Here is a 72,089-nt window from a genome sequence, read left to right as displayed (position 1 = left end):
CACCAGTTTGTTGTTGAATTTATTCAGCCTTGACAAATAGGTCAGTTTGTAGATCATGCTTCAGCAAAACATCGTTCAGGACAAAGAAACAAAAATAAACAAGAAAACCTTAACACATCCCTATGGGGAGCACACTTAGTCCGGGGGGAGAGAAAGTTTAATATAAGTGGAGATACTGCAGGGTCAAGGAAGAGTAGGGGATGAAACAGCAGAGGAAACTCTTCTGGAACTAGTGATTCACAGTGGACCTGCGTGGAGAGCGTGGGAGCCCAAGTTCGGGACACCAGCGGCAGACTCAACGCACCAGCGCTGGAACGCGAGGTGAGCCGAACCTCCATAGCCCGAGATACCAGCAGGCAAGCGGAAAGAGGAGGCTAGAGGGAACGAGGCTTGAAACTCCGTGGGGAAAAGTTCACCAGGCTAACTAGAAGAGAGAGAAAAAAAATAAAAAAAGTGACTGATACGGACACAAGTTTCTCTCTCTCCGCTCACCTCTCAAAGGCGAGCAAGACAAAGAGCAGGCGCCATTTTGGACATACGTCATAAGCAGGGTGACCTCAGGCCCTGAGCCTAGCAGAAAAACCTGACTCTGTGGGGAGGGGTGAAATAACAGGAAATTAGGATCTAACTTGGCAACCCAGTGGGAGACTGCAGGAGAATTGGAGCCCACACTGAGGGCAGCAGAGATTCCCTGTGTGGTCCTTGGGAAAGAGCTTCTGATCTCTGGCTCCTGTGGGTATATCATTTGCCTGCTAACTACCTCCAATTACGTTCAGCTGTGCGGAATTACTTCCCTTTTAAATCAACAAAAGAAAGAGACATTTACCACACCTAACCTGGGAGTGTCATCTTTGACACACCCTCAACCCTGAGGAACCAAACACAGCTCTCAGTCCACACTCATCTCAAGCCTCTAAGGCTCCACTGAAAGCAGACAGTCCACTTAATATAGAGCCATAGTGTAACAAGAAAAAACACCACAGTGAAGAAACCAAATATCTCCAACATGCCATACAACAAACGCAAAAACCAAGCTAACAAGAACAAGGAAGAAACTATGACGCCCCCAAATGAAAAACACACCCCAATTCAAGATTATGAAGATGATGAGATCGAAGAAATGCAAGAAGCAGATCTCAAAAAATTGATAAGAACATTAAGAAGTTCTCAAAAACAAATTCTTGAACTACAGAAATCCTTCATGGACAAGATAGAAAATCTCTCTCGTGAAAGTGAAATATTAAGGAGGAATCAAAATGAAATGAAACAACTAGTGGAACAAGAAACTCTGATAGTGACTAGAAATCATAATGAAATGAAGAGTTCAATAGATCAAATGACAAACACATTAGAGAGCCTTAAAAACAGAATGGGCAAAGCAGAAGAGAGAATATCGGACTTAGAAGACAGAGAACAGGAAAGGAAACAGGCAAACCAAAGAAAAGAAGAAGAAATTAGAAATCTAAAAAATATTGTCGGGAATCTACAGGATACTATTAAAAAACCCAACATTCGGTTCTAGGAGTTCCTGAAGGCATGGAGAGGGAGAAAGGATTAGAAGGCATTTTCAGTGAGATACTAGCAGGTGCAAGAGAGAAACGTCAGATCACTCTTAGAGGATCTCCAATTAGACTCACAGCAGACTTCTCATCAGAAACCCTACAAGCTAGAAGGGAATGGCGAGACATAGCCCAGGTACTAAGAGAGAAAAACTGCCAGCCCAGAATACTATATCCTGCAAAGCTCTCATTTGTGAATGAAGGTGAAATTAAGACTTTTCATAGCAAACAGAAACTGAAAGAATTTGTTGCCACTCATCCTGCCCTGCAAAAGATGCTTAAAGATGTGTTACACACAGAAACACAGAAACATGGTCACCAATATGAAAGAAGGTAAAGGAAGGAAACCTCACAGCAAAAGATCACAGGAAGCTCAATTTCTCTTTGATTTAGAATTAAACTCTGATGCTCTGTTAAAGCAATGTGTTAAAGTAATCTATTATGTTCTCTTGATGTCTGTTAAATTCTAATTGTTCAAAAACAGCTGAATTTTTATTAAGAGCTATGGGTTATTTAAATATATGCTTTTTTCAAAAATTTGAATAATCACCTTGTAACAATGATCAAATTTGGTCTATGTTATGTCATGATTTTAAGAAATCTTATTTCAACCAGATATTTTGGATTTTGAGCCTTCTTAGCATTCTTGACAGGCATTCAAAAAATCAAAGTTTCAAACAATCTGGTCTCTAAAATTTCCAGTAAATCCTGGACTTTGGTTTTTCCAGTTTGGGCCCAACTGAACAAATCGAAGGACCTATGTCTCTCATCTTATAGAGACACCAACTAATCAGTCTATTTGGAGTATATTAGAAGTACTGTCAAGATGTGATGTGGTACCAGACTTTAAGTTTCTATAATGGAAATGCTATTAATACAAATGTTTGAGAATTAAAAAGTCTAATAATCTTGTGTTACTAGACATGATAGTTATCTTAATGAGAAAGCCCCAGAGGCTTAAATGGTTAAATACTTGTAAAATCCTACAGGTGCTTTCAAAAATACTGTGAAGTAAGCAAGTGCCTCTTGTTGGTTGATGAGTTTATAATTTTAAACATGGCGACTTAAAGTCTTTTGTCATCCACAGTTATATATGATGTGCTGCTCATAAAACTAAAGCGTTGTTGGTTCTGTGTTTAGCTGTCCTCCTATAGGTTCCTATGGACTTTTTCCAGCCACTTTTATTGTATTCAGTACTTTGGGATGGCTCTGTAAACAGATGAAGCCAATAATGTATTAACAGTACCAACTGAGAGAAAGTATGGTTCACTGAGGTTACTAAAAAGAAAAAGCAATTCAAATCAATTGGCAATCTACAAAAAGAGTTAAAGATTTTAAAAGCTATTATTAAAATTGCTATATTGGTCTATTATGCTATATTATATGTGTGTACATATTGTATGTCCACATGGGGAAATTTTATTAAGAGTTTTATTTTAATTGGCTTATAGATAAGATTGTCCATAAATTTAAGCTGCTAAAATCAATGAAAGATACATTTTAATTTGTGTGACCTGAATCTGTGTATCATATGTTTTAAACGTGTTGGTAGAAAGAAACTAAAAACATTTTAGATGGTTGTGCTTAAGTTTACTGGCTAAACAAACTACACCATGTTAGACATTTAAGAGGTGTTTTCAAATACATGATTCTTAAAATTTATAGAAGGCATTGGACCTTCTGGTAAATGTTTTCTTAAGTTGTTATCTAATGGTTGAAATGGTTTGCTAAGTATTCATGTGATATTGCTATTGTCAGCAAGCGATCTAGGACTTGCTCCCTCATTTCTCTATTCTAAGCCCAACTTGTTCTTTCATTTCTCTATTCTCTTCAAGGTAGGAAACTAATTCTATTATGAAGGAATCTGTAGGATGCACGATTTAATCTTTAGACCTTATAAAAGAGATGGCTAACATTTTTCTGCAATAGCATAGCCAAAAGAAGAACTTAAATAATAATCTCATAGCTAGATTCACTTCGCCATCAGCGAAGTATACAGTAAGTAGAAAAAACCTCCCTTTCAGACCAAAGGGAAAGAAAGTTTTAAAGAGAGAATATAATTTTCCTCATGGGCATTGTCTACCTTAGAAAAACTACTACAGAACATGCCTGTGACTATAGACTTGTAGTTCAGGCCACCGAAGATTAGAGATGGGAAACGGGCACTCCCTTGACTTGCATCCTCTGGTCTGCTTTAACACAAACCAGGAGGAAAAGAAAGCTAGGCATCAGAAGCAATGGGTGGCAGGCCTATTAATGGCTGATCTGTACAGTGATCTGCCCTCAAGGAGACCCAACAGGCCAGTCCACTGCAGTGGCTTTCAATGTGGTAAGCCTGGGCTTCAGCAGAAGTCAGCTTGTGAAGAGCCCTGGCAGCTCTGCCAAGAGTTGGATCACTGGAAATGGACCTGCCCTGGAGTCGAAGGATGCCCAGGTCAGAGCCACAGATCTTATTGGCTCTAAGCTGAAAAGCCCTTCACTCAGCCCAACTTCCAAAGTGACACTGCAGCTGAGGGGATGGTCAAGTAGGGTCAGCAACGTTGCAGGCAGAACTGTAAATTTCTTGTTAGAGATGCCCCCTGCCTTTACCTGGCCAGCTCTCCTCCCAGGCCAGCCAAGTAATGAAAGTCAACAGAGTGCCTTCCCCTAGGAGGTTCACACCTCCCTTAGGATATAGCCCATGTGAAGAGATAGATAGGTCTGGGCCTCTGAATTTACAAGGCCTAAAGCCCACCAGATTATTATCAAGCCCCTTCTATCAGGTTCTATTTGCCTCTCAATCAGAAAACTTAATTGTAGCTTAGACAGCACCTTTCTTAGCTCCTCTAATAATGACTCTGTCCTTTGTTCTAGGCCCTGTCTAGTGCACTTGGGCCTCATTCCTTTGTAATCATAACCTCTACTCTACCACCAATGGCTCTACTCCCAACCTGTGTGTACTGATGGTCCTCTTCCCCACTTAATGCTGTATAATTGTTCAAACCTGGTAAATGCCACTCTTAGGATCATTGGTTACTATCCTCACTCTGTCTTTTATGACCTTGTCTAAATATGATCAGAGTCGGCAAACTTGGAAGGCTTCCATAGCCTTGGCAACTCATGACGACACCCTAGGATGGTTACTGGCGCCATAAACTAGAGTGTCAATTTGTTGGGTCCACAACAGGAGCCACTGTGCACTTGCTCCTCATGTGGGATCTCTGTCCTTAATGTGCTGTACATTGTGATTTAATGCTATAACTAGTACTCCAACAGTATGTTTCACTTTGTGTTTCTATGTGGGTGCAAACTGTTGAAATCTTTATACTAAATTGATCTTCTGTATATAAAGAGAATTGAAAATGAATCTTGATGCAAATGGAAGGGGAGAGGGAGCGGGAGAGGGGAGGGTTGCGGGTGGGAGGGAAGTTATGGGGGGGGGGGAAGCCATTGTAATCCATAAGCTGTACACTGGAAATTTATATTCATTAAATAAAAGTTAAAAAAAAAAAAGACCTCCCTATGATGCTGGGCATCTGTATAGACCTACATGGGTGCTGAAGAGAAGATACCTCTGTCGATTTTAGAAAGTAGTAGAAGAACCAAAGAGGGCAATAAAAGTGAAGCCAGATGGACTCTGTACAGTTGCCCGGCTCCCAGAACTGTATTGTCATGAGTTGCAGGGTAGGCAGCGTTCAGGAGCTAGGTGGCCTGGGTTTGAATCATGGCTTTACTACAAATGCAAATGGAAGTGAAAACAGATAATGATGCCTCTGTTCTTCCATCTATAAAATGGAAGTAATAAAAGCCACTACCTCCAAAGAGCTATTCTATCTAAGGTGCTTGGAACAGGGACTGCCAAATAGAAAGCACTGTGTGTGTGTGGCTTGGTTCTCAAACATGCTATTGAACTATCTTCTCAACTAAACAGAAAAATCACTAGAGGACACAAGTGCTTGCTTTGATCCTAAGTGTTAAAATAATCAGAATCCTTTACCAAAATACGTTTTAAAATCCCATAGCAATTATTCTGTATCATTCACTATTTTGAGGAATTTTTCAATGGTTAAATAGAATAAAAGTTGTAAAAATATATTTGTTTTCAATATATCATACATGGTATCATACATGGCAAACATGTATGATGTATCATTAGCATGCATTTTACCATCATACATGGCAAACAGTAATGTATAGTGAAGGCATGTTATTGCTTTCAAAAATATTGTTAAATTGTTTGTTCACTCCTAGTCTCTGGCAGCTCTTTAAATATTGTTGTTTTAAACTGCAGTCATTGAATCCAAAGGCAATTCAGAGTTCGTCTGTCTCTGTCTCTTCTCTTCACTTTCCTAACCATACATCATTATCTATTCACTTGATAAAACAACATGTGAATTCCCTGGTGTTCAGTAGCCTGCCGATTTCACTAAAAGGTTGTCTCATCCAGCTCTGAGTCTGTTTTGTAAATGGCCAGTGAGATTTTATTTTCCCTAGTGGTTGGAGCTTATGTATTTTACCAAGGCAAACCCCTATGCAACAAAGGAATAAATACACAGGGGGGTGGATTATTTGCATAAAGTAAGTGAACCTCATCAAATAACCCCATTTATTATCAGAGAGCTAACCCTGTGCCATGATCCATTAGCAGAGAGCCTCTGGCCTTTCCCACTTTGGGTCACACTGGAATGTACTACCCTACTGGTAGCCAGTCTTCTCTGAAATCAGTATCTTGCTTTCATCCCCAGAGTCTTCAACCTGAGATAAAGCTAGCTAGCTCCAGAATCCTGAACCTCAACATAACATTTTCCCATAGGCCTCTTTTCCTTTCCACAGAAAGCTTCCCAGCAAAGATGAAATTATTAACCCATTTTATTAAGCCTCATCTTTCTCCAAAATTTAGTGATCAGTTTACCTTGTCCTTGAGGATGCTTGTGTCATCTCTTGAGCAAAATTCTTAGCACACAAAGAAATTTGGCCTTTTCAATAGGTGCTCAAAAAATTCTTGATAAATCAGAGCTATTATGGCCAAGCTCCAAGAGCTTATGGGGCATGAGACACAAATTCTGGATACTAGATGTTTTGGCAAACATATTCATCAGATACACCTAGCCACAGGGCCATGTTTCTTTCTCTTTTTAAAAAATATTTATTTATTTGAAATTTAGAGTTACACATAGAGAGAAGGAGAGGCAGAGAAAGAGAGAGAGAGAGAGAGAGAGAGGTCTTCCATCCACTGGTTTACTCCCCAGTTGGCTGCAACGGCCGGAACTGCACTGATCCGAAGCCAGGAGCCAGGAGTTTCTTCCAGGTCTCCCACAGGGGTTCAGGGGCCCAAGAACTGCTTTCTCAGGCCATAGCAGAGAGCTGGATCGGAAGTGGAGCAGCTGGGTCTCGAACTGGTGCCCATATGGGATGTCGGCACTGCAGGTGGCGGCTTTACCTGCTATGCCACAGCGTCGAGGGCCATGTTTCAAAGACGATTTCTGATATGGGGGGGGGGGGGGGAGTGCTTCACTGACACCTTTTAGTCCACTTTCTGTTTTCCTTGATTTCCTAAAGAGTCAGGGAACCTGGGCTTTTGACTGTTTTCTCAATGATTTGGCCATCAGTCTTGCATAGATTTTCTTGTTTTACAGAAATAAGGATCTTGTTTCCTCATCCATTTTCTCAGATTCTTGGCTGACCCAGATTTGTCCCTGAGTGCTCTACAAGCCTCCTGGGATGCCAGGCCTTCTGTGGATGAAAATGTGGTTAAGTGTGTACCTTCTAATCATAGTCCTTTATGGCAGTTAGGATACCTACATCTATCTACTCACTGGGAAGTTGAGGCCCACTCAAGATCAGTGCCAGAAAAGTCATGAATCAGGTGTCTGGTTTGTTTCTCTGTAGCACCAAGACCTTCCCATTACTATACAGAGCCCTTCATTTTGTTTTAATAGTTATGACCCTTGCCCTTCCTATAACTTCCAGAACCTACCAGATCTTTCTATAAGGTTATCTTGCATTTTAGAACACGCTTTCTTGCTTGGTGGCTATAACCCAAAATATGTGTTGATGAGGCTTCAGACTGACCATCTGTAGTCAAAGAAATCTCTGGCCTATTGATGTCTGTAACTCAGAGAGTAGAGAAAGAAGGGAAGTATAAGCTGATAAGCTCTGGCAGGAAGTTAAAACAGGATTGCTTTGCTATTTTGTGGGCATCATGAGCTACTCAAGGCTGCTTCTAATGTATGGCAGGATTACCAGGATACTTATCAAAGCTGGGCAAGTGATGGACCGAAACTTCTGCCCCATGGTCAAAGAATGTCTTCATTTCCTTGTTCTGTGATAGCTAAGCCACAGGTCATGTAAAAAAAATGGATTTCCTCTTGTTACAGCATGCTTAATGCTATGCATGGGAGTGGTTCCTAAGGTTAAGTCAAGGAGCTAAGACACCAGAATGAGAATCACATCTGGAGGTATCAAAGCAGCCTGGAGCCAGGAAGATATTTAGAAATCAGTAGGCAAGTCAGGATGGGAACCACTTGGGCAGTTGAAAGTGGGAACATGGGTAGCAGAAGGAAGTGAACAATGGGTACGTTATTTTATTGACTTTCTGGGAAGTCATTAATCATTTCTTGCCTCCATTTTTATCCTTTCTTTTTTATTTTTATTTATTTAAAAAAATTTTTTAAAGATTTATTTATTTTACTTGAAAGTCACAATTACACACACACAGAAAGAGAGAGAGAGAGAGAGGTGGGGAGGGGGTCTTCCATCCGCTGGTTCACTCCCCAGATGGCCGCAAAAGCCAGAGCTGTGCCAGGAGCCAGAAGCTTCTTCCCGGTCTCCCACGTGGGTGCAGGGTCCCAAGGAGTTGGGCCATCTCTACTGCTTTTGCAAGCCATAGCAGAGAGCTGGATTGGAAGTGGGGCAGCTGGGTCTTGAACTGGCGCCCACATGGGATGCTGGTACTGTAGGCGGTGGCTTTACCCGCTATGCCATAGAGCTGGCCCCACTGTTATCCTTTCTAAAATAACAATAATTTGGAAAACCAAATCTCTAAATTCCATTCTGTTTCTATAATGCTAGTTAGCTAGTCTGTTTTATTTGTTAAGTATCAGAGTCACAGTATATTGACAGATAAATTTTGCCAGCAACATAATATACTTGAAATGTGACGCTAACTTCTATTACAGAGGGAAATTTCTTTTTTTGTATGGCTTTTGCTAAGGCCAACATCTGGCTGTAAGGACAGGTCTTGAAGGTAACTTTTAGGAGCAGAAGGTGATATATACCTTCTCATTGTTAGCTGTTGGCCCCCTTTAGTGGATCAGCAGTGCCTTTGAGGTTTGGGACTGACTTGAGCCTTGTCAAACCATAAACCACAGAGCTAGGATAATTTAAAAATGGATGACAGCTATAAATGGAACTTTCTTCCCATAGAATGACATACTGAACGCTGATCATTTGAAAAACAAAAATCTGAGTTGTTTAGTTGAAGTAAAAGGACACAAGAGATAGTGAGCCATGCCCTGGCTCAGGACAGAGGAGTTACAAAGCAGTAAGTTATTCCTGCCTCCTAAATTTGCTGGAGAGTTCTCTCTCCTAAATAACCTTCCTTGGTGACTCCGAAATCCAAGGCAAAATGTTCCACAAGACAGGAGAGAAAGTATTTGTCACCCGCACCCTCAAGATAGTCTTTCCAGTGCTTTTCAAGTCCAACCATGTGCTGAATCAGAGGGATATATAGTACCTCTGTCAGGACCAGCAACATATAATATGCCAGGCCTAATGCAAAATGAAAACGTACAGCCCCTTGTTCAGAAGTTAAGAATTTCAAGATGACACCAGCACAGCATCAGTCTCCACAGAGATCCCTTCTGAGCACAGGGCTACATGCGACCGTGCAGGTTGCGCACATGTGGTGCTCCCCGTTCCTTTCTCCCATTCTTCTGTTTCTGTGCTTTTCTGTAAAGCTGCCTGTTTAATAAGGGTGCTGGTTTTAGATTCTGAACAGTTGAATAAATCCACACAAACAACTTGGGCCTATCATTCTTTTGTCTTGTACGATCATGTCGTGAACTACAGATGATTTTATTGGAGTGAGGAAAAGGCATCAGAAAAAATTTGACAATGTTCATTGGCTCACATTTTCCATAAAGAGGAAAGCTCAGGGTGCCAAGATCCTACTGGATATATTGACTTTAAATCAGAGGTTCATAATGAGAGGAAGAATCATTATTTCCTGGGATACCCAGGGATTCTAAATCTGTAAATGTGATTGACATGTTATTGGAAAGGCTTTTTATTTATTTTTTATTTTTTAAATTAAAAATATATTAAATATTTCCTTATTAAATATTGATTGTTAACCAATGCATTCCTCAAATTTTTTTTAAACTTTTATTTAATGAATATAAATTTCCAAAGTACAGCTTATGGATTACAATGGCTTCCCCCACCCCCGCCATAACTTCCCTCCCACCCGCAGCCCTCCCATTTCCCGCTCCCTCTCCCCTTCCATTCACATCAAGATTCATTTTCAATTCTCTTTATATACAGAAGATCAGTTTAGTATGTATTAAGTGAAGATTTCAACAGTTTGCCCCCACATAGCAACACCAAGTGAAAAATACTGTTGGAGTACTAGTTATAGCATTAAATCACAATGTACAGCACATTAAGGACAGAGATCCTACGTAATATTTTTTTAAAAATTGATTAATTTTCTATGCAATTTCCAATTTAACACCAAGTTTTTTTTTTTTCATTTTCAATTATCTTTATATACAGAAGATCAATTCAGTATATACTAAGTAAAGATTTCATCAGTTTGCACCCACACAGAAACACAAAGTGATTGACATATGTTATTGGAAAGGCTTTTTAACAAAACAGTATCAAAGGAACATTTGCAAACTATTGTATTTGTCATGTTATCAATCAGACAACTTATTGTACCATCATTTTATTATTTTATTTTTGAGCACATATGCACATATGTACAAGTATCTGCCCTCCACCCATTGATGTTAGAATCTGTTTAGGCTAGGCCATCGCTATGGCTCACTAGGTTAATCCTCTGCCTGCGGAGCCAGCACTCTGAGTTCTAGTCCTGGTTGGGGCGCCGGATTCTGTCCTGGTTGCTCCTCTTCCAGTCCAGCTCTCTGCTGTGGCCTGGGAAGGCAGTGGAGGATGGCCCAAGTGTTTGGGCCCTGCACCCGCATGGGAGACCAGGAGGAAGCGCCTGGCTCCTGGCTTTGGATTGGCGCAGCGCATGGCCGTAGTGGCCATTTTGGGGGTGAACCAACAGAAAAAGGAAGACCTTTCTCTCTGTCTCTCTCTGTCTAACTCTGCCTGTCAAAAAAAAAAAAAAAAAAAATCTGTTTAGGCTGACTTTTTTTTTTTTAGAGCATTTTAAACTTTGATTTGGCTTGCAAGTGCTGTGTGGTGATGATTATCCACTTTGACTGAGGGTGAATTTATTTGTGGCTAGATCTAGCAGAGGCCACAAACTAATTATTGCAACCAACCAAGAAAAATAAAGGGAATGAGGAAATGCCACAAGTATTGACAGTATTTATTGTAGCATATGGCTAATGTATAAAGAAGGAATGGAACGAGGTATCTCAGGGGATCATTCAAAAGGAAAATTACTTGAATTAACTTTTCAGGCAAACCGAATTATGCAGTGTACCCCTCCTGTAATGCTATACAGAGTCAATGTTTGTGAAAAGTAGAACTGGGGGCTATAAATCAAGCCTTTCAGAAGAACTGTTGTGTCTGCAGGGATATATTTTTCCTTTGCTTTTCTGGTTTTTAGATGAATGAAGAATGTTCTCAGCAAATTATTAATTACTCCTGCTTGCCTATAGAATTGAGTTCACTGTAGTTATGTAGGAGTCAATGGTATTCAAACTGCAGCTTTTGATGAAGTAATCGGCTGCTTCTGGGGCCCCTTTCAGCTGCCCTGGGCGTGCTGCACATGCAAACGACTGCCAAATGGATTCTTTCGACATTCCAGCCAATTAAAATACATTTAAAGTGCAGCTGGTGGAGAGGCAAACTGTGCGATTGTGCAGAGAATTTCAGGGCAGTGAGACAAAAAACAAACTTTGCGGAACTCAGCTCAGGCAGCCTGGTAAAGGTTTTGGACAGAGGGCATTGGAGAAAGTCATAGAAAGAGGCTATCTTTAGCCCCCATCAGAATCAAAGATGACACTTTGAGCACCTCCTTAAAGGACACAAAAGAAGACAGCGTGTTTGTTAGGGTGTCAGTTTTCTCTCCTTGCCTCTTGAATCTCTGGGTGTTGGCTGGTTGCCCACTGTGGTGCTGCATACAAATATTGACAGAACACAGCACTGTTTGTTAAACCTGGTCTGGGGAAGCCAGTGATTAAAACTCTTGAAGGAAGATTCGAAAACCCCAGGAACTCTTCTCAATAGCCTTAGAACCTTGACTGAATGAAAGAGAAAGCAAAGAGAGGGCTAAAGGGAAACATTCTACATCCCTGTCTGCTATGCCTTTTCGGTAAGGACATAATCTTCTTTTCTTTTTTCCCCTTGAATGTTGATGTCAGTGTCCATGAGAGTGTTCAGCCTGCTCAGCGCTCTGGTCTAAGCTCTGATTTGCAGAGGGCACAGTTTGCCTGTGATTTTTCACGGGACGTGAAGAGATCATACTCACTGTGCAAATAGACACAAGACATTATGCAGCACGTGGAGTTGGCGAGCACTTTTCCAGAGTTCAGGATGGTGCCTTTTAAAATGTTGGCCCTGGCTGATTGGTCCCTGGCTGATTGGTACTGTGTGTCCAGGTGTCTGGTGACTGACAGCAAATAGAGTCCTTCTTGGAACCAAAAGTTAGGATCTACATGCTTATTTAACTTTTAATTTCATTTTAAATGTTGTCTGATTCATTCTACTGCCATTTGTTTGCCCCCATGCAATGTGAATAGTGTTGTTTTGATCTTTTTTCCCTTCCTGGGTTAATATTCAATAAAATCCAAGCATTCTAGTTTATAAAAGCAAAGTAGAAACCTTTAGAAATGCTTTGATTTACCCTTTCATTGGAGAAGCTGTTGACTTGAGAATTCAGAACCATTCTTCTCTTAGCCTCTAATGAGGCAGGTGCAATTGTACTAACTCTGTGGTACTGCAAAGTTAATAAACACCCAACTCTGTGGTCAGATTGCAATGCCCATCTTTAATTCCTGACAATGCTAAGAGTATGTCTAAGCAGGGGAAATTGATTCCTGCCTGCCCATTGATCAATGATAGAAGTACAAATTCCTAATTGTTTCCTCTCTTAGCTTCTCATGGTAGGTCCTTTCTGAGCTTCAATTTTGTTCATTGCAAACAAAGAATCTCACACATTTCATGGTGAAGGATCATATTGCAGTGTCCTTAGCTCAGTTAAATGCACTTTATTAATCTTTAATGTGCCAGTAGCTCTGAGGTTGTGCCAAACTGAGACTTTCCAAATTCTCCAAGCTGTCTCCTGCCAACATAAATGGTGGTAGGTCCAAAAGGGATATTTTAAGGAAACTTGCAATAGCAAAGTTTTATCCATTAAGTTTGTTGTGAGTCAATGAAAGAAATCTTAAATAAAAGAGGTTTCAGAAAGAACTGCATGAATTCTATACCCTCTGAGTGAGAGACCTACTGGGTAGAAGCCATCTTATATACACTGTGGTCGCCAGTCCAGGTAGGGTGAGGATAGGTGTTTTACTGTATGTGTGTGGGGTTTTGTTTATGAAATGGATGTTGTGTGAATGGGAATATGTGTGAACATGGAAGGCTTTCCTGCCTATGGCATTGTCTGAGCCCAGAGAAAAACAAGGCTACACATGTGGTGTGCCTCCTGTCCAATTCAGCCATTTCAGACATACCAAAAGAGCCAGAGATGGGCGATGGCCACAAATGCCCAAGTCAACAAAAGTGCAATTTGCTACAAAAGAAAATGGGATGGTAGAATTCTAGAAATTAGATAGCAAGGTGACTTAATGATTCTGGTACTCTGTGAATCCATGTTGCACTGGCTGGATCCTGGAGCCTGCAAGGCTGTGACTTCCTGGGGATTTGAGTTGCTCATCAAGCTGAGGAAGGCAGGGTGAGTGGTGGTGTTCTCTATGGGGATGCAGGTAAGAGACAAAAATTATCTCTACCTTTAGATGCAGATCCTGTAAGCAGGGACTTCACCTCTCAGGACTGAAAGGAGGGAAACACTCAGGTAGAGTTGGGCAGAGCTGGAAGGCCCTTTCTTGACTTACAGTCCTTGATTCAAAGACCACAGATATGTGCAGGTAGAAATGAGGTGGGATCAAGATTAAGGGTTTGCCTCAAATAAGCAGATGATGTTATTGCTTTGTAGTTAAATTCAGTTTCTTTTGTGGCCTAGAACAGTGGTTGACATACTACAGAATGCAGGCCAAAGTTGGCGCAATGTGTTTTTTGTAAATAAAGTTTTATTGGAGCACAGCAGTACCTATTTGTTTACATATTGTCCATTGTTGCTTTGGAGCTACCATGGCAAGGTTGAGGAGTTGCCATGGAAACTCTAGAGTGCCACGAAAGCCTAAAACATCCCTAATATGGCCCTATACAGGAGAAGTTTGAGAGGCTAGACATGTAGAACAATGTTTCTCAAACAATCTGTGGTGAAGGATAGGTTTCACCTATTTGTTTTAATTGCTAATATGTTGTGACTGATAGTTTTATAAATGAATGATATGTAATGCCAAATTGCTGCAAAATTTTTTAGTGTTTATTCTTAATTTTTGTACTCAATAAATAGCCCACAGACTGATTACAGTCCTTGGATTACACTTAGAGGAAGGGGGCCCCTGTTTAGATTTCCAGCCTTGACTTGAACCAGTCTTCCCATGCTGCTCTCTTCTCTGAGGACTACATGCAACAAACTCTTCCCCATCACTGGGCCTTTGCCCTGGCCTTTGTTTGCTCTTCCTGGAAAGTTCTTTCCCTAATTCTTCACTTTACTCCTCCTTTGCTTTACGTCTTCGCCTAAATTCTATTGTTTAGGGAGTTCCCTTTACCACTCTGCCTGAAACCTTTCCCTTTCTGCTTTGGTTTGATGGGATTGAGTGTGTACCTTGAAGGTTCCCTTGTAGAAGGCTTTTTGTCCTTCATGTGGAGATATTGGAAGTAGCTCAGTCAGAGCTGTTTCACTACAGTAGCACAAAACAAGACTAATACATTCAACTTATTATCAGTCTTTACATCATTTATGGCAATCAATATTACTCCTATTTATTTGTTTTTCTTATTCATTTCTCAATGTTGGTTAGGATAATATAAACCATTTTGACCAGTTTAAGGAGAAAGAGCTTTCATACTGGTTTTAGGTGTTATATAAAACCTTGGAGAAGGAGAGGGGAGCAGACAGAACTTCCAAGAGTAGTGCTCTGAAGAACATGACTGAATTTACAACTACATATCTGTTATTATCACATATCTGTGACTAGGAAGTTGAGGCCACCCCTGCTAGCTCCAGGATCATACTGCCTTGGCCATTATCTCCTCCATCAAAATGAGCATCTCTGCTTTTTTAATTTTATGTAAGGAATACAAACTTCATGAATTTGATATATACAAATTTGGGAACATGGTGATTTTTCCATCTCTGTTTCTTGACTCATATGAAGCTAAGAAGAGAATAATGGGGTCTTAGCTACAGGTGTTGTGGAATGCCCAGCAGTTCTGACAGGAATGGCAGAAACATAGCATCTGTGTCATGTCCTCTACTTTAACATCCAGATGCCATTGTGGGGATCTCCTTGTTGAAACATACAGCGTGGCAGAACTGGAACTTTGTGAGAGTCAGGGAAATGCTTGACTTCAGATATTAAATATTTGAGTTTTTTCATCCCTAGTATTGGGATAGACTCAGCAGAATCTGCCTCCATTCCTTTCTGGAAGGTAACCTCCATGAGGGTAGGGACCTGTTCAATAGATCCATGTCCCTATGCCAATGCTAAGATCAGTTCCTGACACAATAAATGTTGAATGTGTGAATACATGCATGAATGATTGACATGTTCCCTGGAAGTCTGTGATGTTTAAGAGTTAGCATATGCCACACTTGGGGAAATTCAAATATATGAATCAGTCTAAGAAAGATCTATATGGTGAGAGATGGAAGACTGCTTATAGCCTCCCTTTACAACATTTCTTAGTTTTTAAAATTGAAATATTTCATGCAGCTGCAGTTAGTCTGCTATGGGGTGGGTTTTTCAGGTTACCACTTAATACTATCATTTACTGAGGGCCAATTGTGAGTTCTGCACTATACCATATGTTATACATACATTATCTTGTCTACCCTGCACCAAATACCAATGAAATAAGCATTACTCCAGAGAGGAATTAGAGGCTTTCCCAAGCTTCTCAAAGAGCTGGTGAGTGGTGGAGCCAAATTTAATTCCATAGACTTTCTGAAACCTACATATGTACTCTTAACCTCTAGTTATCTCTTTGATTATCATCCATTCACATAAGACTCTTTTGTTTCCATGTTAGTAGTTAGTCTATTGTATTAATCTACTTTGTGCCATAGCAAAGTACAATCTAGTTATCTAGACTAAAATATCAGTGTAAGGACCTGTTCATCACTTTGCTGAATATCAGCCATGAATTGTGGGTCTGTAGATGAAGGCTTAGAAGGAGTAGAAGAATAGAACTACAACTTCAGTAGTTAAGAGCAACAGAAAGCTTCTCTTCAGACAAAACTCCTAGATGATACAGTATTTCTCTTGTAGTTGCACAGTATACCCACATGCTATATGTTTGCTTAAAATTTCCAAGTCTTTGGGTTTTTTTTTTTTTTTTTTTTTTTTGATAGGCAGAGTGGACAGTGAGAGAGAGAGACAGAGAGGAAGGTCTTCCTTTGCTGTTGGTTCACCTGCCAATGGCCGCCATGGCTGGCGCACCGCGCTGATCCAGAGGCAGGAGCAAGGTGCTTCTCCTGGTCTCTCATGGGGTGCAGGGCCCAAGCACTTGGGCCATCCTGCACTGCACTCCCGGGCCACAGCAGAGAGCTGGTCTGGAAGAGGGGCAACCGGGACTAGAACCTGGTGTGCCGGCACCGCAGGCGGAGGATTAGCCTATTGAGCCGTGGCGCCGGCCTTTGGGTTCTATTTGATTGAAATTCTACTTCATATTATCTTTATTAAGCACAGTGAGGTTGAATAATTAATAGTGACTTGTTACTTGGTTACAGAAAATAAGTTTAAAATTATTTTTACATCTTCAATTTTAAAGCACTCACACAGATCCAGTTGAAGAAAGAGGCCCTGGCAAAAGGTGGGATAATATGATGAGATAAACCATTTAAAGCCCTGTTCCTAGTGCCTTAAGAATGCTAAAGGGAAAGAGAAGCTCTTTTGAAATGCTGGAGTAAAGACCTTTGAAAATCTTTTTCTCCATAAAAGCAAAGGAAGACTGCTCTGAAAAAAATAGTCCAAATCAATGTATTTGGAGCTCAGGAAGTGAACAGTCTGAGGAGCATTTATTTGGAAGGTGGAAAAAAATCAGCTGAATATAAGCAAGAGCAGCTTTGTGGCATTTAACTTGCCTTTTTCCCAATAACCTCTCATCGAGTTGAAAACTAACAGTTTTACAGTCATAGTAGTGGAAGGGGCAAAGTGTCGTTCCTACAGAATTGTCATGATCTAACCTGTAAGATCCTTGGACACTCTCATTCTCAGGTTTTATCTTTATTTGACTTGTTTCAAAATTCACTCAGTGTGAAAATCCTTTTCCCTAGGAAACTTCTCAAATCAAACTTGTGGAACAGCACACATTGTTGTTAGTCTTAGGAGAAGGAGAGATAGGAATGGGCAGAAAAACATCAAAAGAATAATGTTTATCAAAAGCATTCCACATTTGATAAAAGACATGAATCTGCATATCCAGAAAGCTCAATAAATTCCAACTAGGATGAACTCATTACAAGGGAATACCATTCAGCCAGACTATAAGGAATACTTATAACTCAACCATTGAAAGACAAATGACCCAATTAAAAACAGGTAAAGAATTCAGTCATTTCTCTGAAGGAGATATGCAAGTGGCCAATAAGCATGTGAAAATATGTTGAACGTCATTCATTATTAGGGAAATAGAAATTAAAATGAAATGTGATAACACTGTGTGGCCACAGAGATGGCTATAATAAGAAAAAACTTAACATTTACATTTTTTACAAAAATGTAAAAAAATTATAACACGTATGCATTGCTACTAAGAATGTAAAATGGTATACTCAGTTTTAAAGCAGTTTGGCAATTTCTTAAAATACTAAGCATAGTGTTTCCATATAATCCGACAATTCCACTCCTAGATATAAGAGAATCATAAACATATGTCCACGCAAAAACTTGTACATTAATATTCCTAATTTTCTCATAGAAGAAATATATATAATTGCCAAACAAATGGAAAGAAGCCAAATGTCTGTCAGTTGTTGAATGGATAAACAATAAGGTACCTCCATAAAATGGAATACTATTCAGCTATATTAAAAGAATACTAATTCAAGCTGCCATATAGCTGAGCCTTGAAAATACTATGCTAAGTAAGCAAAGCCATACTCAAAAGGCTACATACGCTGGGATTCCAGGTAATTGGCTAAAATAAGAAAATTCATAGAAACAGAAAGTGGTTACTAGGGGTTAGGATAAATTATACTGGGGAATGTTTGAAACTGGAGTTCCTGTTTGGGGTGATGAAGTGTTCTGGAATTAGTGATGATGGTTGTACAACTCTGATATACTAAATATTCTGTACTGTTTCAGAAGGAAAAGTTTATTAAATGTGAATTATACACCAATAGAGGTGTTATTTTTTAAAATGCTAATGGAAGAATACTCCAGGGAAATAGCACACAAATTAGAAGCATCTTGGAATTTTTCAGTATATTTCAACACATAAATTTTTATGCATGCTTTAAACAGTATTTTTTTTAAATGAGAGAATCTAAACAAAAAAGTATGACCAGCACCAGCATTTAAGTTTTCTGATTTTAATATTAGTTTGACATAGCATTAGTAACCTGGAGTATTCACACTTAGGTCTCCTGAAATGAATTGAGTCTCTAAGTTCTCCATGCAAAACAAACAAAAGGCTAATCTGTAACGTTATAATTTGTACCTAAGTTTTTTAATGAATGAAATTTGAACTATAAATTTTTTCCATTCATAAATATATAAGTGAACCAAAGGTTTTTGTCCTTTCCTTCACTGGTTTGCTTTAAAAAAAGAGAGAAAGAGAGAGAGAGATACTGATTTATTATAGAATTATGGTTCTATTTTCTCAATATATTAACTTGGAAAAAAATTTTAGCCTTAATCTGTCCCAACAGCAATGTGATGGATTTTTTGCAGATTTAAAATCTGAGATGGTTATTTACAAGTCAATCTACTGAATTCCTTTTTGAAAGTAACTAACTTTTGAAGCTACGAAAATGTGTCAAAGTGTACACATTCATCCTGTAAGTAAAATTTTTAAGGATTGCCATAGCTGTCCTTTACTTTTACAGTGGACTATTGTACACTGATTTGATGAAAGGAAATTATAAGTATCTTTTACATATTGTAAAAGTAAGTGCGGGAGGCGGCAAGATGGCGGAATAAGCAGGAAGCACACTTAGTCCGGGGGGAGAGAAAGTTTAATATAAGTGGAGATACTGCAGTGTCAAGGAAGAGTAGGGGATGAAACAGCAGAGGAAACTCTTCCGGAACTAGGGATTCACAGTGGACCTGCGTGGAGAGCGTGGGAGCCCAAGTTCGGGACACCAGCGGCAGACTCAACGCACCAGCGCTGGAACGCGAGGTGAGCCGAACCTCCATAGCCCGAGATACCAGCAGGCAAGCGGAAAGAGGAGGCTAGAGGGAACGAGGCTTGAAACTCCGTGGGGAAAAGTTCACCAGGCTAACTAGAAGAGAGAGAAAAAAAATAAAAAAAGTGACTGATACAGACACAAGTTTCTCTCTCTCCGCTCACCTCTCACAGGCGAGCAAGACAGAGCAGGCGCCATTTTGGACATACGTCATAAGCAGGGCGACCTCAGGTCTGCACCAGCCCTGAGCCTAGCAGAAAAACCTGACTCTGTGGGGAGGGGTGAAATAACAGGAGATTAGCATCTAACTTGGCAACCCAGTGGGAGACTGCAGGAGAATTGGAGCCCACACTGAGGGCAGCAGAGATTCCCTGTGTGGTCCTTGGGAAAGAGCTTCCGATCTCTGGCTCCTGTGGGTATATCATTTGCCTGCTAACTACCTCCAATTACGTTCAGCTGTGCGGAATTACTTCCCTTTTGAATCAAAAAAAGAGAGATTTACCACACCTAACCTGGGAGTGTCATCCTTGACACACCCTCAACCCTGAGGAACCAAACACAGCTCTCAGTCCACACTCATCTCAAGCCTCTAAGGCTCCACTGAAAGCAGACAGTCCACTTAATATAGAGCCATAGTGTAACAAGAAAAAACACCACAGTGAAGAAACCAGATATCTCCAACATGCCAAACAACAAACGCAAAAACCAAGCTAACAAAAACAAGGAAGAAACTATGACGCCCCCAAATGAAAAAGACACCCCAATTCAAGATTATGAAGATGATGAGATCAAAGAAATGCAAGAAGCGGATCTCAAAAAATTGATAAGAACATTAAGAAGTTCTCAAAAACAAATTCTTGAACTACAGAAATCCTTCATGGACAAGATAGAAAATCTCTCTCGTGAAAGTGAAATATTAAGGAGGAATCAAAATGAAATGAAACAACTAGTGGAACAAGAAACTCTGATAGTGACTAGAAATCATAATGAAATGAAGAGTTCAATAGATCAAATGACAAACACATTAGAGAGCCTTAAAAACAGAATGGGCGAAGCAGAAGAGAGAATATCAGACTTAGAAGACAGAGAACAGGAAAGGAAACAGGCAAACCAAAGAAAAGAAGAAGAAATTAGAAATCTAAAAAATATTGTCAGGAATTTACAGGATACTATTAAAAAACCCAACATTCGGGTTCTAGGAGTTCCTGAAGGCATAGAGAGGGAGAAAGGATTAGAAGGCATTTTCAGTGAGATACTAGCAGAAAATTTCCTAGGTTTGGAGAAGGACAGAGGCATCTTAGTACAGGGAGCTTATAGAACCCCTAATAAACATGACCAAAAGAGATCCTCACCACGACATGTTGTAATCAAACTCACCACAGTGAAACATAAAGAAAAGATCCTAAAAGGTGCAAGAGAGAAACGTCGGATCACTCTTAGAGGATCTCCAATTAGACTCACAGCAGACTTCTCATCAGAAACCCTACAAGCTAGAAGGGAATGGCGAGACATAGCCCAGGTACTAAGAGAGAAAAACTGCCAGCCCAGAATACTATATCCTGCAAAGCTCTCATTTGTGAATGAAGGTGAAATTAAGACTTTTCACAGCAAACAGAAACTGAAAGAATTTGTTGCCACTCATCCTGCCCTGCAAAAGATGCTTAAAGATGTGTTACACACAGAAACACAGAAACATGGTCACCAATATGAAAGAAGGTAAAGGAAGGAAACCTCACAGCAAAAGATCACAGGAAGCTCAATTTCTCTTTGACATAGAATTAAACTCTGATGCTCTGTTAAAGCAATGTGTTAAAGTAATCTATTATGTTCTCTTGATGTCTGTTAAATTCTAATTGTTCAAAAACAGCTGAATTTTTATTAAGAGCTATGGGTTATTTAAATATGTGCTTTTTTCAAAAATTTGAATATCTGCTGCTCATAAAACTAAAGCGTTTTTGGTTCTGTGTTTAGCTGTCCTCCTATAGGTTCCTATGGACTTTTTCCAGCCACTTTTATTGTATTCAGTACTTTGGGATGGCTCTGTAAACAGATGAAGCCAATAATGTATTAACAGTACCAACTGAGAGAAAGTATGGTTAACTGAGGTTACTAAAAAGAAAAAGCAATTCAAATCAATTGGCAATCTACAAAAAGAGTTAAAGATTTTAAAAGCTATTATTAAAATTGATGTATTGGTCTATTATGCTATATTATATGTGTGTACATATTGTATGTCCACATGGGGAAATTTTATTAAGAGTTTTATTTTAAATGGCTTATAGATAAGATTGTCCATAAATTTAAGCTGCTAAAATCAATCAAAGATACATTTTAATTTGTGGGACCTGAATCTGTGTATCATATGTTTTAGACTTGTTGGTAGAAAGAAACTAAAAACATTTTAGATGGTTGTGCTTAAGTTTACTGGCTAAACAAACTACACCATGTTAGATATTTAAGAGGTGTTTTCAAATACATGATTCTTAAAATTTATAGAAGGCATTGGACCTTCTGGTAAATGTTTTCTTAAGTTGTTATCTAATGGTTGAAACGGTTTGCTAAGTATTCATGTGATATTGCTATTGTCAGCAAGCGATCTAGGACTTGCTCCCTCATTTCTCTATTCTAAGCCCAACTTGTTCTTTCATTTCTCTATTCTCTTCAAGGTAGGAAACTAATTCTATTATGAAGGAATCTGTAGGATGCACAATTTAATCTTTAGAACTTATAAAAGAGATGGCTAACATTTTTCTGCAATAGCATAGCCAAAATAAGAACTCAAATAAAAATCTCATAGCTTGATTCACTTCACCATCAGCGAAGTATACAGTAAGTAGAAAAAACCTCCCTTTCAGACCAAAGGGAAAGAAAGTTTTAAAGTGAGAATATAATTTTCCTCATGGGCATTGTCTACCTTAGAAAAACTACTACAGAACATGCCTGTGACTATAGACTTGTAGTTCAGGCCACCGAAGATGAGAGATGGGACACGGGCACTCCCTTGACTTGCATCCTCTGGTCTGCTTTAACACAAACCAGGAGGGAAAGAAAGCTAGGCATCAGAAGCAATGGGTGGCAGGCCTATTAATGGCTGATCTGTACAGTGATCTGCCCTCAAGGAGACCCAACAGGCCAGTCCACTGCAGTGGCTTTCAATGTGGTAAGCCTGGGCTTCAGCAGAAGTCAGCTTGTGAAGAGCCCTGGCAGCTCTGCCAAGAGTTGGATCACTGGAAATGGACCTGCCCTGGAGTCGAAGGATGCCCAGGTCAGAGCCACAGATCTTATTGGCTCTAAGCTGAAAAGCCCTTCACTCAGCCCAACTTCCAAAGTGACCACTGCAACTGAGGGGATGGTCAAGTAGGGTCAGCAACATTGCAGGCAGAACTGTAAATTTCTTGTTAGAGATGCCCCCTGCCTTTACCTGGCCAGCTCTCCTCCCAGGCCAGCCAAGTAATGAAAGTCAACAGAGTGCCTTCCCCTAGGAGGTTCACACCTCCCTTAGGATATACCCCATGTGAAGAGATAGATAGGTCTGGGCCTCTGAATTTACAAGGCCTAAAGCCCACCAGATTATTATCAAGCCCCTTCTATCAGGTTCTATTTGCCTCTCAATCAGAAAACTTAATTGTAGCTTAGACAGCACCTTTCTTAGCTCCTCTAATAATGACTCTGTCCTTTGTTCTAGGCCCTGTCTAGTGCACTTGGGCCTCATTCCTTTGTAATCATAACCTCTACTCTACCTCCAATGGCTCTACTCCCAACCTGTGTGTACTGATGGTCCTCTTCCCCACTTAATGCTGTAGAATTGTTCAAACCTGGTAAATGCCACTCTTAGGATCATTGGTTACTATCCTCACTCTGTCTTTTATGACCTTGTCTAAATATGATCAGAGTCGGTGAACTTGGAAGGCTTCCATAGCCTTGGCAACTCATGACGACAGCCTAGGATGGTTACTGGCGCCATAAACTAGAGTGTCAATTTGTTGGGTCAACAACAGGAGCCACTGTGCACTTGCTCCTCATGTGGGATCTCTGTCCTTAATGTGCTGTACATTGTGATTTAATGCTATAACTAGTACTCAAACAGTATGTTTCACTTTGTGTTTCTATGTGGGTGCAAACTGTTGAAATCTTTATACTAAATTGATCTTCTGTATATAAAGAGAATTGAAAATGAATCTTGATGCAAATGGAAGGGGAGAGGGAGCGGGAGGGGGGAGGGTTGCGGGTGGGAGGGAAGTTATTGGGGGGGGGGGGAAGCCAATGTAATCCATAAGCTGTACACTGGAAATTTATATTCATTAAATAAAAGTAAAAAAAAAAAAAAAAAAAAAGTAAGTGCAATTGATTTGTGAATAGGCACTATTTAATCCATTACCTGGCACTAGCAACATAAGATTTTAAAATACAATAATTTGGAAAGAAGGTGAGTCATGTATTATTCAGTGAACAGAGATCTACGTAACCAACAGATTTGTATTGTCTTTTGACATAATTGAAATGCAACACATGCACTTTGTGTGTCTCCTCTTAATTTAAGGGAGGGTTAGAGGGATGTCTTCTCTTCTTGTGTATAATTCTGTATTGCTTAGGATATTGAAGTAGAGCACTCAAGTGTGGGTTTCTGTGTATTGAGGATTTGTTTGAGTTTCAAATTATAGTTATGTATTGGGCGTTACAGACTTCTAACAGCATAGTGAATGGTAAGACTAGTGCAAAACATTTATTTCTGACAATTAAAGACCATTATTGCTACCAAATCAATGTGACTGTTTCATATACATTTTGCCTTTGTTAATTTCAAACCAAGTGTCATTAGTGATCAGCTAGCTACCTTCTATTCCTTTTTTAAGTGGAATGTTCTCTTAATTTGTATATAACCTGTTGTCTAAATTTTATGTACAGTCTTTTATAATAAACCATTCTCCTATGGAAAAAAAAATGCTAATGGAAGAAACCAGAGTGATTGGACATGCCTAAGTTAGGTCCACCCTCCCATTTCTGAGCATGAGGCAGGAATTCAGAGGTCTACATATCTATCACATATCAAATATTTTAAATTATAAATGAAGAAAATACATTTTTAAAATATGTTCTATTCTCCTGCTTTGACAAATGCAGCTTTAGAACAGTTTTGTCCTATTAGCAATGGTAAGTCACCAAGGGCTTTAATTAGGACAGTCTGACCCTGTCAAGCTGTGAGTAGAAGGGAGCCTGGGGACAGCAGTAGTAAGCTGTGGCTATGGTCCCACCAGAGAATGAGGAGAACTCAAACCAGTGGCAGAGGTATAGACTGAGTTTGACAGATACACAAGCCATTCTAAAAGCTACATCAGTAGAGATAGATACGGAATGAAATAGGGAAAGAGAGGAAAGAGAGAGAGGCTAGCTGATATCTAGTATTTTCATGACTGGGGATGATATGCAGGGCTGGCTTTGGAGTCACTACCATCACACAGCACCAGGAAAGGCTCACATTTGAACTAAGTTCTCATTTTGTTGATCTCACTGCATTTAAGCATTTCTGGGAGAAGCAGATATAACCATGACAGATAATTGGATGTAGTTGAGGAAATATGCAAAGGTAACAGGTTGAGTGTGCTACTAAGGTTTTAATCTTAAATTAGCAGTCGTATATTTTCAGTGAATTCTGCAGGAGCTAAGTTTTGGCCAAATTTTAAAGAAGATAAAGATTGCAATTCTCTCCATTTCAATTCTGCCGAAATGTGCAGATCTTTCCTCTTTGTCTTGGTTTTGAGGAATCTTATCACAGGGCCGTCTGTTGCCTCTTTTTGTACTTAAAAGCTGTACTCTTTTATGTCTAATTCTGCATCCTACTGTGATACTCTGATATATGAGACAGGATGCTATGAGATAGGTTATCTTATAATGGTAACAATGTCAGTTGGTGTGGCTTTTATGGAAAGTATTTTAGCAATATGTGTTAGGGATTTTAATTTAGTTTTTCCCTAGTGTAATCAATTCAAAGGAAATATATGTAAAATATATACTTATAAGCTTATTAATGATTGGCCGTCGCCGCAGCTTATTAGGCTAATCCTCCGCCTGTGGCACCAGTACTCTAGGTTCTAGTCCCGGTTGGGGTGCTGGTTCTGTTCTGGTTGCTCCTCTTCCAGTTCAGCTCTCTGCTGTGGCTCGGGAGTACAGTGGAGGATGGCCCAAGTGTTTGGGCCCTGCACCCACATGGGAGACCAGGAGGAAGCGCCTGGCTCCTGGCTTTGGATCAGTGCAGTGCACTGGCTGTAGAAGCCTTTTCGGGGGTGAACCAACGGAAGGAGGAAGACCTTTTCTGTGTCTCTCTCTCACTGTCTAACTCTGCCTGTCAAAAAATAATTATTAATGACAGTATTATTTTTAATGTGATTCACAAAGAAGAAATATAGATGGCCAAGAATAATTTAAACATATGTTTAATCTCATTAGAAAGTACATGAATAGAAATAATGATATCATTATTTTATTTGGTATTTGCAAAGATTAAAGTACCTCTATTGATGAGGAGTGGAAATCAGGCATTCCCCTTCACTGTTGGTGGGAATGTAGTTGGGAGAAATTGGGAGAAAGCAATTTGGGGAAGAAAAGAGATTACTTTTGATTCAGCAATACACTTCTTTTTTTTGAAAGTCAGAGTTACACAGAGAAAGGAGAGGCATATATATATATATATATATATAGAGAGAGAGAGAGAGAGAGGTCTTCCATCTGTTGGTTCACTCCCCAATTGACCACAATGGCTGGAGCTGCGCCAATCCAAGGCCAGGATCCAGGAGCTTCTGAGTCTCCCATGCCAGTGCAGGGGCCCAAGGACTTAGGCCATCTTGTACTACTTTCCCAGGCTATAGCAGAGAGCTGGGTTGGAAGTAGAGTATCTGGGATTCAGACGGCACCCATACGAGATGCCAGCACTGCAGGCTGTGGGTTTACCCACTATGCCACAGCACCAGGCCCGTGATTCAACAAAGTGCTTATAAGAATGTATTTTAAAGAAATAATCGGTTGAACAACAGCACAGTGGAATATTGTGCAGCCATTAAAAATGAGATCTAATTGGTTGGAATGATGACTATGATATATTAAGTAGAAATGTAGCCTAAAATAAATGTGTATTAGGAACTATTTAAAAGCAATGTCTTTATCTACATATATATGTGGATGCTTAGAACAAACGTTATAAAGTACTTCCATAAAAATGAGAAACTAATTCTTTAGTTATTTATCCTATGTTTTTATAATGCTGCATTTTCTTTTTATTCATGAATATTAATATAATAATCAGTAAAATGTAGCTTCAACATTTGCCGTTGTGAATCGAATAGCCTACTCTTTAAGATAAAATATTTCACAGCCATTAAAAGTAGTAATTTTAAGAAATATCCAATTAAATGATGCTAACTAAAATATTACTTATAAAAAAAGACTCAAATGTTAACAGTGCTTATTTACAAAAGTGACTGTGGCCACAGGCAAATTATTTATCACAAATATTTATTATTTTTATATTCACACAGAATCTTTTTTAATTTTAGACTTATTAGTTGTGTTATCAGTTTCTTCATACTCTTTGTTTTGTTAGCCACCACAGAGCAGAATATTATAGTTATACCTTCTTATATCAGTTTTTTTAAAAGTACATGGTGTACAAATCAGAAATATGTTATAAGCCAATTTATAACTTCTTACATAGTCATATATGGTGATGGACTGTATATATGAAAGTGGTCATATAAGATTGCATCAACTGTAGCTGTCTTAGTTTGTGTAAATACAATCTATAGGTTCACACAATGATAAAACCACTTAGCGATGCTTTTCTCAGAATATATCCTCATTGTTAATGGACATGATTAGGGTATGGTAACTTATGTAATAGTAGATATTGTGGAAACTGTGGGAGACAGATTTTCAGTTAGGGCTCCTGGAGTGTTAAGAAGAAAGGTCATATATTCCCTTAAAATATTTCTGTACTCTGGGTTAAAAAGAAAAGTTACATAGTACACATATATTATTATAGTATTGATTTTTTTCAGAGAGAATTTGAAACATTTGCTAAAGTACTTTTTTCACCACCCCTTCTAAAGTAGTTTAATAATTTTGGCAAAAAGCTAAAATTGTGTTAACTCTATGAACTATTTAAATAACCTTCTTAGAATGTCTTTGTATTTTACAAGAATTCTCTGAGGCAGGCAGGGCAAATATTTACATTTAAAGATAAGGAAAAAGCCACAGACAATTTAAGTATATTGGTCAAGGTATCATACTAAAAATTGGGAAGTAGGATCTATACTTACATTTTTCTGACCATCCACAAGTTTTTAGTTGAAATTGAATCTTAGTTAACTGACTGCACATCCAATAGATTTTCTATACCATGTCATTCTATTCTTCTCCTAGAAGCTTATGATACTCGTGAGGTAGTCCTAGGATTGAATCCTGTTCCACTTCTAGTAAGGCACCAGTAAGCAAAGAGAGAGGAAGATTTTAACCAAAGTAATGACTTTGTTAAAGTACATACAGGGGAAGTGGTCTGGAGGGGCGAGGTGGGCAGGGTCTTAAGCTCCAATAACTGCAAAGGCTGTCCAGGTGATACAACTGTGGAAGGCTGCTAGGAGTGAGGAAAACAAGATCAGCTGCATGATAAAATCTGAAACAGCCCCTGGATCTCACTGGAGAAGGAAGGCATAGGTGCAGAAGGATGTGGGTGAACTGGAAACACAACCTATGAAATCTGCAGCGTATAGCTGTTACTTAGCACCAGCAATTGTTGCTGAAAAGGAATCAGCTGTGTCATTTTGCTCTTTTTTTTTTATGTAAGATGGACAATTTTTTTTTTTTTTTTTGACAGGCAGAGTGGACAGTGAGAGAGAGAAACAGAGAGAGAAAGGTCTTCCTTTACCGTTGGTTCACCCTTCAATGGCCGCTGCAGCCGGCGCACTGCAGCCGGCGCACCGCACTGATCCGAAGGCAGGAACCAGGTGCTTCTCCTGGTCTCCCATGGGGTGCAGGGCCCGAGCACCTGGGCCATCCTCCACTGCACTCCTGGGCCACAGCAGAGAGCTGGCCTGGAAGAGGGGCAACCGGGACAGAATCCGGCGCCCCGGCCGGGACTAGAACCTGGTGTGCCGGCGCCGCAGGTGGAGGATTAGCCTATTGAGCCGCAGCGCTGGCCTTTATTTTACTCTTAGACTTGTATCTATAAATCATATTGAGTCTGTTAAAAATTAATTACAATTACAATTAAAAATGGAATGAAAAAAACAGAAAAAAAATTGACTCAAATGTTTTTCAACTATTTAAGAGAAGCTAAAAATTTGTTTATTAGATAAAATATTCCCATTTTAAATGCTAATATTACAGAATAAGAAACTGTTTTGTTGGCAGACTAAAATATATCTGAATAGGGTGGGTGTTATGGTAGGACATGTTAGGAGACCACTTGGTAAGCCCTCATCCCATATAGGAGTGGCAGTTTGAGTTCCAGCTACCCTGCTTCCAATCTGGTTTCCTGTTAAAGCTTCCTGGGAGGCAGCAGATGGTGGCTCAAACGCTTGGGCCCCTGTAACCCTTGTGGGAGACTCACACGAAGTTCCTGGTGTTTGGCTTTGGCCTGGCCCAGTACTGGCTGTGGGCATGTGAAGAGTGAACCAGCAAATGGGAGATAGTCTCTCTCTCTCTCTTTCTCTCTCTCTCTCTCTCTCTCTCTCTCTCTCTTCCCCCCTGCCCTCTCTCTCTCTCTCCTGTTTCTCTCTGCCTCTCCGTTTCTGTCATTTTGCCTTTCAAAGGCATAAATAAATCTTTTCTTAAATTAAGCTATATCTGAAGAAAGCCCCCTCAAGCTGCTGCTTTGTGATTTCTGGAGCATATTCTGTCTAAGGGTTTATTAGGCTCCTGACTGATCACGTTTCATTTCTGCTTCCCTGATGTCTTAACTACACCGTGATGACCTCTGACATTTGTCAGCACTTTTCATCCTCCTCATGACCACCTAAACCTGCCACTACCCCTACCCACCTTGGCCCTTTTGTGCACTTGCTGAGAGATTGTGCCCAAGACAGTATATCCTCAAGCACATCCTCAGAGTGGCCTGAGTAAACACTGCTGGTGCAGAGCGCTGAGGAATGGCTCGCAGGGCTCAGGAAAGACGTGCTTTAATTAAGTTACATTTCTGACTTTAATTGTTGTCTAGACTAGAATTTTTGCAAGCCTGTAAATGTGCGAGTGGTGGCTTGGTGATAGAAATCACTCAGATTTTTTTTTGCCTAGGAAAAATCCAACCAGAAAGTGCAAAGGAAAGTTCAAAGTGCATGTGAACAAAGGTGCAAAATCTCCATGTTAAATGTTCAAACTGCATTGGACATTGGACTGCTGCTAGGAACTTAAATGCATGAAAGTGTACCAGTTTCTCATTTAATAAGGAGAATAGCAAAAAAAGGAAAAATGTACATAAAGCACTCTCTCTCTCTCTCTCTCACACACACACACACACACACAACATCTAGTCCAGTGAATGTTCTGATAGGTCTGTGAAGGCATCCTGTCTTTGGATATTGTTATCTTCATTAAATCAACTTGGGGCTTATTTATTATATCGAAGTATGTAATATTTTTCTATTTATAAAGTATATTTTAATGATTATTTGTAGGAAACTTGGAAAATACCACAAAGTATATGGAAGAGAATTTTAAAATTGCATCTAATCGCATCATCTGGAGACACGCAGTGTTATAATTCTGACCTTTATTTTTCTAATCTTTTTTGCTATGCTTTTAAAGAAAAATAAAAGAACACAAAAATCCATAAAGCAAGCAAAATCTTAATTTATACAAAGTGTTTGCATATCAATAATCAGTATTTCATGGTAAATGTGTTCTGTATAAATAAGCAATAAGAAAAAATACTGGGAGATGAGGCCAAAAGAAAGATTCCAACTGTAAGAGAGAGAATGGGAAGCATTTTAAGTACACTTTGATTAAAGGGATAAAGATCAAACTGGACCAAATTATTTGGGCCATTGGAAAGTGGTGATAACAAATAAGAATAGATGGGGCCAGTGCTGTGGCTCAGTGGGTTAACGCCCTGGCCTGAAGCGCCGGCATCCCATATGGGCACCGGTTCAAGACCCGGTTGTTCCACTTCCGATCCAGCTCTCTGCTATGGACTGGGAAGGCAGTGGAAGATGGCCCAAGTCTTTGGGCCCCTGCACCCACGTGGGAGACCTGGAAGAAGCTCCTGGCTCCTGGCTTCCGATCACCCAGCTCCGGCCACTGTGGCCAATTGGAGAGTGAACCAGCGGATGGAAGACCTCTCTCTCTCTCTCTCTGCCTCTCCTCTCTCTGTGTAACTCTGACTTTCAAATAAATAAATCTTTAAAAAAAATAAGAATAGAGATGAGGCACATATGTATACAACTTACAGTTTCTATGAGGAATATAGAGGATTCTTACAAGTGACACACCAGTCCACTTACTTTGGGTAGAGGAATTCTGTGCTGTATTAATCCAACCTGAGTCACCTTCCATTGGTCACTCTGTCTCTAGTACGTTCTGCCAAAATCAATCCATCATTATCAATAAAACCAAGAAACCTAAAATATTTGCAGTACTTCCATAAGAAGTCTTTCATATGTATATTTGTGTCATATACATTAATGTATACATTTTAAAAATATATTTATATAATTGGTATATATTTTATGTATGTTTATCATTATATACAATCTAATTTAAATTTCCAAAAACTTCATTGAAGGGTCAAATATATAATCAAGGTGTCAGCATTGAGTTGCAGCAGATTAAGCCACTACTTGTGGCACTGGCAACACATATCTGAGTGCTAGATTGAGTCCTGGCTACTCTGCTTCTGATCCAGCTCCTTGTGAATGTACCCAGCAAGACAGCAGAAGATGGCTCAAGTGTTTGGGCTCCTACGACACATGTGGGAGACCTGGATGGAGTTCCTGGCTTCTGGCTTCAGCCTGGCCCATCCATGGCTATTGCAGCCATTTGTGAAGTGAAGTAGAATTTGGAAGTTTAGTCTCTTTCTCTCTCTCTCTCCCCTCCTCCCTTTCTCTCCCTCTCTCCCCCTCTTTATCTCCTTCTCTCTGTTACGCTTCCTTTCAAATACATAAATCTTTAAAAAATAAAATAGGATTATTTTTATTGATTTGAGAAGCAGAGAGAGACAGAGAGTTCAGTCCCCAAAGACCCTAAATGATTGGACCTTGCAGGAGGCAGGAGTACAATCCAGGTGTCCCACATGCAGGCCAATAACTCAGTGACTTAAACCATCAGTGCACCTCACACTGTCACATTAGCAGGAAGATGGCACCAGAAGTCAGAGTCAGGACATCATTGCCATGGTAGAATTCCATTGTAACCGCTGTGTAAGCATAATTGTCTTCAGTCAGTCCAAATCCAGAAGCAACTGGGAGTGTCTAGTTGGCTAAGCCTGAATTGCATCCCTACATGCTGTGTCAATCACAATGAGGAATCCACTTAAGCAACAGTAGGAGGGGATGCTGGTAATGCCCACTCCCAGAATAGTAGAGAAACCATTCTTTACCCCCTGAAATTCCAGTTGTTTTCTTTGGATTGATGAGTCACAGCCAAAATACCTCTGTCTTATTTTTCATCTTCTCCGTATTTCAGATGACCTGTTTTTCTAATAAGATTGTAATCTTTCTGTGGTCAGGAGCCACATTTTCACACTACTATTTTGCAGCTCTGATTGTACCTTGAACATTGGATTACAGGATGTGTTGTTAAATTGTGATGGCTGCCTGGGATACCCCAGAAACCTCAATATGTTCTTCGTTACCCACATGTGGGTTCTCCATAGCCAATTTCCATCCCTAAGTATGATTTTCATTCTCATTGTTTGAGATGTCCAGGGAGTATTTATTTCCTTCAACATTAGCCTAATTCAAATTTGGTGTGAGTGATTGGAATTGGGCTCTGTTGGCGGAGGCTTTGAGCTCAGTCATAGCTGTAGCCCTGCGCATACATTTCTGTTAATATCTCCTTCATTTTGAACTTTCCAGCTCTTTGAGGTAGTATCTTCTAGGATGTATTTTATCCATCAAAATCCTGTGGAGTTTTGGGTTCTTTCCTTTGTTTATCATCAGGGGCCAGAACTGGTTGTCTTTTCAGCTACACTATTCCCCAGGGGGATGCATGGAATTCCCCCAAATAGCTCAGTGATGAGTCAGAGATTTGAGAACCTTCTTCTTCAGCCTGTCCTAGTTCTATCCACCATTTTCCACAGTTGACAAAGCCCGTAGGTCATGAATTTGTGGCTACATTGCTCAATAACTCAGGCTCTTGCTTTAATCATAGACATTCAGGTGAAGGCTGCTAGATAACACAAGAAGCATTAATTTGTTGTTGTGTCATGTCTTGCTAAGTTTTTCTTATTCTTGAAACTGTAATAATTTTTTTTACTTTTTTCAGAAAGCAGATGCCCACCATTAATTGTTGGAAATTACATGACATTTTCCTAAGGGACAGGAGGAGAAAAGGCCAGGGTAGGGAAAGTGAATAATCAAGATCCTTATTTTTGTAATAAGTTTGCAAAGACTGTATGCTGCAATGATGTTTTCATTTTAGGCAGCAGTCATTATCTCTGATTGAATAATGTGTATTAAGCAGTTTTTAATATTTTAGTCTGTCAACCTTGTTCATTAGTGATTGGTTAATGTGTGTAGCCAGTAACTTCCCCTTCTTCCCCACACACGGAAGCAACCCTTGACCAACAGCTAGCCTTGTTGCTGTTCTTGTTCTTAGTGACTGTGGGGGAGGAGACCCATGTCTGAGGTGCACAATAGGGTTTGTTGTGTTGATTTTGAAGAGAAACAATATTGTTTTATGGTGGTGGTTGTGGCAATGGGAGCATTGGGTAGGGGATACATGTCTTCTTAATTGGGGTTTGAATCCAAGGAGGAATAAAAGATCTAATTATGATGCCTTAGTTGAATCCTTTTTGTTTTCAGAGTCCAGATTGATGGAGAGAATTCCCCACTTGGTGTATTTATTTTAAGCTGGACTTGGGTGGTTGGTTGATAATACTTCTTTACTCCATTACAACAAGGGCCTTTCAAATGCTGTCTGTGCCTGGAAAAGCCTGGGACTATGAAATACGAGAGTGTGTAGGGGAAGGAGTAGTGGGGTGGTATTTATCTTTATTATTTTCCTGTGATATTTTAGATTTCTTTCCATTCTGCAAGCAACTCTCCAGACTCTGCATCAGGAAACTCCTCCATTTTTCAAATCTGCCATGACTCTTGACATAGGATCCTATTAATATTTATTGAGTGCCCACTGTGTGCTAGTCATATTTTAACAGCAAACCATTAATAATAATGACTGTATTAATGAGTACTTAGGCCAGGCAATTTTTCATTTTCTTCTCAAAAGATATGTACATGTATATACATATATAAACATAAACACATACTTAAATGAGCCAATTGAGGCTCAGATAATATGAAAAACTTGTTCAAGGTCAAATACCTTGTGGTAGGGTCAGGATTTGAACTCAAGTTTGGTAGCATTTCTTCAACTGACTTTTTAAAAAATTTATTTATTTGAAAGGCAGAGTTACAGAGAGGCAGAGACAGAGAGGAAGAGAGAGAGGTCTTCCATCTGCTGGTTCACTGCCTAAATGGCCACAATGGCTGGAGCTAGGCTGATCCGAAGCCAGGAGCCAGGAGCTTCTTATGGGTCTTGGGCCATCTCTTTTTCTTTTAATATTTATTTATTTATTTGAAAGTCAGAGTTATACAGAGAGAGGAGAGACAGAGAGAGAGAAAGAGAGAGGTGTTCCATCCCATGGTTCACTCCCCAATGGTTCACTCCAACAGTGGCTGGAGCTGTGCTGATCCGAAGCCAGGATCCAGGAGCTTCTTCTGGATCTCCCACATGGGTGCAGGGGCCCAAGGACTTAGGCCATCTTCTTACTGCTATTCCAGGCCATAGCAGAGAGCTGGATTGGAAGTGGAGCAGCTGGGACTCAAACCGGTGCCCATATGGGTTGCCAGCACAACAGGCTGCGGCTTTACTGACTACGACACAGAGCCAGCTCCTCAACTGACTTTTAATGTTCTCTCTTGCTTTTCTACTTTTGAGGTGTATGTTGCATTTGAACAGGAAGTGGGAAATATATTAAAATATTTAAAACTTTAGGAGAATAGATATCTCACAGCCAGTATGATAGAGAGGAAGAAATTTATCAACTGAGGGATGCCTTGATGCTATGGGTTGAGTATGATTTAAGTGTGTCTCTGAGCATTCATGTGTTTGAAATGTGATCTTCAGAATGGTGATGTTAAGAGTTGAGGGGATCTTTAAGAGGTGGGGTTTAGTGGGAGGTGGCAAGCCTGACGCATCCCTTTGTTGTGGTTCTAACTAATCATGTGATTTTATACACAGACACAAACACACTTCCACCATGATGCCATTCATCATAGTGGTGAAGCCAGGGAAGCCCTAACCAGAGTTAGGACCAGGCTTTTTGAGCTTCAGCTTCTAAAACTGTGAGCTAAATAAAGCTTTTTTTCCTTTAATAAAAGGCCCAGACTCAGGTATTTCATTCTAATAACAGAAAATGGACTAATACACCCGGGAGTGATAGCACCTAGATGAAGGTTTTTGGTTAGTAGTTCCATCCATCTGGCCTTGAATGATGCCGTTGTGGCTCCATGGAACTTTCAGAGTTCCATCTGCTTGACTGCCTATTGGAACCATACTGTCTCATCAATGGAGTCTCTGGATGCCTGCTGTCAACATCTGATGCTACTAAGTCTTAGAAACTGCTCCAAATTTTGAAAGCCACAATTCTCCACCTTGGGACTATTGTTTGCCTTACTCCTTACCTTGAAGATGACATTAGAGATCCCTTCTCATACCTCTTGGGGTCATATTTCTTCCTTTTTTAAGAAGGAAGGACAAGATTGGGTTAGTGAGATTGCCCACTAAAGGCAGATTCTTAATCCATTGCAGACTTGTCTGGGACCAGCAGGGTATCTCAGGTAAAGCAGGGTATCTAAGGTAAGGATCAATGATATGATAGAAAGTCCAGTCTCTGCTAACACTGTGGGGCACTGTGTTTTCTCTGGGTATCCCACACCATTCCACAGTTGTTACTTAATATTTCATCCTAACCTAATACCTTATCAGAAAAGAGAAACTGAATCAGGAGTGAATTCTCAATATGGATCCAGAGGCTCATATTGATATAATTTCATTCAGAGAAAAAATGTCTATCCTGTGCTTACCTTGATGGACTATCTTAGCACACTCTTTATATGGAAACTTAGTAGGAAAAGTGAATAATTTCATAGTAGAGTGAAATTGCTTATGAGATATTGAGAAGGTCTTGTATTTGGGAGAATGTTTCTTCATAAGATTGCCATGCTCCAACTTGTGTGGAAATAGTTTCCTCATATAAAAATGGGTGATTTGAACCCAAAGAAAGAACTGAATGGGTGAGTGAATGATGGTCAATGCCTGTCTGTTGTTGAAATTCTAAGCCAAAGGCAGCTTTGATTGAATTGTCTTGGTCAACTCAGCCATGTTTCCAAGCCTGTACTTCTGTTGTGTGGCACATGAGTCTGCCTTAAGACAGCAGCAGAGCATTTTTTTTCCTGTATTGAAATTTATTAGATAAGAAATAGTGAATAATTTCATAGTAAGGTAAAATAACTTGTAAGATATTGAGGAAGATACTACATGTTGGAAAATTTTTCTTTTTTTTTAATCTTATTTTTTATAAAACAAGCAGTTTGAAAGACTTTAAATAAAAGAAATAAACTTGATATATCCAACATTCTTTGAAGTATAACTCTCAAATCACATTTCTATGCCTGTATAATGTTCTGGAAATATCCATGTTGATTCCTTATGTGAAATACAAGAACTCCTAAGTAGAGAAATATTTAACATTTTGTATACAACTTAACATAAGTAAAGATTTCATCTGCTTCAGAATAATTGAGTATTATGGATGGTTTATATTCTTATTCTTAGATGAGGTTTTCTTTTTTTGTAGAAAACTTTAATAAATATAAATTTTGAAAGTACAACTTTTGGATTATAGCAATTCTTCCCAACATAACCACCCTCCCACCTGCAAACCATCTCATCTCCTACTCCCTCTCCCATCCCATTCTTCACTAAGATTCATTTTTAATTATCTTTATTTACAGAAGATCAACTTAGTATATACTAAGTAAAGATTTCAACAGTGTGCACCCACACAGACACACAAAGTATAAAGTACTGTTTGATACTAGTTATACCATTGATTCGCATAGTAGAACACACTAAGGACAGAGATCCTACATGGGGAGCAAGTGCACAGAGACTCCTGTTGTTGATTTAACAATTGACACTTTTATTTATGACGTCAATAATCACCCGAGGCTCTTGTCATGAGCTGCCAAGGCTATGGAAGCCTCTTGAGTTCACAGACTCCAACCTTATTTAGACAAGGCCATAGTCAAAGTGGAAATTCTCTCCTGCCTTCAGAGAAGGTACCTCCTTCTTTGATGGCCCGTTCTTTCAGCTGGGATCTCACTCACAGAGATTTTTCATTTAGGTCATTTTTTTTTTTTTTTTTTTTTGCCACAGTGTCAAGGCTTTCAATCTCTGAGATACTCTCATGGGATTTTTAGCCAGATCCAAGTGCCTTAAGGGCTGATTCTGAGGCCAGAGTGCTGTTTAGGGCATTTGTCATTCTATGAATCTGTTGTGTATCTCACTTCCCATGTTGGATTGCTCCTTCCTTTTTAATTCTATCAATTATTATTAGTAGAAATAATTCTATCAATTAAAATGAGCAGAAATCAGGGTGAGGTGAAACCTCATTGTGGTTTTGATTTGCATTTCCCTGATGGCTAGTGATCCTGAACATATTTTTATGTGTCTGTTGGCTGTTTGGATTTCCTCTTTTGAAAAATGTCTGTTTAGGTCCTTGGCCCATCTCTTAAGTGGGTTGTTTGTTTTGTTGTGGTGGAGTTTCTTGATCTCTTTGTAGATTCTGGTTATTAATCCTTTATCAGTTGCATAATTTGCAAATATTTTCTCCCATTATGTCAGTGGCCTCTTCACTTTCCTGACTGTTTCTTTTGCAGTACAGAAACTTCTCAATTTGATGTAATCCCAATTGTTAATTTTGGCTTTGACTGCCTGTGCCTCTGGGATCTTTTCCAAGAAGTTTTTGCCTGTGCCTATATCTTGCAGGGTTTCTCCAATGTTCTCTAAGAATTTGATGGTGTTGGGTCATAGATTTAGATCTTTAATCCATGTTGAGTGGACTTTTGTATAAGGTGTAAGGTAGGGGTCTTGCTTCATACTTCTGCATGTGGAAATCCAGTTTCCCCAGCACCATTTGTTGAATAGACTGTCCTTACTCCAGGAATTGGTTTTAGCTCCTAATCAAATATAAGTTGGCTGTAGATGTTTGGATTGATTTCTGGTGTTTCTATTCTGTTCCCTTGGTTTATCCATCTGTTTCTGTACCAGTACCATGCTGTTTTGATTATAACTGCCCTGTAGTATGTCCTGAAATCTGGTATTGTGATGCCTCTGGCTCTGTTTTTGTTGTACAAGATTGCTTTAGCTATTCAAGGCCTCTTGTGCCTCCATATGAATTTCAGAATTGTTTTTTCCAGGTCTGAGAAGAATGTCTTTGGCATTTTGATTGGTATCACATTGAATCTGTAAATTGTTTTTGGCAGAATGTATGTTTTGATGATATTGATTCTTCCAAAACATGAACATGGAATATTTTTCCATTTTTTATTATCCTCTTTTATTTCTTTCTTTAAAGTTTTGTAATTCTCATCGTAGAGATCTTTGACATCCTTGGTAAATTTACTTCAAGGTATTTGAAATTTTTGGTAGCTATTGTGAATGGGATTGATCTTAGGAGTTCTTTCTCAGCCATGGCAATGTTTGTGTATACAAAGGCTGTTGATTTTCGTGCATTGATTTTATATCCTGCTGCTTTGCCAAACTCTACTATGAGTCTCTTAGTGGAGTTCTTTGGATCCCCTAAATAAAGAATCATATCATCTGCAAAGAGGGATTGTTTGACTTCTTCCTTCACAATTTGTATCCCTTTAATTTCTTTTTCTTGCCTAAAGGCTCTGGCTAAAATTTCCAGTTCTATATTGAATAGCAATGGTGAGAGTGGGCATCCCTGTCTGGTACCAGATCTCAGTGGGAATGCTTCAAACTTTTCCCCATTCAATAGGATGCTGGCCATGGGTTTTTTATAAATTGCCTTGATTGTGTTGAGGAATGTTCCTTCTATACTCAATTTGCTTGGAGTTTTCATCATGAAAGGGTGTTGTATTTTATCAGATGCTTTCTCTGCATCTATTGAGATATTCATATCGGTTTTCTTCTGCAGTTTATTAATGTGGTGTATCACATTGATTGATTTGCGAACATCTCTATTCCCCATAAACCTTTTACAATATTTTATTTTTAGAAAAAGATTCGTTGTAGAAATTTCTGTATACTCTTTAATCATCTAAATTTATTGCTCAATTAAATGTGATTTGTAATAGGATCATCTTTAAAGGACATTTAGAATTCATTTGGTAAAATGAAATAAACTCATGTTTATTTTTTAACATTCTTCAACTTATTTTATAAAATTAATGCTGGGTTAACAGGTATATACTGAGTGGCCCAGTATGTTTGGAGAGGAAATTGGGCTTTATTTTAGGAGAGCAAAGAAATAGACAGCATTCTTTTTTTTTTTTTTTAGACTCTAACCATTTATTTGAGATGAGGCATGCATCTGAGAACAATTATAGAGCAACTTGGCGTTCAGCTCTGTAATATACTTTGAATTGAAGACACACATTTCAATTGTTGGCAGAGTAAAAGAAAGAACAGAGAGAGGAAAATTAAGTGGAGTTCTAAGTCTTGAAGGAGCTGACAATATGCTTTCCCAAGGCAGTCACTAATATTCAAATTCATTTAAAACCCTAAAAACCAGAGTTGGATACAAAAGTCACAGCCAGATTCTGAGGACAGGTGGTAGACTAATCCCTAAAATTGGGAACATCAGAGCAACAGAGAAGTGAGGAAATTTCTCCTGGCAGCGCCTGGTGCAAATGAGGTACTTTAAACTCATTACTGCCTGTGTTCATCCATGTCATTCCCTGGTTAGGAGACTGAGGTTCAAGAGAGGTAAGGTAAACTCACCCAGTGTCATAATTGATCCTAGGTCTAGCTGGTTGAAAAAAGTCTGAGTAAGTGCTGACAAAAGAGGATTGAGTGTGGATCATCATTTTATTTTCATGTAGTCAACTCAGAGATAAAATAATAATTGGCTGAAGTCTCTCTATCCCCTCCAACGGCACTGGAAGCAGCAGAGCTTCAGACAGGCAATGATTCCAAGCTTAGGAGACAATGTGTCTCTGCTTCGTATTCCCTTAGTAGTTTTCATAATGTTCTTTGGCTAGAGGGAAACAGCAGAGCAGCTTGAAGGCTATATAAAGCAAATGTGTAATGGTATTGGCAAAGTTCTGAAAGTAGCTACCAGGAATGCATACTATTGGGAGGAATGAAGAACCAATTTCTGGCTGAAACACACTTTGGATGGAAAAGCTTTTAATGGACAAATTCTCCATCAATAAGTTGCTGCTTTCCATTTAATTGTCATCATCCACTATTTTATTTGTAAACCTTTCTGCATGTGTGTATGTGACTACGTTGGGAAGCACTGGAAATTTATGAGTACTGTGCTCTTCTTAAACAATGGATAACTATCTGAACACGCTGCACTTTTCTTCTCTTGCTTTGAGGCGATTGCCATATTCAGTATGTACTATGTATCTTTTGATAGTACATACTATGTATATTTTGAGAATGTAGTTGCCCCAATTCTGTCTTCCCTAATTAGGTATTACATGGATGAATCCCAGGCATTGTATTGAATATGTAGATGTAATAGCCAAATTTTATGTGCTTATCAGGTGCCTTTCACAACTTTGGGACAAAAGTGAGTCACTAAACCTTTTCTGAATAGTCTTGTAGACTTGTCAGATCGAGAAATCTCCTTTGGGCCATACTTTCTCACTCACATTTCTCCTCCTGACATCTGAGGATGTTTGCTACAGTTGTTTGCAGGGCTTTGAACTCCTACCAGTGGGAGGGGAGACAGTTATTTTAGAGAGTGTATAAATTCATATGAACCTCAAACACTGAAAGGATGTATGTTGCATCCTTATGTTCACTACTTTTCAAAATAATGCACAAGTATTTATAGTTACTTTTATGTATAATAGTGAATTTCAATGATCTTTTACAATGCTGCTAAATTTATAGTAGGTTTTAATCACAATATATTTTCTGAATCAGCAAATGGTAAAAGCATAAGATTGTTATGTGAAAAACTGTGAAAGTTTTGAAATAAAAAAAAAAGAGGTCCTAAGATCCTGGGTTTCCAGCAGAAATTGGGGTGTCCACAGCTTGTGAGCCACTGGGCCCTCTGCTTCCAGATCCACATTGAGGGACTTACAGGATGGCCTCAGATTTGGAAAAGTTACGCTCTCATGTTGATGAAAATATTGTCAGTATTAGAAAAACTCCTGTCACTGAGAAACCTTGGCTAAGAACCTATCTTTTTTTTTTTTTTTTTTTGGACAGGCAGAGTTAGACACTGAGAGAGAGACAGAGAGAAAGGTCTTCCTTTTTCCTTTGGTTCACCCCCCCAAGCAGCCTCTACGGCCAGCACATTGCGGCTGGCACACTGTGCTGATCCGAAGGCAGGAGCCAGGTGCTTCCTCCTGGTCTCCCATGTGGGTGCTGGGCCCAAGGACCTGGGTCATCCTCCACTGCCTTCCTGGGCCACAGCAGAGAGCTGGACTGGAAGAGGAGCAACCAGGACAGAATCTAACGCCCCAACCGGGACTAGAACCCGGGGTACTGGTGCCGCAGGCAGAGGATTAGCCTAGTGAGCCACGGCGCCGGCCAAGAACCTATCTTAAGAGTATAGGGGCTGGCACCGTGGCTCACTAAGTTAATCCTCTGCCTGGGGCACCGGCATCCCATATGGGTTCTAGTCCCAGTTGCTCCGCTTCCAGTCCAGCTCTCTGCTGTGGCCCGGGAAGGCAGTGGAGAATGGCCCAAGTGCTTGGGCCCCTGCACCTGCATGGGAGGCTAGGAGGAAGCACCTGGCTCCTGGCTTCAGATTGGCATAGCTCTGGCCGTAGCGGCTCTTTGTGGGGTCAACCAACGGAAGGAAGACCTTTCTCTCTGTCTCTCACTGTCTAACTCTATCTGTCAAATAAAAAAAAAAAGAAAGAGTATGTTAGGGGCCAGCGCTGTGGTGCAGCGGGTTAATGCCCTGGCCTGAAGTGCTGGCATCCCATGTGGGTGCCAGTTTGATACTCTGTCACTCCACTTCCAATCCAGCTCTCTGCTATGGCCTGGGGAAACAGTAGAAGATGGCCCAACTCCTTGGTCCCCTGCATCCACATGGGAGACCTGGAAGAAGCTCTTGGATCCTGACTTCGGATCAACGAAGCTCTAGCCGTTGCGGCCAATTGGGGAGTGAACCATCGGATGGAAGACCTCTCTCTCTGCCTCTCCTCTCTCTGTGTAACTCTGACTTTCAAATAAATAAATAAATCTTTTTTTAAAAAAAGAGTATATTAAATAAAGTAGGTGACAAGATCTTTGCAGTAATTGAACTACTAAATAAATTGGAATTGGAAATTCAGTATCAAGTACAAGCCAACAGTTTGCTTAAGGAACTGTGAATCAAAGATTATAAAGATATAGAACATCTCAAAACATCCCTTCCTATTTGCCTCAAGTAGTCATAACCCAGATCTTGTTAAATGGGTCAGGTCTGTACCCTGAAGAACCAGTCAGAGTTGAGGAATCTGTACCCACAAAGAAGCCACTCAAAGAACAAAGAAATATTAAAGAAAGACCGTTTGTCACTACTGATGAGTTTAATAGTGTTCCTGCATAAATGAAATCCCTCTTAGCCTATTGTTTAATTAATGATATTATTAAAGAAATCAGCAAGGAAGTAATTAGCAAATATAAGATTCTCCATCAACCAAATACTTCTATGAATTCTGTGACCAGAAATCTTTATCAGAAATTTATCAGTGAAGAAACAAATGATACCAAACATCATTATTTTATAGTGGAAGTTGATATAAAGGAGATCACAGCTTGGGAAGTTGACAAGAGGTTTCATGTGATACTAAATATCTTACAACACTGCTGGATGCTATTGGAGGTCCGAGGGGGTGGACTTACCCTATACGTTATAACCTGAGGCCATTGTGAGCTTTTGAAGTGACCAGTGGTAAGAGTATGTAATATATATATATATAATATATTAATATAACATTTAATATATACATATAAGAGTATGTATATAATATATACATATAAGAGTATGTAACAATGGATACATATAAGAGTATGTAATATATATGTAATATATAATAATATAATATAATATATGTATAATTTTGTTAGCTATTTTATTTCCTATTCCTGGTTTGTATGAAAATATAGTCTACTTTTGGATAAAGCATTTGTATTTTCAGAATTCCCTTCCTTTCAGCAAATATTTAACCACCTATCATGTAAGCCTCTGTATTAAGCATGGAATTGAACTAAGCAATACTCATGTCCAAGTCTTGTGTTAGTGGACAGTACTGAGACCCCAATGAGATGAGTACAGATGTGACTTTGGAAGAAAAAGGTTAAGAAGATAAGGTCCTTTGGAATAAATGGTCACTGGTGTCTAAATTCCATCAACAACATCTCCATCTGTGGGTAAACGTCCTAGAAATTGGGTTCAGAGGAAGTTTATCCACCTGATTATTGTGCTTCCCGAATGTCCTGAGGGAGCAGCTTACTTGAAATGCATTTCATATAAACCAGGCTGTAAACCTCAAACTGTAATGAAAGAGCATTGATGTGATATAAAATTATGATATAATAAGAAGAAAAGAGGCTCTCATAACCAAAAAGTATAATTTTACATTTTACCTCAACTCAAAGCACTTATGCCTTTTACCTTCTGCAGCATGAATTTACTAAACTTGACCCACTTCTGTTTCTTCACCTTCAGAAATGCATAAAATATGAAAAACCTAATTTTCCCCAGTATTTGTAAAAGCTTTTTTCTTTTTAATCTCATCATATCTACTAGAAAGTCTTTGTTGAGACACCCTTCTATTGTCTGTCATTATTAATATGTCCTCCCTTATTATTTGCTGTGTTTGGTTATTGATTATGGATGGCGTTGGCTTGTCATTATTATGGAAGTATCTTTCTGTTTCTGATTCACTTTGAATTAACAAAAGTAAAGATATGTTGAGTTTCACAAATATCTTCTTGATGCAGTGTTGTAATTTAATCATAGCAGTCATTCTTGTCTTTGACTCTTCCGTTTTTAAACTGTAGCACCTGATTTGTTACTCTTTTGTTTAAGGATTCATGAATAAATTTCTTTTATAGCCTTCCTTGTTTACTGGGTTCCAGTAGTCAAGCTTTGCCACCAAGTTTATGCTAACTGCTGAGTTGTTTTAGATGACTTTGGTATAGAGGAGGCAGTGAAGCACAGTGAATTTGACTCTGGGGATGTAATATTAGTTGAATTATGCTGTATTTGCCTTTCTGGAGCTAGGCTTATTTCATTGACACTAATGTCCTCAAGGTTCATCTGTGTTGTCACATATTGCTTGATATGTCACTTTGCCGGGGCTCTGTAGTAACGCATTGTATGTATTAAGCACATTTTCTCTATCCGTTCATTGTCCATGGACATTTAGGTTGTTTGTGTATTTTGCCCTTTGTTAATAGTGATAGAATGAATGTAAGAGTGCTAATATATCTTCAAAATCTTTATTTCCAATCTTTTGAATCAAATCTTGGTAGTGAGATTCCTGGATAATATGATAGTTTTTGAGGAGCTTCTGTACTTTTTTCCCACAATGACTATGTTACTCTTTTCACCAAGCATGTGCAAATGATTCATCTTCTCTTTATTCTCACCAAGATTTGTTATCTTTTCTATTTTTGCACATTTAAAAAAGTTTTTGAAAGGCAGAGTGACAGACGGGAGAAGGAGAGGAAGAGAGAGAGAGAGCATGCAAGAGAGAAAAAGAGAGACCATCTTCCATCCACCGTATTCCCTCCCAAAATGGCTACAACAGACAGGGATGGGCCAAACCCCGTCCAGATCTCCTGCATGGGTGGTAGATGCACAAGCACTTGGGCCATCATCTGCTGCTTTACCAGGCACATAAGCAAGAAGACTGATTGGAAGCAGAGTAGCCAGGACTTGAATCAGCACTCTGAGGGGCTATTGGCATTTCAAGTGGCAACTTAATCTGCTGTGCTGCTGCCCAGATCTTTTGTATTTTTTATAGGAGCCATCCTGAAAGGTATGAATTGATACCTCACTGTGGTTTGATTCAGACTTCCTTAATAATTAGTAATGTTGAGCATTTTTTCATTTATGTGTTTATTTTTTCCATTTATGTGTCTTCTTTGGAGAAGTCTCTATCCAACTCCTTGGGCTGTTTTCATTATTTGTTTATTTATACAATTGATTAGTTCCTAAAATATATTGGAGATTAAGTCCTTTTAAGATTTGTGGTTTGAAAGAAACATTTCTCCCATTATATAGTTGGCTTCTCACTCCTTTTTTTTTTTGTGCAGATTTAGTTTGATACAGTCCCATTTATTTTTTATTGCTGTTGCCTGTGCTTTTAGTGTCATATTCATGAAATCATTGGTAAGGAAATGTCATGAATCTTTCTGTGTTTGCTCCTGGGATTTAGTTTCAGGTCTTATGTTTAAGTCTTTAATCCTTTGAAAGTTGATTTTGTGTATAATGATAAAGGTCAACTTCATTTTCCATGTGTGGATATCTAATTGAAGACACTGTCCTTTCTCCATTGTGTTTACTCTGTACCTTTATCAAAGATCAAGTGCATGATACATGTGTAGATTTATTTCTGGCCATTTTGTTCCATTGGTCAATCTCTCTAGCTTCATGCCAGTACCATATTATTTTGAAATCTGGAAGAGTGATGCCTCCAGCTTTGTTCTTTCTCAAGAGTGATTTGGCTGTTTGTGGTCTTTTGTCATTCTGTGAATTTCAGAATTGTTTTTCTATTTCTGTAAAAAAAGTACACCATGGGAATTTTGATAGCTATTGCATTGAATCTATAGATTACTCTCAATAGTATGGACATTTTAACAATATTAAATCTTCAGGGGCTAGCACTGTGGCGCAGCGGGTTAATGCCCTGGCCTGAAGCTCCAGCATCCCATATGGGCACTGGTTCTAGTCCCGGTTGCTCTTCTGCCAATCCAGCTCTCTGCTATGGCCTGGGATAGCAGTAGAAGACTGCCCACGTCCTTGGGCCCCTGCACCCATGTGGGAGACCTGGAAGAAGCTCCTGGCTTTGGATCGGCGCAGCTCCAACCATTGCGGCCATCTGGGGAGTGAACCAGCGGATGGAAGACCTTTCTGTCTCTACCTCTCTCTGTAACTCTGTCTTTCAAATAAATAAAATAAATCTTAAAAAAAAAAAAACCTTCAAATCCATGAACATGGGATATCTTCTCATTTGTTTCTTTCTTATTTAGCTTCTTTCATTAATGCTTTATTCATTTCAGAATAAAAGTTTTTTACTCTCTTAACTTGGATGTATTTCTAGGTATTTGATTCTTTTTGATGCTATTATAAATGAGATTATTTTCTAATTTCCTTTTCACATTTTTTTTTGTGACAAACATTTGTGTTTGTGAGAAACATTTGTTTGTTGTTAGTATATAGAAATGCAACTGATTTTTGTCCATTGACTTTGTGTCTTATCACTACTGGATTTGTTTATTAGATTTAACAGTTTATTTTGTTGGACTGTTTAGGCTTTCCTTTATAAAGGTCTTGTCTGCAGAAAGGGACAACCTTAATTCTTCATTTCCAGTTTGGATACCTGTTACTTATTTTCTAGATCAATTGCTCTGGCTATGATTTCCAGTACTATGTTGAATGGAAGTGGGAAGAGTGAGCACCCTTGCCTTGTTCCTGATATTAGAGGAGTAGTTTTCACCATTGAATATGCTGCATATATGGCTTCTATTATGTTGTGGTTATTTTGGTACAAGGGGCATTGAATTTTGTCAATGCTTTTTACTTATTAAGATGGTCATGTGATTAGTATTCTTTATTCTGTTGTTGTGACGTCACATGAATTGATTTTCATTCATGGGCCATCATTCCAGGAATAAATTCCATGATCCTTTTAATGCTATTTATTTCAGTATACTAGTTTTTTTTTTTTAATATTTACTTACTTGAAAGGCAGAGTTACAGAGAGGCAGAGGCAGAGGCAGAGAGAGAGAGAGAGAGGTCTTCCATCCACTGATTCACTCTCCAGATGGCCACAATGACTGGAGCTGTACAGATCCATAGCCAGGAGCTAGGAGCTTCCTCTGGGTCTCCCAGGTGGTGCAGGGGCCCAAGGACTTGAGCCATCTTCTACTGCTTTCCCAGGCCATAGGAGAGAGCTGGATCAGAAGTGGAGCAGCCAGGACTTACACTGATGCGAATATGGGATGCTGGCACTGCAGGTGGCAGCTTTACCTGCTACACCACAGTGCCAGCCCCTCAGTTTACACTAGTTTTTTTTTTTTTTTTTTTTTTTTTTTAGGGCTTTTGGATCTATATTCATCAGGGATATTGGCTTATAGTTCTCTTTTATTGTGATGTCTCTGGCTGGCTTTGGCATAGGATAATGGCTTCGTACGATGAATTTGGAGCTGGCGCCACAGCTCACTAGGCTAATCCTCCACCTGCGGCGCCGGAACCCCAGGTTCGAGTCCCGGTTGGGGCGCCAGATTCTGTCCCAGTTGCTTCTCTTCCAGCCCAGCTCTCTGCTGTGGCCTGGGAAGGCAGTGGAGGATGGCCCAAGTGTTTGGGTCCTGCACCTGCATGGGAGACCAGGAGGAAGCACCTGGCTCCTGGCTTCGGATCGGCGCAGTGCGCCACCTGTAGTGGCCATTTGAGGGGGTGATCCAATGGAAGGAAGACCTTTCCCTCTGTCTTTCTCTCTCACTGTCTAACTCTGCCTGTCAAAAAAAAAAAAAAAAAAAAGATGAATTTGGAAATATTCCTTTCTTTTCAATTTTTGACAAAGTTAGGGAAAGATAGGCATTAAATTTTGATTCAATTCACCATAGAAGTCATCTCGTCATGGGCTTTTCTATATTGGGTACTTTTTGATTACTGATTCAATATCCATACTAGTTATAAATCTGTTAAATAATTTTTATTTCTTAAAGACTTAGTCTCAGGGGCCAACGCTGTGGTGCAGTGGGTTAACGCTCTGGCCTGAGGCACCAGCGTCCCATGTGGGTGCCAGTTCAAGGCCTGACTGCTCCACTCCCATCCAGCTCTCTACTATGGCTTGGGAGGGCAGTGGAGGATAGCCCAATTCCTTGGGCCCTTGCACCCATGTAGGAGACCTGGAGGAGGCCCCTGGCTCCTGGCTTCGAATTGGCTCAGCTCTGGCCATTGCGGCCATCTGGGGAGTGAACCATTGGATGGAAGACCTCTTTCTTTCCGCCTCTCCTCTCTCTGTGTAACTCTGACTTTCAAATAAATAAATAAATAAATCTAAAAAAAAAAAAAGACTTAGTCTCAGTAAGTTGTGCATATCAAGAAATTTATCTATTTCACTTAGATTAATAAGTTTGTTAACATATAATTGTTCATAGTAGTCTCATGTTCCTTTTTATGTCTATAGTTTCTTCTTTTGATTCTGATTTTATTTAATTCTTCTCTTCTACTTCCTCCTCTTTCTTCTCCTCCTCCTCCTTCTCCTTCTTCTTCCTCTTCCACTTCCTTCTCCTTCCTTATTGTAGGTAAGGATTTGTCAGTTTTCTTGACTTAAAAAAAAAAACTCAGTTTTTTGTGCTTTTTTTTCTGGTTTATTTTTGCTCTAATCTTTGTTATTTCCTCCATTCTGGTACCTTTGGACTTAGTTTTTCTTTTTCTAATTCTGTTAAGTGTTAAGCTAGTACTTTGGTTTAGAAATGGTTTGAGTGTTCCTTAAAGGTTTCTGTGGTGAAATTCAATCCCTGTTGTGAGAAAATAAGAGGTGGAAATTTAATTCACTCTGCAGTTTAAAGGAGAGGCTTTGGAAAGTGGTTAGGATTAGCTAAGGTCATTAGGGTGGAGCTCCAAGGATTGAATTCTGGAGACTTTATAAGAAAAGAGGAAAAGACCAAATAGACATGCTTACACATGTGTGCTCATTGTCTCTTCCTGTGTGATGCTCTGCCAGCAAGATTGACCTTGCGTCTTTAGAACTGTAAACCAAAATAAGCCTTTGCTCTATAATGTACCCAATCTGTGGTATTGTATAACTAGCAAAAGAAAATGGACTATGGCGAGTTGACTATTTGAGATCTTTCTTCTTTTTTAATATAAGCATTTATGACTATGAACTTTCCTCTTTGTATTGCTTTTACTTCATGCTGTGTTTCGATAGTTTCTGTTTTCATTTCATCTGTCTTGAGGTTTTTAATTTTCCTGCTTGATATCTTCTTGGGCTCCCTGGCTGTTGAAGAGTATGTTTTTTAATTTCCATTCATTTGAGAATTTTTCATTTTTTCTTCTATTAATTTCTAGTTTCATTCAATTGTGGTGAGAAAAAGGTATTTACTATGATTTCAATCTTCTTATATTTTTTAAAACGACTTGATTATATGATCTATCCTGAATAAGTGACCATGTGCACTTGAGAAGGATGTGGAATCTACAGATTTGTTTGGAACTTGTGGGGCATGTCCATTAGGTCCACTTGGTTTACAGTGTTATTTCAGTCCCCTTTAACTCCCTTTAGCACTCTTTTATGCCAATTCTAGTAATAGTAAACTTCTTTGGCTTTTGTTTATCTAAGAAACTTTATCTTTTCTTCACTTTTGAAGGAGTTTTACCAAATATTTTATTCTTGGTTGAAAGTTTTTTTTTAAGATTTATTTATTTATTTAAAAGTCAGAGTTACACACATACACACACACACACACACACAGAGAGAGAGAGAGAGAGAGAGAGAGAGAGAGAGAGTGTGTTCTTCCATCTGCTGGTTCACTCCCCAGATGACCGAAATGGCCAGAGCTGTGCTGATCTGAAGCCAGGAACCAGGAGTTTCTTCCAGGTCTCCCACGTGGGTACAGGGGCCCAAGGACTTGGGCCATCTTCTACTGCTTTCCCAGGCCATAGCAGAGAGCTGGATCAGAAATGCAGCAGCCAGGACTTGAACCGGCACACATATGAGATGCTGGCACTGCAGGCAGTGGCTTTACCTGCTGTGCCACAGCACCGGCCCCATTAACTTTTATTACTTGGAAACTACCACCCCTGACCCTTCTGACCTGACAATTAAAAATCCACTTTTAGTCTTAGGGAAATTCTCTTGTATGTGATAAGCAATATTTTTGTTACTGTTTTCAGAAGTCTCTCTTTGTATTTTAACTTTTGACAGTTTGATGTTATCATGGATTTATTTCTACTGATCTTCTGGAAATAAGATATTATAAATATTTTCAAATTATTTATACTTTATTTCTGCAAAATTATTTATTGGCACTTTAATCTGTATTAATTTACCTGTGCCACTCCTAAGTTTATATTTCTATACTTTTGGATAGAATGATTTGTTCACGTATAATTTATTCTAATTTTTTGAATAATTTTAGTCATTTAAAGATCTGTATTTCCCTTGGAGTACAGGTTTGACTATATCTTAGAAATTTTTGATATTGTGTGCACTATCATAATTTTATATTATTCTATAATTTGTCATTCTCTTTCATTTGAGCATTTAGGAGAATTGTTTTAGGTTTCCAAATGTTTGCTTGCTACTATTTTATAATTTATTTTCAGTTTTCTTACTGATATCAGGAAATAATGCTTATCTTTTGCTTTGCCAATTATACTTTTTAACATTGATTTACTAAATGATCAGCTTTGCTAATGATTCTTGAGGAGCAGAAAAGAAAGTATAGTATTTTTATATGTCAGAGAGTTAAATGCAAAGAATATGTAAAATTGCATATAAACATAAAATCAATGTATATATCAGTCACTAATATTTAGATCCCATTTGTCATCTTAATTTCTTTTATTCCTTTTTAAATACCATTCGATGCTTCAAGAACAAAAAGCAGTGTAGTAACAGTCATTCTCTTAATAATTCTGTAAAGTTTTCCTTGATTTTGTTATTTTTTTAAATACTTTAAAGCAAAATTATCTGAATCATGACTAATAATGACTATTTTAACTTGTTGCCACTAATAATAATAATACAAACACTAAAGACAATCACCAGTTTTTTAGTATATAAAAGGTCTTCAGCTTGGTTTTTAGGTGAATTCTCTTATTTAATACTTATAACAACTCTGTAAGAAAGATGATGTATTTATCACATTCAGTGACTAATCCAGTGAGTTTTTATGCTTCATTAAAAAACACACAAACAATTTTTCTTGTAGATAATGCTTCTGGACTTTGGAACTACTTCTTTAATGTTAATATTTTTTATTGTTTGCAGTCTGACATATCAGTGTCATTTTTAATATTTAGCTTTTATTTATTTATTTTTATTTATTTATTTGACAGGCAGGTTGACAGATATGGAGAGACGGAGTGAAAAGTCTTCTGTCTGTTTTTTTATTCTCCAAATGCCCACAATAGCCAGGTCTGGGCCAGGCTGAAGACAGGAACCAAGAATTCCATCCTAGTCTCCTACATGGGTAGCAGGATCCCAAGCAGTTGGACGATCATCCACTGCCTTCCCAGGTACATTATCAGGAAGATGGATCAGAAATGGAGCAGCTGTGACTTGAACCAGTACTCCCTTGGTGCAAGCCGGTGGCTTAACCTCCTATACTATGGCACCAGCCCCATTATTTAACTTGCAAATCACTTAACATGGTTTAAATATATAGTTGTAGTTGGTATGCTACATTAAAAAAATGTGTAATAAACAAGTATTTTGGACACACCTTATGTATTTATTTATGTTAGAAAAGGTATTTAATCAAAATAAGTTTATGCATTGACACATACGGCTTAACTAGAATAAATCTGTCCAAGTTAAAACAGTTATGGAGCAAAACAATATTATATATAATATAACAGCAGAGTTTCCTCCAAACAATGGGTCCTAGATTCTCTTCTAAGACCTCTCAACTGCATAAGTGGATTCTAAAAATGTGTATTTTGGGGTTGGCATTGTGATGTAGCAGCTAAAGCCACTGCCTGTGAAGGAGGCACCCCAAAAGAGGTACAGTTCAAGTTCTGGCTGCTCCACTTCCGATCTAGCTCCCTGCTAATAAACCTGGGAAGGCAGAAGAAGATAGTCCAAGTGCTTGGGCCCCTGCCACCCATATGTAATACCTGGGTGGATCTCCAGGCTCCTGGTTTGGATTGGCTCAGCCCTGGCAGTTGTGGCCATTTGAGGAGTGCTCCAGCAGATGGAAGATATTTCTCTCTCTCTGTTTCCCTGTGTCTCTCTAACTCTGCCTTTCAGGTAAATAAATATTTTTTAAAAATGTGTATTTCTGGCCGGTGCCATAGCTTAATAGGCCATTGGAGAGTGAACCAACGGCAAAGGAAGACCTTTGTCTCTCTCTCTCTCTCACTGTCCACTCTGTCTGTCAAAAAAAAAATGTGTATTTCTTCTAGAGCTTATAATTGGATTTTCTAATCCAATGTGAGATAGTTGTCGGAGGTGTTTAACCTACTTATATTTATCGGATTAATGATATGTTTGATATTCTTTTTTTTAAGATTCATTTTATTTATTTGAAAGACAGAGTTATAGAGAGATGTAGAGACAGAGAGAGGTCTTCCATCCACTGGTTCACTCCCCAGATGGCCACAATGGCTGGAGCTACGCCTATCTGAAGCCAGGAGCCAAGAGCTTCCTCCGGGTCTCCCACGTGGGTGCAGGGGCCCAAGTATTTGGGCCATCTTCTACTGCTTTCCCAGGCCATAGTAGAGCTGGATTGGAAGAGGAGCACCCAGAACTAGAACCGGTATCCATATGGGATGCTGGCACTTCAGGCCAGGGCTTTAACCCTCTGTGCCACAGTGCCAGCCTCAGATATTCTTTTGATACTTAATGTTTTGTAATTTTTTGTTTCCTTTAAATTTTCTATCACTTTTGCTGTTGCCATTGGAGTTTTTAGATAAAACATACATACAAAATACATACACATTGGTTTGGAGAGTGTACATCTTGTTTTTATTCCACTTTTGATTGACACCCATCTTGTTCTGTAGCTGAGTGCAGTCACACTGTACATTATATTCAGCATCAAGGATTTCTTATTTTGTTTATCATCTCATTTGAAATAATTTTTGTTTTGAAAGTAAAACATACTTCTTACGCATTTTAGTCTCCTTTATTTGTTAATCTTATCCTGATCATAGAACAGAAGGTAAATGATATAAAATGTGTTGATCATCAGTCATGTACACTGTACTGAACTTTGCATGTTTGAAGAACAAAGAAGAATATAAAATAGTGTCTTTTCCTGTTTTTAAGAAGCCTAGGCTGGCGCTGCGGCTCAATAGGTTAATCTTTCGCCTGCGGCGTCAACACCCCGGGTTCTAGTCCTGATCGGGGCGCCAGATTCTGTCCCGGTTGCCCCTCTTCCAGTCCAGCTCTCTACTGTGGCCCAGGAGTGCAGTGGAGGATGGCCCAAGTCCTTGGGCCCTGAACCTACATGGGAAATCAGGAGAGGTGCCTGGCTCCTGGCTTCGGATCAGCGCGGTGCACCAGCTGGCAGCGCGCCGGCCACAGCGGCCATTGGGGGGTGAACCAATGGAAAAGGAAGACCTTTCTCTCTGTCTGTCTGTCTGTCTGTCTCTCTCTCTCTCACCTGTGTAACTCTGTCTGTCAAAAAAAAAAAAAAAGCCAAAAGTATAATTGTTAGGGGAACTAGATATATGTCTACATAAAGTTAAGTAACTCAAAGTTTTGAATATAACCCAACAGTGTATATAACTAAAGGTCAAATGGGAAATGTGCAAAATAAAAGTCATGAATTCAGAGACCAGGAATATTGTTTGGAATTGAAATGTGGAGAGAAATCTCTCCAAAAGAAGGAACCATTGCCAAGGTGAATGAACAGTGTTGTCAGAAGTATGTAGGTGGCCATCTACGTGGCATGTTCATGAGATGGCAAGCAATAGTAAGATCAGAGGATTCATGGAGCTGGAAATGTTTATTAGGGTAGATAAATCATTATACAAGCATGTGTTAAATTCTTAGTTCCTGTGTTAATCTGAGTTCTCCAGAGAAACAGCACTAATAGTGTGTTATATGTACCTAGAGAGAATGATAGCGAGGAAGAGGAGAGGAGAGGTGAACGGGGGGTGGAGAAGAAAGAGAGAAGAAAGAGAAGAGTAGAGAAGAATGAGTATTTAGGGGCTGGCACTGTGGCACAGTGGGTTAATGCCCTGGCCTGAAGTGCCAGCATCCCATATTTGAGACCCGGTTCGAGACCTGGCTGTTCCACTTCCCATCCAGCTCTCTGCTATGGCCTGGGAAAGCAGTGGAAGATGGCCCCAGTCCTTGGGCCCCTGCACCCGCATGGGAGACTGGGAAGAAGCTCCTGGCTCCTGGCATCGGATCAGCACAGCTTTGGCCATTGTGGCCAACTGGGGAGTGAACCATAGGATGGAAGACCTCTGTCTCTCTCTCTCTCTCTTTTTCTGCCTCTCCTCTCTCTGTGTGTAACTCTGACTTTCAAATAAATAAATAAATCTTAAGGGAAAAAAAGAAGAATGAGTATTTAAGAATTGGCTCCAGTGATTATAGAGGATAAGTCCCAAGATCTGCATCCAGCAAGCTGGAGACCTTGGAGAACCTATGGTCTAATTCCAGTCAGTCTGAAAGCAGGAAAAGACTAATGTCCAGCTCAAAGACAGGCAGAGAGAGAAAATTCTCTCCTACTATTTTTCTTCTGTTTAGATTTTCAATGGATTGCATAAGGCCCAAGTAACCTGGGTGGCTTTACTCAGTTTATCAATATAAATGTGAGTTTTGTCACATCCAGAGTAACGTTTAAACAACAAGTACTTCCTGCCTAACCATCACAGTCCCCAAAGGGCATACAGAGAACCCTTAACCAAGGTGTACAGGCTGAACATGTTGGAGAACTTTTTGATGTGGAGCTAGTACCAGAGTTGAGTGCTACAAGACTCACAGGCGTTCAACAGGTAAACATTTCACACAGGTTGAGGAAGTTTGTAAAAAGTGTTTTATAGACAGAAGATGACAAGGCTTGTACTCTTATAGCTGAAATAATAGATAGCACTTTCAAGAAATTATTTTGCTGTGGGTGGAACACAAAGTGTGAACAGGAGAATCAGGTGAGAAGAATGGAGGGAGGTAGGCTGGTCCGTGTCATGAAGGCTTTGGGTAGCATATGGAGGCTTTTTAAAGGACAGAAGAGTTATAAGGAAAGTGGATTATAAATAGAATTGTTAAAGGCAGGGAGGATGAGAGATTCTTGAATTAATTCAAGTGAAAGGTATCTTGCATTGACTAATGGAAGTGGGAGTCTATTTGGGAATGATTACTAAATTAGAAGCTGCAACCTAGATGTGAAATGGGTGGAAGGGTCTAGAAAGAGGAGAATTGAACATGATTCTTGGAATCCTGGCTTAGGGAAGTGGCTAAAATATGTTTACTACTATAATAAATACAGGCCAGGGAAGAGCTTTGGGGTAGAGTATGCTCATTCCAGATATTTAAAATGCATGTGGCTTAAAAGTTTCCCTCCTCTTCATGATATTTTCCTACTAAGTTGAGAACAATGGAGCTTCAAATGTTGGCGTTGCTCTAAGATTTTCATGATGTATAACATTGGTAAAATTACTAGGTCAATAAAATATGCATAAATGTACAGACTTGTTGATAAAACAAACTTTTCTGTAGCTACCAACTCCATAAATGGCCAGACAATTAACAATGATAAAGTTTGTTTCAGTAACAAAGCCTTCCAAAGAGAGGGAGATTTGGATGCCTTTCAACACAATAAATTCCTTTCTTCTCACATGTCATGTAAACTGATGTCATTTCTCATTCCATAAAGGAAAAAAAAAAAAAGAAAGAAAGATGAAACTTGCTCTGGTTTGCAGGGATCCAATGATGGCATTCTTCCTCAAAGTCATCTAAAAAAAGACATTGTGAGCAAACTTGTGTTTCCTCCGCCAGAAATGCATGCCTGGCCATAATGCAAGCCTTTCATATTTGGCCATTTAGATAATGGCTTCTACATGAGCTTTCATAACATTTATTTACTGCTATAAGTGATTGGACCAACTGCTGTTGGAAGCCAAGAATCCGCTTCTTCCGCAGCTAGATTCCCCATTACATTAGCTCAGCCTCACGAAGGTTGCTCAGAAAGCAGCGTGTTCTGTAAGTATTTCAGGGTGCTGAGAAACGCTGTGGATATGTTGGTTTTGAATGTTTACAGTTCTCCTGCTTGTGAAACATAATAGCTTCACTCTATGAAGACCATGCTCTAGTTATAAATATTTCAGCTTCCCAGTCCCAATTTTTTAGGGTGTATCAACCACATTTTCCTTCTCCTCCCATCTGGCTGACTGATTCACACTCTTCTGTGAATTGTTGCAGCAGAAAAACAGGCAAAGCTGCCAAATTTCTGGAAGACAAAGCTTTCTGTATGTTCACCTTGGTAAAATGCTAAAATAGGATTCAGGCTGCTATGCTAATGAGGGCTTAGCCAGGGTGGATATGTGGATCATTCAGCAGAGAGAGACACCTTGCTGTAATAGATTTTCCATTTGCAAGCAGAGGTGATTGACAATAGTCTGCCCCAAGAGTTTGAACTTGAAGTGACAGTACTTAGCAGAACTCTGACTTGTTGAAGCCAAGCCTCGCCACCCCCACCAGTCACTACGTGCTGAGGCAGCTGGGGGCAGTTTCGGGGGGGGGGGTGATCCCCTTGGGTTGAGCTGGTTAGACTGGATGAACCACAGTCTCTCAGAGCAGTCTCTCTGGGCCTTGGCCTGAGGGTGGCTCCTGCCCTGGCAGGAGACTGTGCCCACGTGCTTGCCTTCATCAGCTCCTATTCTGTCAGTGCTGGGCACAGCCACGCAAAAGTGGGGCACGACCATGGACAGAGCAGCTGGTGCCTGACTCTGGCCTGCTTCAGAAATCCTGTTTCCAGAGATCCTCTGCTCTCTGTCCTTCTGCAGTGAACCAGGATTGTAGACCAACATCGAAGGACCCTACCTTTGGTACCCAGAAAACAGAACCAATTGCAGCTGTGAAAGAAGCCACTAGTTTATAGAGAAAGGTAAAAATAACATATATTTTAAAATAAAACTAGAACTGTGTGTTTTCTCTTGTAATCTTATTACTGCCTGAAGGGAAAAATAAGTTCAGTAACACAGTGAAGAGAAAGAAAACAAATTAGCTAGTTTTGCTTTGGGAAAGAAGAGATGTAGCTTGTTGCTAACCTTTGCTGCTCTTGCAGTCTAAAAGCAAATCTCTGATGTCCATAAGAACAGAGGTGCACATTGTTGCAAGAGACCCCTGAATACCAGGTAACCCTTCAAAAATTCTATTTGACTCTATGAGATAATTGTCATTTTACCTATATGTATGCATATTTGGTGAATGGGGATTAAAGAGAGAAGTAGAGCAATATCTTTGTTCTTTAAAAGGGCATAGAGAATGGGAGAGTCATGTCCATAAGAGATATTAGGTGTTCAGATAAAAGTATGGCATAGACTTTCAGGAAATCATCCAACCACCTTCATATCCTCCTACCAGCCATAGTGCTTAATTGTGGCATTATTTATATTTGTTCATATTTGAAGTGCTGCTTTTGCTGCAATCAACATGAATGAGTCAAAATTTTACTGATAGGTCATGAGAGAAAGTAGTTTACATAGGAGTATTTGTGTATTTTTGACATTTTACATGGTTAAATGTTAAAATTAACCATTTTACATGGTTAATTTAAAAAGTAGGTTACTTGTGGGTGAAGTGATATTGTGAATAGGACTTGTTCAGTATGTAAAAACGCAAAGTGAATTATTTACTGTACAGGAGTTTGCTTCATTGTTGAAAAGGAAATTGTTACAGGGCTAACCTCCCAAGGCCAGTGAAAATATGTTTACTAAAAGCATCTCAGTTCTTTAGTATGACTTCAAACATTCCAGAAAATGTCTCCCTTCCTTGGAATCTCACTTGGGTATCCTTCAAAGGGCCGATGTCTCCCTAACCTAGCAGTGACATTCCCTCTCTCCCACCTGCACATGAATCTGCTCCTTCACAGGAGTGACTGGGACTAACTCTACTTGCTTATCTCATGTCCACTCATTTAAAATACTTATTAGGAAATATTTACAAGAAGAACTATAAAGAGTAATACAATAAAGACCCTTGCCCCACCAGTCATCCTTACAAATAAAATAGTACCTGTAATATTAATGCTGTGATGTATACCCCAGATTCATCTCAATTCCTTCCAATACCCAATGATACAACTACTAGTTTGAATTTGGATGTGAAAATGATCATTTCCATATCATTATTTACAGTGATACTAAGTATGTTTGCATGTTTTACAATGATATTAAGTATGTATCATGTCATGTTATTTTCCATGTTTTTAAATTTTGAAAACTGGTATAATATAACATGTATTTGTGACTTGGTATCTCAGTCTCTTTGTTCATTATCATGCTGTTGAGATTTATCCACAATAATAGTTGTTCTATTATAGTAAATACCACAGTTTATTTATACACTTTTTTGGGCATTTAGTTGTTTTGTAACTAACTTGTCAATGGTTCCAGGCAGAAATGAGCATTATCGCCGGTGCCGCAGCTCACTAGGCTAATCCTCCGCCTTGCGGCGCCGGCACACCGGGTTCTAGTCCCGGTCGGGGCACCGGATTCTGTCCCAGTTGCCCCTCTTCCAGGCCAGCTCTCTGCTATGGCCCGGGAGTGCAGTGGAGGATGGCCCAAGTGCTTGGGCTCTGCACCCGCATGGGAGACCAGGAGAAGCACCTGGCTCCTGGCTTTGGATCAGTGCGGTGTGCTGGCCGCAGCAGCCATTGGAGGGTGAACCAACGGCAAAAAGGAAGACCTCTCTCTCTCTTTCTCTTTCTCTCACTGTCCACTCTGCCTGTCCCCCCCCCCCCAAAAAAAAAGAGCATTATCACTTGGTGCAAGCAATGATTCACAGCAGGAAAGGGGTCCTAGGTGGTCTCTCAGCTCCTTTCCGGAGGTGTGTTTGAGTTCAAGTGCATTTGAATGCAGTGCTGGCCTGGCCTCCAGCAGAGAGGTTCACCAGTGGGGTGTTCTCACTTGTTTCTCTTCCTTTTCGCCCACTGAACAGGAGAATCTTGCAGATCTTGGGGACAATCAGATGTTGAATGATCTGAGAGTGAAGTGTGAGCTGTTAGCAGATGCTGGAAACATAAACTGCCCAACATGTGGAGGTTTGGGAGACCATAAGAAGTGCAATCTTTTCTCCTGGGATGAAATCCTTAATCCTAGTAGTTTTTTTTTTTTTTTTTTTTTTTGCAATTTAGAGACTGTTCTGTATTGTCACTTGTCACCACAAATCATTTTTTTTTGTTCCAAATAATGCTGACATATTCACAACTCCTTGTGTACATGTGCAGGAGTTTTTAAGGGTATACGTATAGGAGTACAGTTGCTGAATTGTAGGGATAAAACTTGTTAAAGTTACTAAAAGTTGTTGTTGGCAAATAATTGAATTGCTTTATACTCAAATCAGTAATATGTAAGACTTCCCATTGTTTCCTTTTTTTTTTTGACAGGCAGAGTGGACAGTGAGAGAGAGAGAGACAGAGAGAAAGGTCTTCCTTTGCCATTGGTTCACCCTCCAATGGCTGCCGCGGCTGGCGCGCTGCGGCCGGCGCACTGCGCTAATCCAAAGCCAGGAGCCAGGTGCTTCTCCTGGTCTCCCATGGGGTGCAGGGCCCAAGCACTTGGGCCATCCTCCACTGCACTCCCTGGCCTCAGCAGAGGGCTGGCCTGGAAGAGGGGCAACCGGGACAGAATCCGGTGCCCCGACCGGGACTAGAACCTGGTGTGCCGGCGCCACAAGGCAGAGGATTAGCCTATTGAGCCACAGCGCCGGCCCCCATTGTTTCCCATCCTCTCCAATTATTGGTATTATCCAAATTTAATTAAGTTTTGAAAATCTAGTATGTGGTATGAGATGGTACCTCAGAGAGGTGTTTTTATTATGAATTAGATACATTTTATTTTGTGACTGCTGGTCATTTATGTTTCTTCTTTTTTGAATTATCTTTTTTTTATTCTTTCTATTGGATTGTCTTTTTTTTCTGACTGTAAGTTTTCTATATTCTTGCAACAATTGCATATTGAAAGAATTTCTCTCACAATGTGGTTATTGTGCTTGTTTGTTGCTTTTTAAATGATTTATTCATTCATTTGAAAGTCAGAGTTATAGATAGAGGGAGAGACAGACAGAGATCTTCCATTTGCTGATTCTCTCTCCAGATGGCCACAATGGCATGCGCTAGGCCAGGCCTGGTCCAGGCCAAAGCCAGGAGCCAGGAGCTTCTTCCAGGTCACTCACATGGGTGGCGGGCCCAAGTGCTTGGGCCATCTTCCACTGCTTTTCCCAGGCTGTTAGCGGGAAGCTGGCTCAAAAGTGGAGCTACTGAGACTTGAACTGGCTCCCATAAAGGATGCCGGCATCACAGGCAATGGCTTTACCCATCAATAGCATTTTTATTCTTAATTCCTGTCAGTTTTGTTTTAATTCATTTTTCTCTATTTTTAAAGTCTGTTCTTGGGGCTGGTGCTTTGCGTAGCTGGTGAAGCCACTGCCTGCAGTACCAGCATCTCACGTGGGCACCGGTTCAAGTCCTGGCAGCTCTGCTTCCGATCCTGCTCTCTGCTGTGGCCTAGGAAAACAAAGGAAGATGGCCCAAGTCCTTGGGCCCCTACACCCATGTGGGAGACCTAGAATAGTCTCCCGGCTCCTGGCTTTGGATTGGCGCAGTTCTGGCCACTGTGGCCATCTGGGGAGTGGGCCAATGGTTGGAAGACCTCTCTCTGTCTCTCTGCCTCTGCCTCTCTGTAACTCTGCCTTTCAAAGGGATAAATTAACCTTTTAAAAAAAATAGTCTGTTCTCTTACTAGCTACATTTAAAATTCTGTATGCATACAAAACTTATTAAATATTGCTTCCCTTGTGAAAAAATCTCTTATAATTTCTATGTTGTTGTGCAATATCTTAGTTCTAGTTCTATCTTGTTTTGTATTTCCCTAATTTAACACTATCATTGATTAATGGTGATAATACTTGATTAGATTTACCTACAGACTTAGCAATTTCTTAATATATTCATTTCAGAGTTTCTGAAGCTATTCTTTAGTAAAATATTCATGGTAAGCACTAAAATTTTTGCTTGTAGGAAGATATGCTTCTTTGACATCATTCTTGGAATTTCACTAAAGATGAAATAATAAGTTGAAAATGTTCGACCGGCGCCGTGGCTTAACAGGCTAATCCTCCGCCTTGCGGCACCGGCACACCGGATTCTATCCCGGTTGCCCATCTCCAGGCCAGCTCTCTGCTATGGCCCAGGAAGGCAGTGGAGGATGGCCCAAGTGCTTGGGTCCTGCACCTGCATGGGAGACCAGGAGAAGCACCTGGCTCCTGGCTTCGGATCGGCGAGATGCGCCGGCCCTAGCGACCATTGGAGGGTGAACCAGCGGCAAAAGGAAGACCTTTCTCTCTCTCACTATCCACTCTGCCTGTCCAAAAAAAAAAAAAAAAAAAATGTTCTCTTATGGCTTTTGAGAGATTTTCTGTTGCTCTCATTATTTGTCAGTGTCATTCAAACACGTATCTTTGAAGGTGCTTTCTCTCTGGCTGCTTTTGAGATCATACATTTTTCTTTGGAGTATATGTAGTGATGCTATCAAATGTTTAGATATGGATAAAAGCAGAATTTGAAGCAGAATTTTTGTGCATCCTAAATGTAAGTGTCCAAGGTTTTCTTTTTTGATGGTTTCCATCAAGGACATTTTATTCATTAAATTTTCAATTATTAGTCCTTCTGGAATTCTAATTCATTTTGTCAATTTCATTTTATTTCTATTTCTATTAAAGATCTTACCTATTTTTATTTTATTGGTTCTATTTGCTACATTCTATCATCTTTTTAAAATCTATCAATCTCTTTCAGTTCATTAATTCTATCTTCCATATTGTACCCAATTTGGTTCTAAAAATTCCCCATTGAAATCTGGGTATGGTGGTACTAGATTTCTCATTACTAAAGTATCAACTATAAAAGTGCTAGCATATTTATTACAGGTAACAGTAGCAAACAAAAAACTGATCCTAAATGCATTTTTTACAGCAAAGGACCAAATAAAAGATAAACCATAAACTACCTCCCAGTGTCTGGAATTTACCTTTTTTAACCTGTTGTCAAACTTTGTGATTTTTATTAAAAAAAAAAAAGAAATTTTAGTTTTATAATTCTGTTCTGATTTGATTTCAGTGATTATATTTTAATTTGTTTAAGTACAATTTGGAATTTGATTCTTCCTTGATATTTCTTGAAAAGCAATTTTTAGGGTTATAAATTTAGATATTTATTTGAAATGAATAATGTATTTAATTGGTTTGACATTTAAAAAATTTTTTAAATTTATATAAGGGGGAAAATTTCATGTATCATATATACAAATTTAAGAACATGTTGATGTGTTCCACCTTCCCCTTCCTCCTTTCCTCCCTCACTCCCATCTTCCCTCCTTCCTTATTTTTCTTTTAATTTTTGCAAGCCATACTTTCAATTTACTTTATAAAAACAAACTTAACCCTCCACTAAATAAAGCATTCTAATACACTGATGTTGGAAATGTAAACTAGTACAACCAATATGGAATACAGTATGGAGATTCCTCAGAAACCTGAAAATAAATCTACAATATGACCCAGTCATTCCACTCCTGGGAATTTATCCAAAGGAATGAAATTAGCATCTGAAAGAGTTATCTGTACCCCCTTGTTTATAACAGCTCAACTCACAATAGCTAAGTTAGGGAATCAACCCAGATGTCCATCAACTGATGACTGGATAAAGAAAATGTCATACATATACATGATAGAATACTACTTAGCTTTAAGAAAGAATGAAATTTTGTAATTTGCACCAAAATGGATGAAACTGAAGATCATTATGCTTGGTGAAATAAGCCAGTCTCCAAAAGGCAAATATCATTTTTCCCTGATTTGTGGTGATATACAGAGTACAACAAAGTAATATATATGGACAAAATTGAAATTCTGAGATTTTATTATTGTTTATATCCCTTGTCTATACTTCTGAGGAAGAGTGGTTTTTCTACTTAATATTTGTTGAAAAGCAATGTTTTACTGTTAATGCTTCATTGTTTCTTGAAAATACCAATATATCAAGTCATAAAAAGTTTACAACTGTGGTTTTTATTTTTATAAACTCATTCTTCTGCTTCTTTAGGTATGATTTTGAGTTAAGAACTCATATTTGGCTGTTGAGAGTCTGTGTGGATATTTATTGCTTTGCTCTTGCTTTTGCCTGACCTGCTAACAAATTAGGATAGTGTTTGATTAGTGTTTTGGTTGTCACTTCCCAAATTCTGATGTTTATATACACTCCAGCTCCATATTTTCATGGAATAAACTGTGTTTTAAAATTCTTGATGGTGGGAGAAAGATGGGAGCATAAGTTTGATAGATTTAAGAAATAGGGCCGGCGCCGCGGCTCACTAGGCTAATCCTCCGCCTTGTGGCGCCGGCACACCGGGTTCTGGTCCCGGTCGGGGCGCCGGATTCTGTCCCGGTTGCCCCTCTTCCAGGCCAGCTCTCTGCTGTGGCCAGGGAGTGAAGTGGAGGATGGCCCAAGTGCTTGGGCCCTGCACCCCATGGGAGACCAGGATAAGCGCCTGGCTCCTGCCATCGGATCAGCGCGGTGCGCCGGCCTCAGTGCGCCGGCCGCGGCAGCCATTGGAGGGTGAACCAACGGCAAAAGGAAGACCTTTCTCTCTGTTTCTCTCTCTCACTGTCCACTCTGCCTGTCAAAAAAAAAAAAAAAATTAAGAAATAAAAATATATATTATCAATTAAATTTGATTTTAAGATAAACAAGATATATATAAAATATGTCTCATGAAATATTTGTTCTGGATTTTATCTAGATACTGATGCCTGGAGGATGGAGAGACTATTTTTCTAATCAGAAACAAGCCAATTCCTGTATATTTTCATAGTATCTTCCTTTGTAGATGAGATGAGTAGGGTTTTCACTTCAGTGTGTTTTATTTTTTCCCCCACTAGGCCACCCTTTCATGGAACATATAGTCTTTAAAGGGCTTGGCTTTTTGTGAGTGTCTAAGTTTCAACTTCTCACCTATGGAGGCTTTGTGTCTTGTTGCCCTACTAGTCCTAGGTCCCTGGGATCGGAAAATTCCATCCAAGTCTCTGATGATACAGCATTTTCTTTCCTCTCTGGTTTTCTGCTTGCTTGCTTGCTTTCTTTCTTTCTTTCTTTCTTTCTTTCTTTCTTTCTTTCTTTATTTATTTATTTTTTGGTTGGGTGTTTCTTAAAGATTTATTTATTCATTTATTTGAAAGGCATAGTGTGAGAGGAGAGAGGGAGAGGGGGAGAGGGAGGGAGAGAGTTTTTCCATCTGCTAGTTTTCTCCCCAAATAGCTACAGCATCCAAGGCTGGGCCAGATAGAAGCCAGGAACCAGGAACTCCACCCTTGTCTCCTACTTGGGTGGCAGGCACTTGAGCACTTGAGGCATCAGTCACTACCCTTTCCAGGTGCATTAGCAGGAAGCTGGATCAGAAGCAGAGCCACCAGAACTTGAACAGGCATGCTGGTTTGGGTTGCATGTGTTGCAAGTGGCAGCTTAACTTACTATGCCACAAAGCATGCCCGTGGTTGGGTTTTTATTTGCTAGGATTTTCTTCTGCTTTTCAAGTGAGATATACCTTTAAAAAGGGGTATAACTGTGTGTGTGTGTGTGTGTGTTTTAGTTATAATGCTTGAAATAGAACACTTCCATTCATTCTTTAACCCAAATGAAGCAAATCCCTCTCCCTACCTTTGATCTAAAATTCAGCCAGGGATGCATCACATCTGAATCTGACTGCTGCTTCTCTAGGTTAGCCTACTTTTTTTTTTTTTAAGATTTATTTATTTATTTGAAAGTCAGAGTTTCACAGAGAGAGAAGGAGAGGCAGAGAGAGAGAGAGAGAGAGAGAGAGAGAGAGAAGTCTTCCATCTGCTGGTTCACTCCCCAATTGACCTCAACTGCTTCCTCCAGGTCTTCCCATGCGGGTGCAGGTGCCCAAGGACTTGGGCCATCGTCCACCGCTTTCCCAAGCCATAACAGAGAGCTGGATCAGAAGTGGAGCAGCAGAGTCTCAAACTGGTGCCCATTTAGGATGCTGGCACTGCAGGTGGTGGCTTTACCCGCTATGCCACAGCGCTGGCTCCTAAAGTAGCCTACTTTGAAACTTTGATTTCTTTGCTAAATTTTCTCTTCCACCAATATCTACTACTCCAGTTTTTTTTTTTTTTTCACCATTGCTCTTCTTCTCTCACCAACCATTTCCATTCTTCTTTGATGTTGATTCTTTGGTATAACCATATTTCTTGGATAGTTAATATACTACTAAGCAGATGTCCTATCTATAAACTCTACAGGTTGGTTTTCATACTGTTTTCTGTGGTCATCTTTTTAAAAAACACAAAACAGACCTTATGATTATTCTTGTACTTGGAAATCTTTGATAGCTTTGCATTGTCAAAATATATAATCTTAGCCTTGAAACTCCTTTTAACATGACTGTCAACCACTCCTCCCTCTTCAACTTCTCCAGCTGTCACATTCTCCACTGTGTTCCTTCTGTCCAGGCACAGCACTGTGCCCTGCTTCTTGGGCCATGATACAACTTTTCTTCTTTCTGTCTTTGTTCTTGGTCCTGGAATAGATGCTGTCCACTCACTGCCTGTACAGTCAGCCCTTCTTGTTCATGGATCTGCCTCCCATTTCAACAACAGATAGAAAATACATTTTTTAAAAAGACACAGACTTATTCCCCTCTTGTCATTATAGCCTAAACAAACTTGATACAACAGTATGTACATAGCATTTTCATTGTAAAAATAATCGAGTGGCTTAAAGTATACAGTAATTTTGCATAGGTTATTTGCAAATACTATGTTACTTAATAAAGGACACTTGAGCATCTCAAAATTTGGATGTCTGCGGGGATCTTGGAGCCAGTCTCCATGAATACTGAGGGATGATTGCATATCTAAATAACCTTCCATCTTCAAGACTGGGCTCAGATTTCAACTTGGTAAAGGTCTGGCCCACCCCCATTTCCAGCTAGCTGCTTACTCATTCACTTTTATTTGTTTTTCATATAGCACATTTATTTTGTATTTTTTAAAGATTTATTTATTTATTTGAAAAAGTTACGGAGAGGCAGAGGCAGAGGCAGTGAGAGCTCCTCCATCCACTGGTTCACTCCCCAAATGGCTGCAACGGCCAGAGCTGGGTCGATCTGAAGCCAGGAGCCAGGAGCTTCTTCCAGGTCTTCCATGTGGGTGCAGGGGCCCAAGGACTTAGGCCATCTTCCACTGCTTTCTCAAGCCACAGCAGAGAGCTGGGTCAGAAGTGGAGCAGCTGGGTCTCAAACCAGCACCTATATGGGATGCTGGCAGTGCAGGCGGCGGCTTTGCCCGCTATACCACAGCACTGGCCCTTATTTTGTACTTTTTAATAATAGTTATTTCTCTTTCTCTCCCTCTCTCTGTATTTCATGCTAATTGTAAACTTTTAGCTATGTACTATCTTTTTATCTTATTATTCCAGTTCTGAACACAACACTGTATATTTGGTAGCTTTGTCGATAATTTAATTAAGTACTGGTGTTTAGTAGTGATGAGGTTTTGTTTAAAAGATGAAGATCAACTTGGAGAATTTGTTCAAGCTGCACAAACATATGCATCTTCATTTTCAAGGGGGAAGAGTGTTTCTCTTCACCTCTCGTATTATTAGAGGGACCCTTTTCTCTATTGGATGTTCTGGCAGACTGAGGGCTATAAAACTGGGGGTTTCATGAATCTGATGAAAGGGTCCTTCCAGAAAACACCCAGTAATTTTTTTTGTTCTTTGAAATATCTTAATTCATTTTCTTGAAATCTCTCTTTTCCTGTACTCAAAATGGTCACTAAGCATAAATAAAATAGATGTAGGCAGCTTGTTTGTTCTAATACAGTGTGCTATTATATCAACTTTCAAGAAATTATAATGCCTATAAATTACCCCCTCCCTTTGTCTTTTTGTCTGTATGCATACAGTTGTCAGATTTACAAAATAGAAATATGAGATATCCAGTTAAATTCAAATTTCATATAAAATTAATAACTTTTAGATTTATGCCCTGATAGTTCAGGGGTATTCTTATACTTCAGAAGAGTATGAAGGCCGGCGCTGTGACCTAATGGGTAAAGCCGCCACCTGCAGTGCCGGCATCCCATATGGGTGCTGGTTCGAGTCCTGGCTGCTCCTCTTCTGATCCAGCTCTCTGCTATGGCCTGGGAAAGCAGTGGAAGATGGCCCAAGTCCTTGGGGCCCTGAACCTGCATGGAGACCTGGAAGAAGCTCCTGGCTCCTGGCTTCAGATTGGCACAGTTCTGGCTGTTGTAGCAATTTGGAGAGTGAACCAGCAGATGGAAGATCCCTCTCTCTCTCTCTCTCTCTCTCTGCCTCTCCTTCTCTCTCTGTATAACTCTGGTTTGAAATAAAATAAATAAATCTTTAAAATAAAAGTGTCTGAAATTCAAATGTAAGTTGGTGTCCTATATACTTTCTAAGTTACTAATTTGAGAGAGAGGGAGGAAGGGAGGGAGAAAGAATTAGAGAGAGATAGAGAGATATAGACAGATCTAAGTGCCTACACTGGCAGCTGGGAGCTCAGTCCAGGTCTCTCATGAAGGTTGCAGGTTGAGCCATCACTGCTGTCTCCCAATGTCCACTTAACCAGGAAGCTGCAGTCAGGAGCTGGAATCAGCTACTTCAGTGGGGAATATGAGCATCTGAACTGCTACTTTTATCTGACAATGCTTTGTCTATACCACTTCTGCTTCTGCTCTTTTTCACCAAAAGCCTCTAAATAGTACATAAGACGTTCCTACATTTAGAAATAAAGATGTCATAAGTGATTTTCCTAGGAAAGCTATCAAAATAAATCCCTTGACTAGCAAATTGTTAAATGTGAAGAGGAAAACAACACAGCAACACTGTGAGAAAGCAGTCCTGGAGTGGAAAACTGTGTCCAGTTGCTCCAATACCACATCATAATGCTGATTTTGATTTTTCCAGCAAAGCCAATGTGTTGTGGCAGGCACATCTGGATGACACACATTCTGGAACACAGGAAAAGTGCCTGGGAGAAACCCGCCGCTGTGTGTATGTGTTGAGTTAAACAGCACTTTTGTTACGAGGGAGTGCAAAGGGGCTATGCACACTGTGCTGAAATGCAAGCTAATTGATGGACAGTATAATCACCACCTTAGTTAGCGCCCTGGGACTCTTCATTCTGGCAAGCTGTAAATTTAAATAGAAACCAAAAGGAGAAGACGCAGCCCACAGCTCTGTGTTCCATTACTTCATGCATGAAATATTCAGCGAATAAGAGAGGTTTAACAGATAACAGCCGGAGAGGTGCTGTACGATAGCTAAGGTAAGGCTGAAGAGGCTGGTCAAAATCTCAGTCTTTCCATGCATGGGTAAGAATTCCTGTTTGAGGGATTAAGCTCCAGTTCTTTGTTAATGATGAGGCAACCCACAATTGAGTGCTCAACAACACAATGATCTCTTATCTTCGGCCCTGGCTATACATAGTGAGCTCTTAGAGATTTGTCATTTGAGAGTAAAACAGATCTGTCCATGAGCCTGATCTATCAGGGTGTGTTCATCTTTTAAATGACTATGTAGTAAAATAAAAATAATATGATGGTACATTTTTTATTTATTTTTTAAAAGATTTTATTTATTTGAAAGGCAGAGTTACAGAGCAAGAGAGAGGTAGAAAGAGAGAGATCTTCCATTAGCTGTTTTACTTCCCCATTGGCTGTAACAGTGGGGGTAAGGCCCAGGCCAAAGCCAGGAGTCAAGAACTCCATCTGGGTCTCTCACATGAGTACAGAGGCCCAAGCACTGGGGACAGCTTCTTCTAATTTCCCAGGTGCATTACAGAGAGCTGTATCAAAAGTGAAGCAGCTGGGACTTGAACTGGTGCCCATGTGGGATGCAAGAGATGGCTTAACCCTTTGTGCCACAATGCTAGCCCTGAAGACAAACTTCTTAGTCAAACCAACTTGACTTGAAAAAACACCTAAAGAAGGAGGGAAGGGGGGGAAGAAAAAGAAAGGAAGGAAGAAGGGAAGAAAAGAAGGAAGGAAGGAAGGAAGGAAGGGAAGGAAGGGAGGGAGGGAGGGAGGAGAGAAGGAAGAAAAGAAGGAGGAGGGAAGTTTCATTAACTTCCTATAATTGTATTTATGAACTACATGGACTCTGTTCTCTTTGTATTGGTACCTCAATACAATAACAGAAAATTTCTGAGCCTCAATTGATTCATCTATAAAATTGGGGCGAGTACCATCCATATCTCAGGGCTGAGATACAGATTAATTAGGCTTGTTAGATGCAGATTGCCTATTAACCGCTTCGTAAAAGTAGCTTAATTCCTCCTTATGTGTGTGCTTTCTTACATTTAGTCTTTGGCTTGAGCCAGAGCCTGGGAGCTTCATGTCTTCCCAATGTTAAACATTTCCAGGTTGCATTTCTGGCTCTTCTGACATGCTTGTGTTTTCAGGGTACACTACCAAAGAGGTAGCATGTTTGCCCTAGGCTACAAATGGAGGGTTTTCCTCTCCCACGCGGACTCCAGTCAGCTAGTGCTGGCTGCCTGCCGTAATGCCACACAGCTGCTTGGGAATTGGCACAAGTGCACCATAGTTGACTGACAAAGGCTCCCATTGCATTGGAGAGGATGTGGGGATGTCTATACTAGATAACTTTCTCCTTGGTCAGGCTGTGATGTCAGGAACATGATGTCCTCTCTCTGAATCTTCTACTCCAATTTTGGGACATCTTCCCCAAGTTCATGAGTGTGCAAACTGGCAATGGGAAAGAGAAAATGAAGGATTCATTCATTCATTTCCAATATGAATTAGGGACTTGCCGGTCTTTCCCTTCTAAGTAGTGCCATGAAGGAAAAGGCAGGTGTTCTGGGCATCTCCGGGATGCAGGTTGGTGGTCCTCAGGCCACATGTGGCTGCTGTGAAGCTGCCCTATGTGGGAAGGTTACAGGAAGAAAGAAGATTCTCCTCAGAACCATCTGTCAATCCTGTTGCAATCCTCACCTCTGAAGAAAGTTCAAGGAATCTTGCCTTATACATGATGTTATTTAAAAAGTTTTATGGAGTGCTTGGAATGGGTACATTCTGTATTAAAGTGCCTAGATTCAGGGCCCAGCTGCACTCCCAATTCCAGCTTCCTTCTGATGTGCACACTGGGAGGTAGTGGTGACAGTTGATGTAGCTGAGTCCCTGCCACCCATATGGGAGAGCTAGATTGAGTTCCAGGCTCCTGACTTCAACTTGGCCCAGCCCTGTCCTTTCTGTGGTGGGTATCTGGAGAGTGAACCAGCAGATGGGAGGTCTCTCTCCCTGACTCTGTCTCTCTCTCTCTGTCTCTCTCTCTCTGTCTCTCTCTCTCTCTCTCTGTGTATGTGTGTATCTTTCTCTGTAATTCTGCCTTTTATATAAGACAAAATTTAAAATATTATGCTGTATTCAGGGGTCATGTGGATGAAATGATTTCTTAGTTTCCAGGAAAGGCCAAACACCACCAAATAGCTTCTCTGCTTTGGGCTGTTGACCAACTCATCCCTCACTACCAGCGCAGGTCTGTAATTTAGACCTGTATTAAGGTGTAAGTTTTCCTGAAAGGACCTAAGGGAAGAGAATAAAAAAGACTAAAGCAAAAAGAAAGGGAAGTGATGTCACAGTGAATATAAAATGTAGACTTTTCAGGGGAGGGAGATGAGACATGAGTGATGGGGAAGTTTCATTTCTTCACACACCTGGAGATGACACAAAAAGAAGACCATTTCACATGTTTAGAAAGCAGCATTTGTCCTGATTATTATTATAATGTTCAGTGGATGTCAAAATATTTTGTAACAGAAAAAGTTTATAGAAATGTCAACTGCTATGATTATTAAGAAACATTTTCCTCATGAAGACTGTTTATTTTTCATTAATACCAAGATAGAACTAAAGTTAAAGTTGTGATAATAGTAGTTAAGTAATATTTATCTAGCTCTACCTCTTATGAAAGAGTTGTGATGGTCACTCAGTTATTCATTTATTCTTTGAGTAAGTATCCGAATAATATGTAAATTGCAACTGATCTTAATGTTTCTTAATTCTCTTTCAGCTGACAGGTTTCTCTCTCTCGCTCTCTCTTTTTTCCCTTGCAATGTACTTGTTCTTGAAAAAAACATAATTGCTTATCTATAAAGTGTTTTACACTTTAGATTCTTCTCATTGAATCCTGTGGTGTTGTTTAACTCGTTTTCTCTTTCCCTGTATTTCTTATGACTTGATATTGAGATATAGAAGTTTAATCAGATTCAGCTTCAGTCTTGGGGAAACATTTTTTAGATGATGGATATTATGCTACATTTCTATTAGGATGCACAAGTTCTTTGGGGGAATATATTAGTCTATTTTGTACTGCTACAACAGAATACCACAGAGTGAGTAATTTATAATAAAGATTTCTTGGTTGACAGTTCTGGAGGTTGGAAAGTCCAAGATCAACCTGCTGCATCTGATGAAGGCCAACTTGGTGCTTCATAATGTGGCAGAAGGGGAGAGAGAGAGAGAGAGAGAGAGAGAGAGAGAGAGAATAAGAAGGGTGCTTATGCTGCTCTTCCATAACATTGATTTCACCAATGAAGGAGGAACCCTAAAGGTCCCACCTCTTAATACTATTATAATAGAAATTGAATTAGTGTTGGAGAGGACAAATTTTCCAACCAGAACAGGGGATGATAGTAGTCATAATTGTTACCTAGATTCTTTATGGAACTAGGTGACAGTATTGTAATTTAATTCCTCAACCTCATTTATTAGTGAAATACTTCTATAACAGGTAACTTTCTCTCACCCAGTGTCTACCCACAAGGCAATTTGTAAAGGAAAAGGTTGATTCTTTGCTTTTGTTTAATGGTTTTTGAAATGATGCATTAGTTTATTAGCGTCCTCCATGGTGATCAGTTTTTAGTATTATTGTTTGTTGAAACACTTTTGATATGTCTGCACTTGCCATAGTTATCATTCGTATTGATGCTATAAGTTATCTCATCTTTGGTCAGTAGGAGGCTCTTCAAGTTGCCTAATGACTCCTGCTGGCACAATTAGAGGTGTTTGAAGGCTTCCTTGCTTTTTCAAAAGTATGACAAAATATAAGAG

The 72,089-nt window shown here is 39.6% G+C and overlaps 1 pseudogene; it reads left to right on the top strand.

Moving 5' to 3' along the window:
- The first annotated feature begins 40,933 nt into the window (after positions 1–40,933).
- On the top strand, positions 40,934–42,706 carry LOC133765727 (spindle and kinetochore-associated protein 1-like; annotated as a pseudogene).
- Positions 42,707–72,089: the final 29,383 nt, after the last annotated feature.

Source organism: Lepus europaeus, chromosome 1 (genome assembly GCF_033115175.1).
Source record: "Lepus europaeus isolate LE1 chromosome 1, mLepTim1.pri, whole genome shotgun sequence".
NCBI classification, from domain to species: Eukaryota; Metazoa; Chordata; class Mammalia; order Lagomorpha; family Leporidae; genus Lepus; species Lepus europaeus.
This window is presented reverse-complemented; position numbering and strand designations above follow the sequence as displayed.